This window comes from Zingiber officinale, chromosome 9B, assembly GCF_018446385.1.
Source record: "Zingiber officinale cultivar Zhangliang chromosome 9B, Zo_v1.1, whole genome shotgun sequence".
Taxonomy (NCBI): domain Eukaryota; kingdom Viridiplantae; phylum Streptophyta; class Magnoliopsida; order Zingiberales; family Zingiberaceae; genus Zingiber; species Zingiber officinale.
This window is the reverse complement of record NC_056003.1, coordinates 94958815-95029663: the sequence shown is the minus strand read 5'-3', so window position 1 is coordinate 95029663 and position 70849 is coordinate 94958815. Positions and strand designations below refer to the sequence as shown.

General features: G+C 42.4%; 3 protein-coding genes and 1 non-coding gene across 11 annotated transcripts; 2 read left to right on the top strand and 2 right to left on the bottom strand.

The window, feature by feature from the left end:
* Window positions 1-10605: 10605 nt before the first annotated feature.
* LOC122023573 (pseudo histidine-containing phosphotransfer protein 2-like) lies at window positions 10606-17009 on the top strand. Of its 6 annotated transcripts, XM_042581740.1 has the most exons (8): window positions 10606-10904; window positions 11053-11092; window positions 11189-11290; window positions 15975-16105; window positions 16191-16259; window positions 16372-16443; window positions 16536-16608; window positions 16736-17009. In XM_042581740.1, the coding sequence occupies exons 3-8, from the start codon at window positions 11204-11206 to the stop codon at window positions 16784-16786; spliced, it is 483 nt and encodes a 160-aa protein (XP_042437674.1). In that variant the 5' UTR covers window positions 10606-10904; window positions 11053-11092; window positions 11189-11203; the 3' UTR covers window positions 16787-17009. The 6 variants fall into 6 exon arrangements, with proteins under 6 accessions (XP_042437674.1, XP_042437680.1, XP_042437677.1 ...); XM_042581746.1 differs by lacking the exons at window positions 11053-11092; window positions 11189-11290 and adding an exon at window positions 13811-13933; XM_042581743.1 differs by lacking the exons at window positions 11053-11092; window positions 11189-11290 and adding an exon at window positions 11918-13933.
* An 11374-nt stretch (window positions 17010-28383) lies between these two features.
* Window positions 28384-29119, top strand: LOC122024508 (lachrymatory-factor synthase-like). Its single transcript, XM_042583151.1, has one exon. The coding sequence runs from the start codon at window positions 28438-28440 to the stop codon at window positions 28975-28977; it is 540 nt and encodes a 179-aa protein (XP_042439085.1). The 5' UTR covers window positions 28384-28437; the 3' UTR covers window positions 28978-29119.
* A 2453-nt stretch (window positions 29120-31572) lies between these two features.
* On the bottom strand, window positions 31573-40741 carry LOC122025108 (protein phosphatase 1 regulatory inhibitor subunit PPP1R7 homolog). 3 transcript variants are annotated; one of them, XM_042583868.1, is made up of 7 exons: window positions 40372-40741; window positions 39467-39697; window positions 39145-39291; window positions 38929-39071; window positions 38745-38859; window positions 31822-31942; window positions 31573-31728 (listed from the first exon to the last, which is right to left on the bottom strand). In XM_042583868.1, the coding sequence occupies exons 1-6, from the start codon at window positions 40696-40698 to the stop codon at window positions 31862-31864; spliced, it is 1044 nt and encodes a 347-aa protein (XP_042439802.1). In that variant the 5' UTR covers window positions 40699-40741; the 3' UTR covers window positions 31573-31728; window positions 31822-31861. The 3 variants fall into 3 exon arrangements, with proteins under 3 accessions (XP_042439802.1, XP_042439801.1, XP_042439800.1); XM_042583867.1 differs by having other exon boundaries at window positions 31573-31704; XM_042583866.1 differs by having other exon boundaries at window positions 31573-31942.
* Window positions 40742-54528: 13787 nt separating this feature from the next.
* Window positions 54529-54634, bottom strand: LOC122025910. The gene has a single exon (XR_006123923.1). It is a non-coding gene; the product is annotated as a small nucleolar RNA R71 (small nucleolar RNA).
* Between the last annotated feature and the right edge of the window lie 16215 nt (window positions 54635-70849).

Here is a 70849-nt window from a genome sequence, read left to right as displayed (position 1 = left end):
TGGGTTGCTGACACGTATGCACCTCGGTGGACGTGCATTAGTTCCTTCTCCATCCTATATAAAGAGCCTATTACTCCGCCAAAGGTACGCATGATACAAGCTTGGCAGCCACTTTTTCCACCACTTACCTGACTTGAGCGTCGGAGGGTCGCCGCCGGGAATCCCTTCCCGGCTCGACTTTGGTGCAGGATCGCCGGAGCTTCGTTTGACCAGCCGGAGATCCACTCCATCGACTAGGAGTGCGCCGCGTGCCCAGCGTCCTTTGGTTCAGTGGTTCGAAGAGGATCAATTTGGCGCCGTCTGTGGGAACGCACCTGCATCCGAACGGGAACGATGGACGAGGCTGGACGACAACACACGGTGGCGCTTTCAACAGAAGAACTCGACGCTCTGGTTGAGATGAGGGCCGCCAAACTTGTGGAGCAAAAACAGAAAGCAGCAGCCGAGCGGCCGGAGCAACAAGCAACATCTGCGTCGGGTGGCCGAGCGGAAGCACCTCCAGCCACCGTCGCATTCCATCGAGCCTTATTTCGCACCCCTGAAGCCGTACCAGCTCGAAGAGATAGAGGATCTTCTTCAGACGAGATGCCTAGGCGAGATGACAGAAAGGGGAAAGCCCCCCGAGCGGACTCATCTCCCGAGCGGATCAATCGCCAATTCTCGGAGGCTATTCTACGAGACCCTCTGCCCAAGCACTACGTGCCTCCGACGATCGGCGAGTACAATGGAACCACGGACCCGGATGATCATCTGGGTAAGTTTGATAACACGGCTACACTCCATCAATACACAGATGGAGTAAAATGCCGAGTTTTTCTTACCACTCTCTCGGGATCGGCTCAACGGTGGTTTCGGAGGCTGCCGGACGGATCCATCACAAGCTTCAAGGACTTCCGAACGGCCTTCCTCCACCACTTCGCCAGCAGTCGGCGTTATCAGAAGACAAGTGTCAGCTTGTTCGCCATCAAGCAAGAGCCGAGAGAATCGCTTCGAACTTACATCCAGCGGTTCAACAAGGTGGCAATGGATATTCCAACAGCCACATCGGAGACCATGATGAATGCCTTCACACAAGGCCTAGTGGATGGGGACTTCTTCCGGTCGCTCATCCGAAAGCCGCCCCGAGATTATGATCACATGCTACATCGGGCCAACGAATACATAAACGTGGAAGAAGCGCAAGCCGCCCGGAAAAAGGAAACTCCAACCGAGAGGGCGCCTATTCATGCCGAACGGAGACAGCATGCCGCTCATCAACCGCCTAGAGGACCAAGGGCCGAAGCAATCCGCTCCCCTCGTGTGAGATCCCAAGTGCAAGAAGTAGCTGCCGCTCGGACTAAGCCAAAGAAGAGATGGACCCCTATGTTCTGCTCCTTCCACCGGACGGATACGCACAACACGAGGGATTGTCGAAGTCTTCCCTTCGTGGCTAATCCCGTTCCCAGGAAGGCCGAACGACGGTCTCCTTCCATCGACCGGAGACAAAGGACCCATGAAACCGACCGGACCCGCACCGAGAGGCGACATCAACAGACGCCCGATCGGCACCAATCTCCAAGACAGGAGAATCGCCGAGCGTCCAGAGAACGGTCCCGACCGTCCACTCGGGAAGAGGAAAATAGGAGCAATACTTCCCGGGGCGAGATCAACGTTATTGCTGGTGGGCCGACCGGAGGAGACTCCAACCGAGCGGGCGTCCGGCAGCTCCAGATCCACGCAGTCGGTTGTAGCCAAGAGCGGGCAAGTGGACCGGAAGTCATTTTCGGGCCCGGGGACTTAGAAGGAGTTGAAGTGCCCCACGACGACGCTTTGCTCATTAAAGCGGTAATAGCAAATTATACTGTTCACCGCATATTTGTTGACACAGGGAGATCGGTCAACATCATATTCAAGAAGGTGTTCGATCAGCTGCAAATTGATCGAGCCGAGCTACTGCCCATGACGACCCCGCTCTACGGGTTTACGGGCAACGAAGTCCAGCCGGTCGGACAGATCCGGCTGGCTACTTCGCTGGGAGAGGAGCCGCTCAGGAGGACCAGGACAATAAACTTCGTGGTGGTCGACTCTCCCTCATCCTACAACGTCATTTTGGGACGACCGGCGCTCAGCGAATTCCGGGCGGTCGTATCAACCTTCCACCAGAAGATAAAGTTCCCCATCGAAGACAAGGTGGGAGAAGTACGGGGAGATCAGTTAGCGGCTCGGCGATGCTACATCGAGATGATCCGAGCAGAATCCAACTCCGCTCGGAAGGCGCCTCGAATCGAGGTAAATGCCATCACTGAAAAGCCACCCTCTCTAATTTATGAAGAAAAAGAGGAAGTGCAGATTCACCCGACCCGACCGGAGGCTACAACTTTTATTGCCTCTGATCTGGAGGAGAAGCAGAAGGAGGAGCTGATCCAATGCCTCCGACGAAACCATGATGTATTTGTCTGGTCGACACATGAGTTGCCCGGAATTTCGCCGAGCATAGCGCAGCATGAGTTGCATGTCCGACCGGACGCTCGACCGATAAAGCAGAGAAAAAGAGATTTCAGTGCCGAGCAGAACTCCATCATCCGGGCGGAAGTCGAGAAGCTTCTGGAGGCCGGCCATATACGCGAGGTGCAGTTCCCGAGCTGGCTGGCTAACGTAGTATTAGTCTCCAAGCCGGGCGGCAAGTGGAGAGTCTGCATCGACTTTCGGGACTTAAACAAAGCATGCCCCAAAGATTTTTATCCCCTGCCCCGGATATATCAGCTGGTGGACTCTACGGCCGGCTGCGAATTAATTTGTATGCTCGACGCCTACCAAGGATATCATCAAGTGCCGCTCGCCCGGGAAGATCAAGAAAAAGTAAGCTTCGTAACGGCCGACGACACATATTGCTATAATGTGATGCCATTCGGATTGAAGAACGCCGGGGCCACCTATCAGTGCTTGATGAACAAAGTGTTCAGGGAGCAGATCGGGCGGAATCTGGAAGTCTATGTGGACGACATTCTTATCAGATCCGTCCGAGCGGCCGATCTATTCAAGGACATGGAAGAAACCTTCCGAGCGCTGCGCAAATATGGAGTCAAGCTAAATCCCCAGAAGTGCTTGTTCGGAGCAAAAGGAGGGCGTTTCTTGGGGGTACATAGTGACCGAGCGGGGAATCGAAGCAAATCCCAGCAAGGTGAAAGCTCTACAAGACATGCCGCCTGCAAGAAATACGAGGGAAGTGCAGCGGTTGACCGGTCGGATAACCGCATTGTCCAGATTCATCTCTAAAACTGTCGACCGGAGCCTCCCTTTCTTTAAAATTTTGCGCAAGGCCACTAAATTTCACTGGGACGAGGAATGCAACCGAGCATTCGAAGAATTGAAGACATATCTTAATTCCCTGCCTGTACTAGCCAAGCCGATCGGGGGTGAGTCACTTTATATTTATCTGTCTTCAACTGAGCATGTTGTAGGCTCAGCACTTGTGAGGGCGAGCGACGAAGAGCAGCCGGTGTATTTTCTGAGCCACATTTTAAAAGATGCTGAATCTCGTTACACCGGGCTCGAGAAGTTGGCCTTTGCTTTGGTTCTAGCCGCTCGGCGCCTTCGACCATATTTCTTGGCTCACAACATCATTGTCCGGACGAACAGTCCACTAGGAAGAGTACTGTTGAATCCAGAAGCGTCCGGACGACTCATCAAGTGGACGACAGAATTAAGTGAATTTGACATCCAATACCAGCCCCGCTCGGCGATCAAAGCGCAATCCTTGGCTGATTTTGTGACCGAAGTGCAAAGGCCAGAGCCGGAAGCTACGTGGAGAATATATGTGGATGGGTCTTCCACTCGGCTCGGAAGTGGGATTGTAATATTGCTGCTCTCACCTCAAGAAGAAAAGATGCACCTATCCGTCCGGCTAGATTACAAAGCTACCAACAATGAAGCAGAGTATGAGGCCCTCATAGCCGGATTGCAGGCAGCACGGCATGTGGGAGCCGGTCGGGTGACACTTTATTCGGATTCACAGTTGGCCGCTCAGCAACTTTCTGGCACCTTTGAAATCAACAGCGTTCGGCTTAAACTCTACGCTGAGGCCTTTGAAAAACTCAAAGCTACTTTCCGAGAGGTGCTTATTCAGAAGATTCCCCGAACGGAGAACCAGGCGGCCGATGAGTTAGCCAAACTCGCAAGCTCAATAACGCCGGTCAACAACCCATTGAAAAAGTACTGCTGGTGGCGCACGTCGACCGGATGCAAGGCCTCACGTTTCCAAGCGACTGGAGGACACCCATCATAGAGTTCCTCCGCTCGGGAGCCACACCGGCCGATCGGGATGAAGCCCAGCTGCTCAGAAGGAGGGCCGGTCGGTTCACACTCATTGGCGATCAGCTCTACAAGAAGGCTTTCTCTCGCCCGCTGTTGAAATGCATGAGCTCGGAGGACTCGGCTTACATCCTCCAAGAGGTACATCAAGGATCGTGCGGAGGACATCCGGGCGGACGATCACTAGCTAAGAAGATCCTGCTAGCTGGATACTTTTGGCCGACCTTACAAATAGACGCCGCTCGGACAGTAGCTACGTGCCTTTCGTGCCAGAAGTATCACAACTTCTCCCACCGACCGGCAGAGGAGATGAAGGCATCAACCGTCTCATGTCCGTTCGATCAATGGGGAATGGATATTGTGGGTCCATTTCCGATGGCGACCGGGCAGAGGAAATTTTTGCTGGTGGCGGTCGATTATTTTTCCAAGTGGGTGGAGGCCGAGCCACTAGCCAAGATCACCGAACAGATGGTCAAAAAATTCATCTGGCAACACATCATCTGTAGGTTCGGTATCCCTCGCCGATTGGTTTCCGACAATGGGCGGCAATTCACAGGGAAGGTGCTAGAAGATTGGTGCAAAAGCTACGACATCGAGCAACACTTCACGTCCGTGGCTTACCCCCAAAGCAACGGTCAAGCCGAAGTAGCCAATCGGGAAATTCTCCGTATTCTGCGCGCTCGGCTCGACCACTTGGGAGGAAGTTGGCCGGATGAAGTGCCGGGCGTTTTATGGGCCATCCGAACGACTCCTAAGGAAGGAACGGGCGTCACACCTTTTCATCTGGTGTACGGCGGCGAAGCGGTCATTCCGGTTGAAGTCGGCGTCGAGTCCGTCCGGGTCCAATGTTACGATGAAGGCAACGCCGAGCGAAGGAACATGGAGCTGGATTTGGTTGACGAGACGCGAGCCAAGGCATTCGTTCGGTTGATGGCATACCGTCAGCGGATGAAGCAAAACTACAACCGGCGCGTCATTCCCAGATCATTCCAGGTCGGCGACCTGGTCTGGAAGAAAGTCAAGCCGGTCGGCGACGTCGGCAAGCTTGAAGCTCCGTGGGCAGGTCCCTTCAAAATCATCGAGAAGCTCCGCTCGGGCGCGTATTATTTGGAGGATGAGGAAGGTCGGCAGCTAGATAGGCCGTGGAGCGCGAACCACCTCCAGCCTTATCGGGCGGGGTGAAAGGTGTGCCTATGTAAATCATCCTGTGTACTTTTTCGACTGAATACTTGAAATGCAGAAATGGAAAATCAAGAGAACAAATAAGGCATCGCCAACAAAGAAACGAAGGCCCCGCGCCGTTCGGCCGGAGGTAAATTGGTCGAGCCAAGCGCTCGAGAAGTGAAGGCCCCCGAGCCGATCGGCCGGGAGGTTTATATATTTAAAGACTCTGTAAGCAAATAGCTCGTGCTGTTCGGCCGGGCATAAATATTGTTCGAGCACGGGATATCACACGAAGGCCAAGGCCGCTCGGCCTGGTAAGGAGTTAGCCTTGAAAGGCCGACGAGCCCCGTCGTTAAAGATCGAGAGTCGCGCCGACCGGCTATAAATATCCGCGCCGTCGAGCTCCGACGTTAAAGATCGAGAGACGAGCCGGCGTCTATAAACGTCCGAGCGAAAGGCCGTCGAGCTCCGACGTTAAAGATCGAGAGACGAGCCGGCGTCTATAAACGTCCGAGCGAAAGGCTGACGAGCCCCGTCGTTAAAGATCGAGAGCCGCGCCGACCGGCTATAAATATTCGTGCCGACGAGCCCCGTCATTAAAGATCGAGAGCCGCGCCGACCGGCTATAAATATCCGCGCCGACGAGCCCCGTCGTTAAAGATCGAGAGCCGCGCCGACCGGCTATAAATATCCGCGCCGACGAGCCCCGTCGTTAAAGATCGAGAGCCGCGCCGACCGGCTATAAATATCCGCGCCGACGAGCCCCGTCGTTAAAGATCGAGAGCCGCGCCGACCGGCTATAAATATCCGCGCCGACATGCCCCGTCGTTAAAGATCGAGAGCCGCGCCGACCGGCTATAAATATCCGCGCCGACGAGCCCCGTCATTGAAGATCGAGAGCCGCGCCGACCGGCCATAGATATCCGCGCCGTCGAGCTCCGACGTTAAAGATCGAGAGACGAGCCGGCGTCTATAAACGTCCGAGCGGAAGGCCTTGCGAAAATCCAGCAAAAACCCCTTTGAGGCGAGGCGCGAAGCAAAAGATGGTTAATCGGAATTAAAAATGCGAGCAAGTGAACGAGCGCCGTCCGTGCGCCGAGCGACTGCTTAGTCGCATAATGAAAGACATTAAAGACAATTCGCTTATTTGGCATAGCGTGGTGCCGAGCGGAAGAGTTTTAAAAAAACACTTAAAGTTGGGACGAGGGAAAAATTTCTTGCCAAAATAGAAAGTGAAAGGAACAGAAGATTATCTAATATGCAAGCCAAAAAAGTCATTACAGAGATAAGCGGGGCCGAACGGCGGGAATTCAAAAAAGTTTACAGAAACGCTCCTCACACATCAAAATCAAAAAGAGCGTCGGGGATGGTGTCCATCACTCTCGCTAGATCCTCGGGGGGGATGGTCAGCTCGGCAGACAGGTGGCCTTTGGTCTTCAGATAGCCCACCGCCGCCTTGATCGCCTCCTCGAAAGTGAGGGATATCTTCTCGGTAAACTTCTCCCTGAAGTTTTCCGAACGGAGGAACGCCTTCCTCACTTCATCCGAGCGGGCCGACTCCCCCTCTTGGTATTCCTTGAGCGCGGAGTGGGCGGCATCACTGGCAGCTTGAAGCTCCTTCAAGTCCCCATCAAATCTCTGGAGATCAGCCGAGCGGCTCTCCTTCTCGGTGGTCGCCGTATCATTAAAAAATTTGATGCGTTGCTCCAGCCCCCGGACCTCCACCTTCATGCGGTCCATATCATTGATGGCTTGTTGCTTCCGAGTGGTCGCCGTCTTGATCTCCTTGTCTCGTTGTTTAATCATTGTTTCAAGCCGAACGACCTTGCTCGCCAGATCGGACACCCTTTTCCGCTCGGCATCCAGCAGTTTTTGGGACTTCTCCAGAGCGGCCGTCGACTGCCTGGCCTCCCCCGCTGCTTTCTGTTTCTTCAGCTCATCCTCCAGTTTGGCCAACCGATCGCTAATGGCGATCTGCTCCACCCAGTTCTGCTAGCAAACGTGGGCAAGTTAAAAACTTAATTCAAATATACAAAAAAAAAAGGGAGGGGAGGGAGCATACCCCTGTGGCTGACTGAAGGTTGCTGTCGCCAAGCTGCCCGGGAGTTAGCGCGGCTATTCGTCGCCGAGCATCCAACCAAGCTTAGGCGAGAGGGCCCGTCAGGGTGATCATCTGCTCAGGAAACACTGGCCGATCAGCAGCAGCCATGTACTCCTCCGAAGGAAGGCGCAGAACAGTTTTAAGTAAATTCTGGCCGCTCGGCTCGCTCTGAGACGGCCCACCAGCAGACGAGGAGGGTAGCTCGCCTAAACGCCTGATACGGCGCAAAGTTCTTGGAGGGATGGAAGACGGCACCTCCGAGCTGGCTCTCGGAGAACCCTGAGGGGTCGGGGTACTCTCGAGGGAAATCGTCCCAGACTGCACCGGTGCATCCGCGCCCCGCTCGGGTTGTGACTCATCAAGTGTAGAGGCAGGGGCGGATTCCGATCGGCGGCGTTTCCTAGTGCGTAGCGGCACATCATCGGCCGAACGACCCTCCACCTCAGTTTCGGTAGGAGGTTCTATGTCGGCCGCGACCTCATCATGAGGAGTTGGGGCGTCTGAGGCTTCGGGGACAGTTGGCATCCCCTCACCTTCTTCGCCTGCCGGATCAGCCGAAGCAAGGCCCCGTTCGGCGGCCTCCTTGTTCGTCACCGCCTCAATCTGAGCGGCCTTCAGTTTGAGCTTCTCGGTAGCTTTGGCGCGCCACATGACTTCAGCTGCAGGAGCAAAAAATAAATCAGTTAGAACAAAACAAATGGGAAGATAAGGAAACTTACTCATGCTGCAGGGCAGATCGGTTGTGGTAGAGGACAAGCCGAATATGTGCATTACTCCCGGGAGGAGTAGTTTGTCAATATGATAGCGCTGGCCAACTAGCCGTTCGGCTGCATGAAGGTCTAAATTTGCCGAGCTCCGGTTGCGATGGCATCGCCGTCTGCCACTTGGTGCGAAAAGTTGGTCGTTCGGGAAAACGTACATAGAAAAAATGCTCCTTCCAATGTTTGTTGGAGCTCGGCATATTATCGAAAAGGACGAAGCCTATCCTAGACTGGAAAACAAAAGTGCCCCACTCGGCTTGCTTGGGATAGTAGAAGTAGTGGAAGATTTTTGGGGTTAAGGGAACGCCGTTCAGTTTGAATAAAACTATCACTCCGCTCAGCAACCTAATAGAGTTGGGAACTACCTGGCCGAGCGGAATGCGGAAATAATTGCAAATTTCTAAGAAAAACTTGTGGGGTGGAAAACGTAGGCCGGCCAGAAATTGGTCCCGGAAGAAAACAACAGTGCCGGGCGGCGGATTGTGAGGCCGATCGGACGGTGTGGCTAACACTATTTGGTGGTCGATCGGTAGGTCATATGCTCGAGTGAGGCGCAAGGCGTCTTCCTCGTCGAACCGGCTTTCCATGTTCGAGTACCAAAGACCCGGAGTACCGCCGGTCGGCTGCGAGGTACTGGTCATGATCGAAAGGCCAGAATGCGGGATAGAAGAGGAGGGTTCAAGCAATGGAGGAAAACCGACTGAAAGAGATGATTAACAGAAAGAAGAAAGCGTCGGGAGCGAAAAAAAAAGGTCTTACAAGCGAGGAAGATGATCGGAAGAAGCCGTATGATCGTCGGAAAGCCTGAGCACAAGGTCGCCGGCGAAAGGAGGAACGACAGGGGTCTGGAAACGAAGAGAGCGAAATGCGGCGGAAATGAAGTCAAGGGCTTTATATCGCCACCCGGGAGCGATCTCCACCGTCCGATCCAGGTCGTCGATATCGAGGTTGTCATCTAGCCGTCCATTTCAAATGGCGGCTGTCCCATCGGAAGTGACGCAACCGCCATACGCTGACAAATGCACGATCGCCACGTGTCAGCCGGTTACTAGTCGCATTTAATGAGCTCCCCTTACCGTGCTCAGAGCACGTGATGGGTAGCATGGGAGAACAACGGGCGTGGATTTCAAGAAAACACAAGGCATGGACAAAATATCGTCGAACGGACAGATACCGCCGCACGGATAAGCATCCTTATGCCTGGCCGAGCGGCCTAATGCAATGATCATTGCTCAGGCAGATCGGCAGTCCAGTCAGTCGGACTTTGCCTCCTTCGACTAGACTCGAGAGGAAGGCAAGTGATCCGGCGGTAAGAATCCGGAACCCCATAAGGAGGGGTCAACGCCACGGGGAGGTCAAAGGGTCCAGTGGCTCGCCGGAAAGGGACGAGCCGACCGGACTCGGAAGAAAGGGAAATCTGATAGTAAAAGGCATCCTGGTAGGGACCAGGGTTCCGACGCTCAAATGAAGCAGTACATAATGACCGAGCGGAAGGACGTGCCTCCCGGTCGGCGCAAGGAATTAAGGCCGTCCGGACGACGTTCTTCGCCCGCCCGGCCGGTCGGACGTTCCGGTCAGGTGGTGGGTAAAAGACGGGAACAGCTTCTGACAGCCGTCAAGTCGTATGGCTACGCCATACTCCTAGTCTGACAACGGGGGGTCCTGTTGTCCCATCGAAGAACATGCTCGGACTGTAGCAGCATGGTGTCAGGTAAGCTCTCTGACAGGTGCATACCGGGGTATGTGTTGCTGACACGTATGCACCTCGGTGGACGTGCATTAGTTCCTTCTCCGTCCTATATAAAGAGCCTATTACTCCGCCAAAGGTACGCATGATACAAGCTTGGCAGCCACTTTTTCCACCACTTACCTGACTTGAGCGTCGGAGGGTCGCCGCCGAGAATCCCTTCCCGGCTCGACTTTGGTGCAGGATCGTCGGAGCTTCGTTTGACCAGCCGGAGATCCACTCCATCGACTAGGAGCGCGCCGCGTGCCCAGCGTCCTTTGGTTCAGCGATTCGGACAGGATCAATATACATAGTTAAAAATAAATTTAAAAATTGAGCCATTTTATGATTCTATATATTAATAACGAGATCTTTAAATCTAAAGCTTTGCTAGAAATGGCATTATGCAAATTTTTTTGAATCTATTCTTGTCCTTTCTTTTTTAAAAAAATATGGACCCAACCCTACACAAAAGTGAAAAATAAAAAACAATAAAGTCATGCCAGCTGGCATCACAATTTTGAGTGCTGGGTTATCACTTATCATCTCATCAATTTTTAAGCTCAACTCAATCCATCAATATTCAAGCCCAATAGTTTTGTTTTTCCCTTCAATTTCTTTTCGACGAATATGTTTGAGATTTTAAGGGATGGGACTGGGAGTGTTAGGAAGGACAGGCCTTGTCCGCTGCGCCTTCCTCAGATTCGCTGCCAGTGAAATCTAGGGTTCATTCGCTGGATTCACGGCGCAGGAGGCACCCAATTCATCTTCTGCATTGTTTCGATCGTTCAATACAACGAGGCCGCTCTCCGTGTCGGAGCTGCCACATTGCTTGGATCCAGCATTTAGGTGACAATTAAAGGTTCGATTCCGCAACCGGCCCTCTCTCCATATGCAACCAGTTAACATTTTTCTGCTGCACAAAGATTCGATTCCGCTACCGTCCCTCTTTCCATATGTCCATTCTCGTTCCTTTAATTTAGCCAATAATCCTACTGTCTTTGTTGAAGATTCTTATGGTCGATACCATGTCAGGAATACACTTTTGTGGTGAGTAAGAATTTGAGTTGCTTCATGATCTAATGCATCGGTACTTTTTTTTTAAAAAAAATTGTAGTGTCTTTCGATTTCCCTTCTTTATGGTAGGAACCAACGGATCACATGCAAATTTTTGACAATGGGCTCTCACGCTGCTCTGTGTCATTCGGGTGGGTTTTTTCTACCAGAAGAGCCGAATGTCACGCCTTGGTTGGTGGAACCATCTTTTTGTTCTCATTATTTGTGATAAAGATAAGGTGCAGTTTGTTTGATTGTTTTTGTGGTGGTCCTTGAGGAAATAAAGAGAAAAGGAAATGAATTTGTCCACTTTCATTTTAGGTTCAATAGGATTTTCTAAAATGTATGTAACTAAACGTAACAAGTTCTAACTACTTTGGCAATCAAGATTAAACAATAAAAAAGAACATGTGCGGGCAGAGAATTGAGCTCTATCCTATGTCCTCACGGTTCTCAACTTTTCCCAAAACCCGCAAAATGAAAAATATTATCACTAATGTTCAACATAACTGGAAATGAGAACTTACACATAAAGTGAAATAAGTTAATAACATTTAAAAGTGCGGTTTATGCAACTTTCATAAATAACCTCGATGATAGATCCTTACATTCTATTTTTCAATAGGCACTACATCCCAATTGTTTTAAATTGCTGGTATTGCCAACTCTAACTATTGTATGCAGTGCAACATAGTTATTTCCTTCAGTAATTTTCAACTGTGTTTTATGATTTCTGGATGATTGCCAGTGAAACACTTTGCTTCAAAGATTCATGTGCTAATATATTTGATGACGTCCTTTACTTCCTCTTTTACTCAGTTTGTTGGTATGTGCTCAAGTGGAGTAGAGCAAAATTATACCTTGCGAGGAAGATGCAAGATCTGTCACTTCATTCTACTTTGAGTGATGCTCAATGGATATGCGTCCACTAAAAGAACCAATAACATCTTGAGATTCTCTTGGATAGCCGAAGCAGTAAAGTCTGTCCCAATGATTGATTTATCACATATTTATTGATAAGGATGATTTCTGTGACACACATGTATCCTGGCTGATTCATAGGTTTGTTCAGCTACTGGTTGAACATGGACTAGATTTGCTTCAAAAGTAGATACAGGCCTTTGATTCCTGTTAAATAAAGTTGGAGTTGATACAGGATAAGTTCATTACAGTCAGCACTGTGTCTATCTGGAATATTATCTGCCTAGCTAAGACCTAGTCATAATTGTTATCATCTTTTGTTCATGCGAAAAATATCTTGCAGACATTCAATTGGATTTTCTGCTAGAATTTGGCGAATTATGACTTTTCCTCATCAACTATTAGAAAAAATATATGCAAACTGAAGGAAATAAAAAAATGTCCATCTTCTACATAGTCTGATCTTAGGTAGTCAAATGATCAATATTGATGGTATTCTTATGCAAACATGTCAACAGAGCATATATAATGGAATTTTTATATGGCATATTTCATTGTTGGCATTTTCACTCAGTTTTCACTTTTGTAGAATTATACAAGATGAAAAGGCTTCATACATGATGCAATGTATTATTTGTTTTTGACAATGAATCCAGATAAGACAAGCTTACCAAGCATTTAACTAGAATATCTAGTATGTTACAGATAAAATACAATCTGCACAAAAATTGCTAATCTTCCTATTGTTGCATTTTAAATTTTAAACTTCTATTTAAAAAAAAAAAATCATAACTAGAGTTCAAATGTTTCCACTTTTTATCTTTGGCAAAATCTACAATCCATAGTTTTGGCATTTATCAACTAAAAAAAAACTAGTGATGTGTTTATGAACACAAGGATATTTCCTTTGTGATTTACTGTATTGTCCTGATGCAGCATTTTGTATATTCGATATTGTGATGCGAATATTCTTGAAAGTTTGTAGATCGCTTGGTTCTTTGTCTCATATATATCTGTTTGATTCTGTATTAGCTTATCCCATTCAATTTTATATTTTGAGGAAAATGAACATGCCGTACGATAATGAATGTGATGTAGAATGAACATGAACTAAGCCTCACAGAGAATTGAAAGTAGAAAATTTTTATTAATTGAAAGCTACATAGAGACTATGTGTTTTATTGCCTCAATCCTAATGAAAACTAGGAATTCAGGAGATACATTTATCCATATTAATTAACTATCCAAAATAAAAGGTAACAAATCAAGATAGACTAATTACTAAACAACTAGATCTATTACCAATCAACTCAAATCTGAATTCTATATCAAACATTCTCAAATTTGATTACTTTTTTGCATCATTAATGAGCTGATGATGTAATTGGAGAACATTTTGGTAATAATTCCAAATAGAGAAAAAGAATTAAATTGGAGAATATTTGAATTTTGAATTCCAAGTTGAGGTGTTTGGTAATAGTTCTAGTTGTTTGTTAATTAGTCTATTTTGACTTGTTATCCTTCATTTTGGTAGTCAATTAGTGAGAATAATTGTATTTTTCAATTTACTTATTTCTTTACTAGTTTTTATTAGGATCAAGTATATAAAAGTCCTAATCTCCTACGTTAACCTCTGATACTTGGATTTCTTCATCTACCTTTTTTCATGTCAAATACCAACACTCGAACATTCTTAGTGAACTTTCGATATTTATATTGATTACATGTAAACAGATTTAGAAAACTGTGTCTAGCACTTGGATTCACATGGTACAATTCTGAATAACACAGGAACAAACAGTGGAGAGGAATTTCATCTAAATGAAATAACTCAAGATGTGTTCGGGACTGTAGCAGTTGCATTATTACCTCCTATTTATAGAGACAATGATCTGGGCATATAACTGGTTTCAGGTTATTGTCTGAGTAGGCTGCTAATTGACTATAGTATGTATTTTTTTCATGGTCTGTTGATTCCTTAATATAATTCTCTTTTGGATTATTGAATTTTCAGTAAGGCCAAGTGGTGGCAGTTTTTTCTGTGTTTAAATAGGATTTTTTTTTTAAAAAAATCCCAAATATTTTGGTGAGTTTTTGAATGAGTAGTGTATTATTTGCAAATCAGTGGAACTTAATGGCATCTCAAATAATTGCCACCTTGCATATTCACTGTTTATCTTCCTTTTGTTAATACTTTGTTGGATGAATATTCGACAATATCTTATCTTTGGTGTTTGTGCTTAGAAAGGAACTTATCTTCCATGGACAATTTTGCCTGCCTGAGCTGAACCTGCTACCTTGCAACAATGTGCCTACAGCAGGGTTATTCAATGACTGCAGAATCACTTCTATTCATTATTGTTCACTTGGCTTAGAATTTATCTTTTTGTAATGCTGTTGATCACAAAATTGCCATGTGGCATGCCAATCTAAGTTTAGATTCTGATATCTACATTGGACAATGATGTATTGGATCAATTATGCATTGCATCTCACCACCACGGGTTGGTGTAGTTGGTACCTACATGGATGATGGTTGCTCCAATAGTTCTTAGGGTCAATTCCCACTCCTATGCTAGGGCAAATGCCCCTTGTGATTTACCCCCTTCCAGAGCGTGTGGGGCCGCCCTGGAGGGGCCGCTAAGATGACAGCTTCACCTTTTGCTCCAATTATGCATTGCATCTCACAACTTTTACTCCTTTAGCAAAGAAGTGGATGGGACCAGGACGGGACCAAACACTCTAAAGAAACCAAAACTGAAAATCAGGCTCTGAGAAACATTACAAAATCTTACTCATATTGGACGTGGAATAAAGATAGCATATCAAATGTCTATTACATTCTCATCTTTTCTTTTTCAGCTGGTTCAGACCATAAAAAAAAGCAAGACAATGACTTTTATCTATTGGATTTTGTATTTTTTAGCTCCAATTTGTGCTTCTGTTTTAGATTGATTCAAGTATTTGCTTGTTGGGTTTGCCTGCCATTTTTATTAAAACCCAATTTTAATGCTGTGTTAAAAGAAGTATATTTCTTTATTTAAGTGGACGTGCCATGCCAATGTCTCACTATCTGCTGGCATCAAATTTTGAACTGTTTTATAATTTGAAAGGATTTAGAGAGTATCTAAGGAAAAAGTAGACTGGAATTAGAAATGTATTTTTTCTTCTTGAATTCAATGATATTTTTATTAAACCATTGTCCTGGTGGCTTATATCACATATGAAAAATCCTTTTTCTGCTCTATAAATAGCAGCCTATCATGGTTTTCATATCTCATCAGCAACTGTTCCCTTTGCATTTCATCCTTTGCTCCATTTTGCATTTGTCCTGTGGTCACACATGGAATACTCTAGTTTGCACCGACAGCTTGCCACAATGAAGAAGAGTTTCTTTGATCAGGTTAAATTTCTGTGCTTCATCACTTTAGTATCTTTGTTTTTTGCAGAACAACTCACAATTACCTCTTACTGTTGCCTTCATAAGGTCTATAAATTACTGTTTGCCAATAACTACAAGACAGTAATACAAACAATAATTTTCTTCTAACTATAGTACATCACTAGCTAACAGTGTAAGAATAGGCATCCTGCTATCTATTTAATTCTCCCGTTTTATGCTTCCTTACTGCATAGAGAGCTTCTCATGTAATGTTTGCTGATGGCCAATGCAAAGTCAACATTGTTTAATGAGCAACTAAGACACACATATTGTCTGATGGCTAGTTTAAATGCTTAACTTTCCTGTCTCAGTCACTACACAAAATGGTTCCCATAGATTAATGTTAAAATTGACTTTGGAGCACCTTAATGTCACATTTAATACCATGCAACATTGTCGTATTTTATTAACATGATTTTGAAATTGCTCAATTGAAAAGAAAAAGGTTAGGTTTTGAAATAAGATCAGCACTTTTACCTCCAGTGGAGGTTGATCGAGTTGTGTTAATTGTAGGGGTTCCTAGATGAACAATTTTTTCAGATAGAAGAGCTGCAAGATGATGTTAGCCCTAATTTTGTGGAGGAGGTTGTAACCTTGTTCTTCAAGGACTCATCGAGACTAATGGGCAACATTGATCATGCCCTGTAAGCACATCTGTGGGTAATCTTTTCTAATGTATGTGTAGTGTAGTATTTATATTAATATTCCATCAGCTTCTTTTTCCTACAGAGAGAAGTTTCCTCAAGATTTTGATCGGCTGGACTCACTAATACACCAACTAAAGGGTAGTGCTTCCAGGTGAAACTAGTCATGACTTCTTGTTTTCTTTTTCTTTTTCTTTCTTTTTTTCATTTAATTGTAAATCCATTAATCTTGTAGCTTTTATTTCACTTGTTATAAACTTGTTTAGCATCGGTGCTGCGAAGATGAAGAATGAATGCACTTTTTTCAGAGATTTCTGTGACAAAGAAAATCAAGAAGGGTACCTCTTATTCCTTCACTACCATCTTCAATAATATCACTTGGATATCTTCTTAATACTGTGCTTATTGATGCATCCATGACTATATTCAGATGCATAAGATCATTCCAAAAGGTTAAGAAGGAGCACGCATGCTTGAGACAGAAGCTGGAGAATTATTTCCAGGTTCTACACTGATGACTAAAGCGCAAAGAATTCCATCAATAAGCCTTTTCATTATTCTAAATATACTCTTTCTATCTTATTATGTGTGAACTAAGCTTTCTCACGATGCTCTCGCTTTGGTTGCCAGTTGCTCAGGCAAGTCGGTCCAGTTGCAAAAGCTACTCGATCTGGCAATTAGGAAGAAGGGAGGATCCTGCATCGATACATATGCAGCACTGCGAGCTTGATAAGCTTAAAGTTTAGTAGTGTAATGCTTACTAGCTAAATGGCGTGCATGGCGATGATTAAGCAATGCTATTGTAGGAGATGTATTGACATGTAAAATTGTATCTTTATTATGAAAGATTTAGTGTTCTGAAAGCCCAACAGGATTGCAGATTCAACTAGTTAATCTCCCCAAATTTAAGCCCGATAAATGGGCTGCTGTTCTCTTCCCCTGATCTGCCCATTTTCCTGATGACATCAGTCAAAATTGCCCCACTCTGGAGGACGACCCACCTTTTAAGTTGTCTCTCAATTAGTACCAGGTTAGATAACATTTGCACATAAGACACTCACGGGTGATGTATGTGGACTTTCCTTTACTCCTGGGGTAATGATGCGTTTGCTAGTTTTTTTTTAAAATATTTAAGATTGAATCTTAGTTTCGAAAAATTAATCGATAATTTTTTAAATAAATAATTAACCTAAGAATCGAATTAATCTTTAAATTGCATACTGGTGCAAAATATATCGTGGACTTTGCTGTGCTCGACTCATGCCATTATTACTTTCTTCATAAAAAAAGTATTTTAAATATTAATTTCTCTGAAAAAAATAAATTTATGATAATAATTCGTAATATTTGGTGCATCCTCTCGTTCCTTCTGACCATTTTGGAATCTTCAGTCTCTTTCCTTTTAATGTTGTTGGCTTGTTGCAACAAAATCCTTTTCTACTCCCTATTAATTTGTTGACTTCTTTTATTCATATAACCACTTATTCAATATTTTTCGTAAACTCTTTTCCTTGATTGAGATGGTGTAGCCCTCCAACGTTGATTTTTCATCATTCTCGGATTGTAAAAGTCATCATCTTATGGCTCTCAAGGATGACTCTGTGGGTTTTAGAATAAGGTAAATTATTCCATCGTAACCGAGTGAGGGACTTTCCTAGATACGGACATGAGATAACTCAAAACAACATTTATATCTATCGAGAATTGAATGATGCCTCTTTAATAACAAGCACATGTAATGGTGATTTTTCCTCATTCTCATGTCTTGGTCATATCAATTGCGTGCACTATTTGGTATTGATGATTCATTTGATCGTTATTCCTTATCGTGTAAGGATGTTAAATCTCAGTGGACGCAACTGTTAGCCATTTTGCATTAATTGCGTTAATTAAAATTCTTTTTAAATTTATTGTTAATTCACCTTAGAGATTTCGGCCTTTTACCAACCGAACCGGTCCCGTTTCTCGAAAGAATATCGTAGTTTTAAAATTATCAAAAATAACATTAAAAATAATATTATTTTTGAGTCAACCTCTTAAATCTCCTATTTAAGACGTTATTTTTCAATATATCTTACGTAGATCTGATATGAAAAAAATATCATATTTATATTGGACCTAATATGAGAAAATATTAGATTCACATTAGACTTGATATTGGATCAAATCAGTTCAACACTGGATTTGATATTGGATCATATCAGATCCACACTGGACACAGATTTGATGTGAGAAAATATCAAGCTCACATTTAGCCTAATATGGAAAATATCAAGTTGAGAGTGGACCTAATATTTCCATATCAGGCTGAGAATGGATCTGATATTTTCATATCAAACCTAATATGAATTTGATATTGGATCATATCAGAGCCAGAGTAGGCTTAATATGGAAAAATATCAAACCTTTTTTAATCTTAAAGAGAGGATATATTAGAAAACGACAAGAGAAAGAAAGATGAAATTTAGAAGGTTAGTGGGAAAGATAGAAAGAGAATAATATTATTTTTAATATTTTTTTGGTAGTTTTTAAATTAAGATGCTCATTTAGGTAAATAAGAAAATATGGTAAAAAACCGTAGAGATTTCCCTAATTCATCACATTATATTTAGGTAAATAAGAGAATATTGTAAAAAATCGTAGAGATTTCCCTAATTCATCACATTATATTATATTATTAATGTATTTTTTATTCATCTTAACTTATTTTAATCCTCCTATTATTATCTTCTTTATAAAGGAAGTCTTAGACTATATAAAATTGTAATTGGCATGATAATCAATGCAGACAATATGTGGTCCACATAAAAATAATAAAATTAAATCTAATAGAAAAACCTCCGTTACCAAATTTAAATGGTAGTAACTAATTGTTGAATATACGTGAATAAAGAAAATATAAAAGAGGCATAGAGATTTATTGTGAATAGGACTTTAGTCTCACATTGGGAGCTTTAAGATATGTTGGTTAGTTTATATTGATTTACATGCATTGAGGATGTGAACAAATACATGGGGGGAGACTCTCTCTCACACGTGGGTGCGCAGGGGAGGGTGCAAATCCATGGTCCGGATTACACTGAACCATGTCGACTCGTGTGCGGGTACGACCTGTGCGCATCGAATGTCAGACTGATTGGGACAAAATTTGCCCAAGCAGAACAACCAACATTTTGCCACGTAAACCTTTTTGTTGCTTGTGTAACGGATGCATTAAAGAAAAAATAATGCAGTCGAGTGAAACAGATGCATTAAAAAACGATTAATGCAGCCGAGTGAAATGTTGGTGTCACACAGCTGGCAAATAATGATCATTAAACGATCATTAAGGCTGTCATTAGTCTCAACTCTTACATAAGGAGGCTACGACCACAGGAAAAAAGTTACACACATGAGAGGATTCTCCACCTACGTTCCCCATCTCCTCTATCGTGCATTTTTTGCTCGGTGGAGTGTCCGTGATAGTAGTCGGGTACCTCTTAGTTCGCCGTGACCATTAGTGCTTGGTGGAAATCACGGTTCACCGTTGTATCCCAGGGAAATAGACGATCCAAGAAAGCCTCGAAGCACAACCGGAGGTGGGGCGAATCTGTTTCAAGGAAACTGCGTTCGTCGCAGGCCTCAATTTACTCAGTTCACTTGTCCGGCCGCTTTCTAGGCTTCGCTTTGCTGTTTGACAGTAACTCGCTCGACAGAAGCCTGTAACTCGTTCAGTAACAACTCGCTCGGCAGAAGTCTACAATTTGCTCGACAGAAGCCTTCAATTCGCTCGGTCAGCCTCTTCTCTCGGTCGGCCTTAAGCTTCACTCGGTCGACCTCTTCGCTCGATCGACCTTTTCGCTCGGTCGGCCTTAAGCTTCACTCGGTCGACCTCTTCGTTCGGTCAGCTTTAAGCTTCGCTCAGTCGCCCTAACCCTCTACTTTCGGTCGGCCTTAGCCTATTTCGCCTGGTCAGCCACTGTGAAGCATGCTTTCAGCTCTTGGCAGACACCAGCCCCTGCTGGCAACTTGAGATTATCAGCTCAGGTCATTTCAACCGATAAGTTGAATTTATTTTGTATAATTTAAATTCAACTAAGTCATCGAAAATCTCCGGCAATAGATTGTTTTTGCTAACAATCTTGAAACAGATTTGATTTTGTTGAGATGACCACAGAAGAAAATATTAAGGTGCAATAGACTCGACACCTGCAGACCCCCTCTGCCCCGATTGGAACTGTGTCAATTAGTCATGGGGAAAAGCTAGAGAAGTTTAGTGGACTCAACTTCAAGAGGTGGTAGTAGAAGATGCTCTTCTACCTGACCACGCTCAATCTGGCTCAGTTCTTGACCGAGGATCGTCCAAAGTGTGTTGAGGATGCTGATGCACAAACTATCAATGTAGTGAAAGCATGCCCTCATTCTGAGTTTCTTTATCAAAACTACATTCTCAATTGCCTTGCCGACTCACTATACGCTGTGTATAGTATGAAGAGAACGACTAAGGAGCTGTGGGAGTCCCTGGACAAGAAGTACAAGACGGAGGATGCAGGGGCCAAGAAGTTTATTGTGGGTCGATTCCAGGATTACAAGATGGTTGACTCCAAGATGGTGATCAACCAAGTCCAGGAGCTTCAGGTGATCTTGCACTAGATCCACTCAGAAGGGATGATTCTGAGTGAAACCTTCCAGGTGGCTGCTATCATTGAGAAGCTGTCTCTCGGCTGGAAGGACTTCAAGAACTACCCGAAGCACAAGCGGAAGGAGATGAATGTGGAGGAACTCATTGTTAGAATTCGCATTGAAGAAAACAACAAGAGTTCAGAGAGAAAGCTATTCTCTCAGGCTACTGTGAAAGCTAACGTGGTCGAGCACGGTCAAAGCTCGAAACGGAAGAACCCCAAGTCTTCCAAGATGGGACCCAGAAGAGGCATCAACAAGAAGAAGTTCTCTGGGAAGTGCTTCAATTGTGACTGAATAGGTCACAAATCTTCTGAGTGCATAAAGTAGGAGACTAACCTGAACGAGGGCCTAGAAATGGACGACCTCTGTACTGTGGTCTCTGAGTTGAACCTAGTGGGTTCAAACCCGCGGTAATGGTGGATTGATACTGGAGCCACCAGACATGTGTGCTGCAACAAGGAGCTGCTCCACAACTTCGAAGAAGTCACTGGAGACAAATTGTTCATGGGGAACTCAACAACCTCGGACATCATGAGCCAAGGAAAAGTGGTGCTGAAAATGACATCGGGCAAGGACCTTACTCTGAACAATGTGTTGTATGTTCCGAAGATTCGAAAGAATCTAGTGTCCGGATCATTGTTAAGCAAGCATGGGTATAGCATTATTTTTGAGTCGGACAGAGTTGTATTTGTAGAACCGTTGCGGTCGGCTAGAAGGAGGTTGTTGGTTAGTTCTGTAAAGACAAAAGGCAAACAACCATTCTCGAAATCTTTAAGCTAACACTTGCATAAATAATAAGCAGAAAGTAAATAGAACATTAAAAAGAATGAGGCACAGGGATTTACTTGGTTACAACCGATGCGGTTGTTAATCCAAGGAAGATTAAGCACTAAAACTCCTTCAGGCGGAGAAGCCTCTTAAAACGTTGAAGTGCAGAAACAGAAGCTTAACTACAACTAAAGTGTACAAGTGTTTGGAAATGAAATGCTTATGATTGTTGAAAAGCTTCTGGACCAAGGCTATATTTATAGCCTTGGTCGGGGTGCCCCGAAGGGTTTCGGGCGCCTTGGGGGGATAAACTTTATCCCCCAACGATTAGATCGAGTCAAAACTCGATCCTGGTCAAAAGCTGGTCCGGGCGCCCGGAAGGGTTCCAGGCACCCCGGAGGGGTCCGGGCACCCTGGTCAGCTCCGGGCACCCCGAACCTCGAAAGTCAACTCTAGTTGACTTTTTCGTCCGGGACCTCTGCTCCGTTTTAGTCCCGCCTCGGTCCGGGTCTTTTGCTCCGGATCCGCTTACTTGGGTGATTTCTGCCATCCGAAAATGGGCTCACCCAAACCCAACTTCCGGTCTTCTCGAGCAGGCTTCCGCTCCGGCTCCTCGTCCCTCGGAGTCGTCACATGATTCCTTCTCGTCCGCCAGCGTACTCGTCCGCAGTCTTCGTCCCTCAGTCGCACCGAGCCCGTCGGCTCTCTCCCGTGCCGACGTTCTCGCTAGCTGCGTCTCTTGCTCCCCGAGCAATCTTCCACTACGGTTTCTCGTCCCTCAGAACCAGTGCACGCTTCCTTCTCGTCCACCGGGGTACTCTTTCACGGCACCTCGTCCCTCGGACGCACCGAGCCCGTCGACTCTCTCCCCGTGCCGTCCTTCTCACTAGCCGCGTCTTCCGCTCGAGTATCTGTGCTCCTAAGCTCCTGCACACTTAGACACAAGGTTAAAACAACACAAGACCTAACTTAACTTGTTGATCACACCAAAATAACCTTGGGGTTCCAACAGTATTGTCCAAGAATGAAATGTTTGTAGGAAGGGGTTATGTATCTGATGGGCTATTTAAACTCAATGTAATGACGATTAGGCCTAAGATAAATAAAAATGAAAGCTCTTCCACTTATATGCTTGAGTCTTCATGTTTGTGACATGGTAGACTAGAACATGTTAACTACGATGTGTTGCGTAGATTAATAAACATGCAAAGCATACCTACATTCCACCTTGACCCAAACACAAATGTAAGATTTGTGTTGAAGCGAAAATGACAAGATCATCCTTTCAATATATTGAAAGAAGCAATAAACCACTCGGGCTAATTCACACTGACGTGTGCGACTTCAAAGGTACACCAACACGTGGTGGGAATAAGTACTTCATCACTTTTGTAGATGATAATACAAACTACTGTTATTTGTATCTTCTCAAAAGTAAAGATGAAAGTATAGAGAAATTTGCTCTCTATAAGAATGAGGTTGAAAACTAACTTAATAGAAAGATTAAGGTGGATCGAAGTGATCAAAACAGTGAATATGTATCACCATTTGCTGAGTCATGTGCTGAACATGAGATTAGACATGAAACAACAACTCCTTATACTCCTCAGTAAAATAGAGTTGCTGAGTGGAAGAATCAAACTCTAAAGGAGATAATGAATGCTCTTTTATTGACCTCTGGATTGCCATAGTTCATGTGGGGGGAAGTTGTGTTAACAACTAATTACCTTTTAAATAAGGTGCCCCGCAAGAAAATAGATAAGAGCCCTTATGAGTTGTGGAATGGAAAACAACCGTTCTACAAATATTTACGAATATGAGAGTGTCTTGCCAAAGTTTTGGTGCCTGATCCGAAAATGATTAAGATAGGACAAAATGTTGGAGCAATCCCAATGGTCCGTGGGACCATGTGTTTTAGTGTTTGGGCAAAGGATTTAAGCTAGGTTTACCCTTGTTATTTGATATGTGTATGTGAGTGTGCAGGTATGCAGGATACACATGTGACTCAGGTTGATGGCTTCGGGTCCGGTGAAGGATGGAGCATCCGAGGGATCGTGGACAAGACAGCGAGGACAAGGGCCGAGGGAAGCGACTTCGAGGCATACGCGAAGGATGACATTGGAGATGAGTCACGGACTTGTATGCATTCGAGGGACGAGAGCCAAAGGAAGTAGGCTTGAAGGCAATAGGTCAAGGCTGCAAAGAAGCGTCAAGTGAGTCATAAGGGTGAGGGTACGAGTGCACGAGAGATTGTACTCGGAGTAAAATCCTAGTTTTATGGTTTTACTCTAGCGTTACTGTAACATTACTGTAGTAGTCGACTGCATGTTTTAGCAGTCGACTGGGAGCGAACAGAATGCTTCTGTTCGTTTGGTCAGTATGGAGCAGTCAACTGTTAGTTTTAGCAGTCGACTGGTATCGAGCCGTTGGGATGTAACGATCAAATTTCCACAGAGGACAGTCGACTGCATGTTTTGGCAGTCGACTGGTAGGCGGGGTTTTCAACTCGCGACCTATATAACTAAGGCTTGAAAGTTTGGTTATCCTTGACGAAATTAGTGGTGGTAAACTCTAATTAGTAGTCTACTTGTTCTCAAGTGTTTGTGAGTGTTGTGGTGAGGTTTCTCCACCCACAAGGAGCTACTTGAGATAATCGGAGTTTGCCGGGGGCTAATCCACCAACGGATCGGGATCGTCCACCTCAAGGACACGCCGTGGAGTAGGAGCCCTAATCTTCGAACCACGTTAAACAACGTGTTAGTGGTTTGCTTGTTTCTTTCCTTTAGTATTTAGCTTGTTTGTTTTTGTATTATTCCACTACGCAAGCTAACAATAGTGTAGAAAGCTATCGATTTGGGGGTGCCGTCTATCCAACCCCTCTTCAAGCCGGCCACTGATCCCTTACACAAAAGACTATTGATTACGTATTTATTGGATATACACAGAACAACCGTACTTATCAGTTTGTTGTGTATGAATCACAAATACTGGAGATACACAAGAACTCGATAATAAAATACAGAAATGTCTCGTTCTTCGAGCATGTGTTTCCATATAAGATCGGAAGGATGTTAACTCCTCAAAGCGGGCATATGAAATACAAGATGAAGATGATGATGTGGAACTAGTAGAGGTTAAGCTTAGACGGAGCAAAAAAGCTCGGGTAGAAAAATCCTATGGATCGGATTTTATTAATTTCATGTTGGAAAGTGAATCCCAAAGTTACTCAGAAGTTGTAGGCTCTCATGATTGACCTCACTAGAGAGAGACAATTGCATTTGAGATGGAATCTATCTTGCAAAATCACACTTGAAAACTTGTGGATCTTCTTCCGAGTAGTAAACCATTAGGTTGCAAGTGAATCTTCAAGAAGAAAATGAAATCAAATGGCACAGTTGATAAATATAATGTCAGATTGGTAATAAAAGGATATCGACAACGAGAAGACCTTGATTACTTTGATACATATTCTCCGGTATCGAGAATAACTTCCATTAAAGTATTGATTGCTATTGTCGCTCTATGAAATCTTGAAATACATCAGATGGATGTAAAGACAACCTTTCTAAACGAAAATTTAGAAGACGAAATCTACATAAAGCAACCTGAGGGGTTTTCTGTGTTAGGATAAAAAAAATAAGATTTGCAGATTGGTGAAGTCATTATATGGCTTGAAATAAACACTAAAACAGTGACATGAGAAATTTGATAATGCCATGAAGGAATGTGGATTCAAAATTAATGAATGTAATAAATGTGTCTATATGAAAGCTACAGAGAGTGACTATGTCATCTTGTGCCTATATGTAGATGACATACTTATCATTAGGAGTAATGATAAGATAATCAAATCCACTAAAGATATGTTGAACTCAAGATTTGACATGAAAGATATGGGTCTAGCTGATGTGATTCTAAGAATCAAAATTCTTAGAACGATAGAAGGACTTATTCTTAGTCAGTCCCATTACATGGATAAAATTCTTGAGAAATTCACCAAAGGTGATGATACTGTGTTGGCACGAACGTCGATAGATACGAGTCAACATCTATCGAAAAATCTAGGTGAAAGTCTCTCTCAACTAGAGTGCTCTCGAGTAATTGGAAGTCTGATGTACCTGATGGGTTGTACACGACTAGACTTGACCTACGTAGTAAGTAAACTGAGTAAATACACGAGTAATCCCAGTATTGAGCACTGGAAATGGATAACAAGAGCACTGAGGTACTTAAGGTATACTCGTGAATATAGTCTGCACTATATGAATTATCCTGCTGTGATCAAAGGATACAGCGATGCAAGTTGGATATCTAACATAAAAGATTCTAAGTCTACAAGTGGATATGCATTTACTCTCGAAGGTGCATCCATTTTCTGAAAATCTTCTAAGCAAATCATAATAACCAGATTCACAATAGAATCTGAGTTTGTAGCTTTTGACAAATGTGGTGAAGAGACTGAATGACTACGACAATTCTTAGAAGATATTCTACGATGGTTGAAACCTGTGCTGACAATTTACATACATTGCGATAGTCAATCAACAATTTGCCAGACACAGAGTCATCTGTATAATGGTAAGTCTAGACATATACGTCGTAGACATAATATCATTAGACAACTACTCTCAATGAGAGTTAGCACTGTTGACTATGTGAAGTCAAAGGATAACCTAGTAGATCTGCTAACCAAAGGGTTAAATTGAGAGTTAGTTGCAAGCTCATCACGAGGAATGAGCTTGATGCCGTTGTCAGCGATCAGTGCAGAGGACACTCAACCTATGCTGACTGGAGATCCCAAGAATTAGGTTCAAAGGGACAACTAATTTACACTGATTAGACACACTGTGGGGAACAACCTAATGAATAAGTGAAGGATGGAGGTTAAGCACACGACTTTTAATGATCCAATAAGAGTAATGTGGAATACTCTTAAGGGATCACTTATGTGAGAAAGAAGTGGGGCGGCTTTGAAGAGAATTGGAGACACAATTCTTATAGCTTCTCATAGAACCAGACATGTTCATGGCCAAGAACGAACACACTGATGAGAACTGAGTTGTATCAAGAAGGGACTTGGGTGAGATATGTCTGTTTACGCAAACGGCAAAACAGTTCAAAGACATCATGTCTACTGTCATCCAGTAAGCAAACAGATCCCATAAGGGAAGGTTCAAAGGGTAGAACCTACCTATCCTATACTGGACTCAACTGCTGAATGCTATCACATACCCTACTCCATTTATGTGGGGATTTGTTGGATATATATGAATGGAGAAGAGGTGGAAAAGGCATGGAGCTCCATTGTGAATGGGAGTTTAATTCCACATTGGGAGCTTCAAGGCATGTTGGTTAATTTATATTGATTCACATGCATTGAGGATGTGAGCAAATGTACGGGGAGAGGCTCTCTCTCACGCGTAAGTATGCAGGGGGTGCAAATCCAGGACCTAGATTGCACTGAACCATGTTGACTCGTATGTGGGCACGACTTGCCCGCGCCAAATGTTGGACCAGTTGAGGCAAAATTTGCCCAAGCAGAACAACCAACATTTTACCACGTAAACTTTTTTGTTGTTTGTGTAACAGATGCATTAAAGAAAGATTAATGCAGCTGAGTGAAACAGATACATTAAAGAAAGATTAATACAGCCGAGTGAAACAGATGCATTAAAGAACGATTAATGCAGCCGAGTGAAACGTTGGTGTTATAAAGCTGGCAAATAATGATCATTAAACGATCATTAATGCTGCCATTGGTCTCAACTCTTGTATAAGGAGGCTGTGACCACAGGCAAAATGTTACACACACGAAAGGTTGAATCTCCACCTACGTTCCCCATCTCCTCCATCGTGCATTTTTTGCTCGGTGGAGTGACTGTGATAGCAGTCGGGTACCTCTTAGTTCGTCGTGACCATCAGTGCTTGGTGGGAATCACAATTCACCGTTGTATCCTGGGAAACAGACGACTCAAGAAAGCCTCGAAGCACAGCTAGAGGTGGGGTGAATCTGTTTCAAGGAATTACGTTCATCGTAGGCCTCAGTTTACTCAGTTCACTCGTTCGACCGCTTTCTAGGCTTCGCTCTGTTGTTCGGCAGCAACTCGCTCCGTAGAAGTTTACAACTCGCTCGGCAACAACTTGCTCGACAGAAGATAGAAGCCTACAATTCGCTCGGCAGCATCTCGCTCGGCAGAAGCCTACAACTCGCTCAGTAGAAGCCTTCGATTCGCTCGGTCGGCCTTAAGCTTCGCTTGGCAGAAGCCTGCAACTCGCTCGGCAGAAGTCTTCGATTTGCTCGATCATCCTCTTTGTTCGATCGACCTTAAGCTTCAGTCGGTCGGTCTCTTCACTCGGTCAGCCTCTTCGCTCGGTCAACCTTAAGTATCACTCGGTCGCCCTCTTCGCTCTGTTGGCTTTAAGCTTCACTCGGTCGGCCTAAGCCTCTACTTTCGGTCGGCCTTAGTCTATTTCGCCCGATCTACCACTGTGAAACTTGCTTTTAGTTCTTGACAGGCATCAACCCCTACAGACAGCTTGAGATTATCAGTTCAGGTCATTTCAACAGATAAATTAAATTTATTTCATCTAATTTAAATTCAATTAAGTCCTTTAAAATCTCCAATAACATATTATTTTACTAACACTAACTTTGATATTTAATGTAATAATATATTTCAATGTAAAATTTTCATCGGGAAGAGATAAATACAGATATACATATAATTAAATTTTATATTTTACCATTATATCAGGCATGGGGTGACAATATAGAATAAAATTATATATGCACAATAAATATTTTTACATGATCTTTATGGGCGGAACTGTCCTTTTCTATAAATGTGGGGGGAGGGGAGGAGAGGGGAGTGTATGTGCAGTTGAGCAAGGTTCCAAAATCGATGGATCAGATCCAAACAGAGAAGGCGTGGCAAGGCAAAGCCATGGCCACACTCCCCCGCACCACCGCCGACGCCGCCTGGTCCCTGCTCTCCACCTTCTCCTCCATCCACCGGTGGTATCCCTCCCTCCACACTTGCTGCCTCATCTCCGGCACCGACGGCCATCCCGGCTGCGTCCGCTACTGCGCCAGCGCCCCCGAGGACGACGGCAAGCCGTCCCTCTGGGCCAACGAGGAGCTGCTCCACGTCGACGCCGACGGCCGGAGCTACCGCTACAGGGTGGCCGACAACAACATGGGGTTGGAGCGGTACGAGGCGACGCTGAGCGCGGTGCCGCTCCCGGACGGCGAAGGCGGCGCGGGATGCCAACTCGAGTGGCGGTTCGAGTCCGACCCGGTCCAGGGTTGGACCGAGGAGGGCTTCGTCGCCTACTTGCAGGCCGGCGTCGCCGCCATGGCGGAGCGAGTGGAGGAAGCCCTGCGCCCACCGCCGCCGACCATCGGAAAGTGCGACGCCGTCGATGTAGCAAACTGTACCTAAATTAATAAATAATTTAGTGGAAGCGAATAAATTCCATGGAATTAATTTAATTGGGCGTTGCTTTCTTATTCGGATTGGAGGATAGAGAGAGAGAGACGCGAGAGATGAGAGAGAAAGGCATGCTGCCAGGGACAATCACGGCGAGTATTGTGGTATCACTTTAACGCTCGCAAGGCAGGGCATCGGATTCTTAAAAAAGCCCTTTATTTTTATTGAATCTTTAAGGGCACGCTTAAATTTGAAAAATCAATAAAAAAAAAAAACAGACATTCAGCCACCCACGTGTTTTTCTTTGTTAGCAAAGGGAGAGGAAATGATGTTTAGGATCGTTTATTTTATCTTTCAGCCACTGATAAATCATAAAAGTAACATTTAAATTTATGAAATTCTCAAAAATCTTATTTAACTTTTTCAGATTCTACAAATGATATATTTATTATTCATTTTACTCTCAATTAATTACTATGCCACTGAATTCATTTCAAAGAGTTTAAATAAAATATCACAATGGTATTGAATTTAATGTTTAGACAGTATGTTGATTGTCAAATGTAGCTCTAATGAAAAATAAATACTCCCTTCAATAAATTTAATAAATCCGAAAGTTAGATGGGTAATTCCACAACTTTTAAGTGCACTGTTTATTTTGCTCTTAATCTTTGTTTTTTTTTAAAAAAAAAGAAAAAAAAAACTCCAAAACCATCGCCAGATCCGCACTGACGCCGTTGCCGCAAAAGATGCTCTTCAAGAGCAGCTCTCCCGCCGTGTTTGGCGTCGGTCTACGTTCTTGGGATTGCATTTTTGTTTTATTTTGTTTAATTAGTAAGCACATTGTGATTCGGGACACTGGCCAGAGCTAATTTTTCTGCGTCGAGCCGAGTCAATCTGTCCATTTTAAAATAGGGATAAAACTAAAGAGACTTAAATAAGGACTTTCGGTCATTTGAACTCTTTTTGTTTTTTTTGGTATGATTCCCTTTAAGATGAGACATGTGACTAAATTTACTACAAACTCACATTCAGTGGATCAATTAGAAATTTCTTTACAGATGCACATAATAGAAAAAAGAAGAAAAAAATAGAATAGTTGTTCCTAAGCAGCAACCACAGCAGTTATAACTAGTTTGCAAGAAGATTCAAGGAAGAAATGACAAGCCACTCTAGTTATAACTAATTTGCAAGAAAATTCAATGAAGAAATGACAATAAACAGTCAGTGGTGTATTTCACAGGTGGTTATTTTATGAACACCATGTAACAGTGGATATTATCACTAGTCTCTTATATAAGGAACGAAGCCCCTTAGATAATATAAAGTGCTTTTCACAATCCGTCCGTGTGACTAAAGGTGAATATCCTCACCCTTATTATACCTGTCCGTCCGTAGACAGACCAACATAAAAAAAAATAAATTATGATGATTAAATATGAAAAAAAGTAAATTACGATGATTAAAAAGACAAATGACAAATAAGGTAAGTTTACACATGCTTTTCACAATCAGTCTATTATATAAAAGGAGATAGATCATGAAATCCTCTCAGGATGATACGATAGTTGAGACATAAGATACTATCATATAAAATCTTGGAATCGAAACTTAACGTATCTAAGCATACTTTCCCTCATATTTTGACTACCTGCAATCCTACATTAATAGTTAATAGTCATTCGTGATTTATCTTCTTTATATAGACTTAAAGACAGATTGACGAAGGTACTAGGGCAAACGAATCGTCTTTTGCCACACAAAGTCAACTTATAATCAACTATCAAATAACTAATGGACGGAAGATTTTTTTTTTCCGAAAACATACATCCCTCAAGAATTGATCATTTCTTATTGTAATCAACCTGTCACCTTCTAATTAACTTGACACCCGTGAGAATGAAGCCCTTCAAATCATGATGCTTCTTAGAGGAGTAGAATGACAAAAATTTCTTGTATCTTCCCCGCTAAGATTTTAGCTGATTTTTCTTAGAACTATAAATCAAGCCTCCTAAATTGACACAATCGGTAATTATATAAAGAGTAAATCTTGCTGAAAAGAATCTGGTCAGCTAGAAATCTCAATCTCCCAATTAAAATACATGCATGGACATGCATATAATTAATGTGACCATATGAAATTACTAAAATACCCATACATATACATGCATGCATATATTCTAACTGGCCAGATTCTGACCATTTAGCAATACCCTTATATAAATAGTTACTCCAATAAATCTCGAGATCGATTTCCAATGAATATAAAATACCTCCTCGTACAAAATGCCTTTGTGCTAGATTAGATCGTGTGAGAGAAACATTATCACCTTTTCTTCCAATAAACCAACCTTTCACGTCATGCCTCACCGCTCAAAAAGTTTGCTTCATATTATTATTCATGGATGAATAGGAAAAGGGTGAGAAAAGGAGAAAAGGGAAACAAAATAGGAAGGAACAATCTTTCAACTGCACGTCTTGTTCTTCACCTCTTCTTATTCACAAAATTCTAAATCTTAACGATACACTAACAGCCAATGGAGAAGCTTGACTTCTTATGTTCCTGTGGTATCATGATGATAAGATGCATAAATATGCGATCAGATCTTAAATGAAACACTCAAATGAAAGGTAAAAGGACACCATTACAATTTCCCCCCAGATTTATCGTTACTGCGAAGCAGCATTTGCTTTCACAGGGAGAGGTATACCAAAAGCCATATAAAATTTGAGTCCAACCTGTACGAGTGCAAAAATTGGTGGCTGTAAGAACATGATGCATCACCAATTCAGCACGAGTTAGCAAAAAAGAATTAATCCATATCGGGAAAAAAAAACTTCAACCAAAATTCTGACATGGTAATTAATCATTCAGCGACGAGTGAGACTCGATCTCTCACATCAGAATATTGGAATCAATCTGCTGGACATTTGGAAATATCTGCCTCAAAGTACTAGAGTAATTTGGCAAGCTTGCCTGAAAAATAAAATAAAATACATATTCGTCAATCAATTCAACTAGATTTATTCGGCTAAAGAATCAAAATCAATCATCCACAAAACTGAGCAGATTTGCCAACCATTCCAGTCACATATATGCACATATCATCCGTAAGTGATTTTTTTTTTTTTTTGGTTAATTGACATAAAGAAGTGGCAATAGACAATAATCTCTACTCGAATTAAGCAAAAGTATTTTTCAGAAAGAGATGTTTTTATCAAGATGATGCAAGTAAGTCATTCCTACAGAGAAATTGCAACGAGATTCCAGTTTTGTTCAACCGGTGAAGTGGTCCTTCATAAATTTTCAATTAATTTAATACTAAATCTAGCCTTGCGATTGCTTGTTATAGGAGTTTTTGGGGGAGATACAAAATTGCTCCCTAAATCCCACTTTAAATCTAGCTGTATTTTTTTTTTCTTGATTTGATAGTGGAGAGGTTTTCACAAGTGAACCCACCCAAAGTTAAAGTAGTGTTCTTCTTTCTCACATAGAGAAGGGGCTCTCTCATATAGAGAAGGAATTTCACACAAAAATTGAAAGTGGACGCCACTTTTAGAAACTCGATTCTAAACAAAGGAAATAGATGAGCAATTTGGAAGATGCATTAATTCTCATTAATCGACTACCAAAAGAAATCTAATTGCCAAATAATTCTCAATCTACAATAATAAAATTTAATAGAGGAATAACATCCACATAACTCTGAATATTTTGAGGAACACTTCAGTGTTGCTTTCTGCAGCTTCCCTCATAATATCAATCTTTGATGTCACGGGAACATATAGATAGAGAAAAGAGATTCCAAGAACATTGAAACATTAAATTGTGATTTTATCAATTATGTTAATACAGAAATAAAACAGAAACACACATGAAAAATGCTACACTTCAAAAATACACAAATCCACCAAAATCAAATAATTTGACAGAGCAATGACGCTAAGAGAATCTATGATATTTCCAAGAACTAAAATTGAAGAGGGATCCTGAAAAAGTTATATAACAAATTTTTATTAAATTTGCTAGAGGCTTCCGTGTTTAATGCTGATACAAAAACAATAGTTCCACAAGAAAAAAAAAATCATTTTGAAACTTCAACTAATGAAATCACTGGAGTTGAGATTACTTGGGCACAAAAAAAGAGGGGAGATGAAAAGACTCAAAAAAATTGTACATGGAGCCTGAATCACTAAGATATTGAGTAATTTCCCCTTCCCTCCCCCTATCCCAACCTTCTTTCTCTCAAGTAAACCCAGCCCAATTATGTGACCGAACCAAGTCTGCTCTCATGAGGCCAGTCATGAAACCACAGTGCTTCATCACATTTGATTATGCAACAAGCTAAAGCAAACAATTTATATACAACAACAACAACAACCAAGCCTTTTCCCACTAGGTAGGGTCAGCTATATGAATCCTTTTACGTCATTGAGCTCTATCTCCTATTATATCATCATCTATATTTAAATAAATTTTATCTTATTTTATTGTTGCTAACCAAGTCTTTTTTGGTCTTTCTCTTCCTCGTTTAATATGCATTCTTATCATAGTTTCACATCGTCTAACTGGAGCATTTATTGGTCGTAGTACATGTCCGTACCATCTTAAACGTGTCTCTCAGAGTTTTTCCTCAATAGATGTAACTCCAACTTTCTCTCTAATGCTCTCATTTCTTATTTTGTCTATCTTCATATGTCCACACATCCACCTTAACATCCTCATATCTGCAACTCTCATCTTTTGCTCATGTGCTCGAGTCATAGCCCAACATTCAGCTCCATATAACATAGCAGGTTTAACTGCGGTTTTATAGAACTTTCCTTTAAGTTTAAGAGGTACTTTACGGTTACATAAAACACTCGACGCTCCCCTCCATTTCACCCATCCTGCTTGTATTCTATGTAAGACATCTCTCTCAATCCCTCCATCATTTTGTAAAAATGATCTTAAATATTTAAATCTTTCGGTTGCAGGCAACTCGTCCTCTCCTATCTTAACAATTGTCTTATTACTTCTAATATTGCTAAACTTAAATTTCATATATTCTGTCTTTAAAACCTTTCCCTTCTAGTGTTTCCCTCCAAGATTCTAGCTTAGCATTTACTCCTTCACGTATCTCATCTACCAAAATAATATTATCTGCAAACAACATGCACCACGATACTGTGTCTTGAATGTGCGCAGTTCGTCCATAATTAGTGTAAAAAAATAGGGACTTAGAACTGATCCTTGATGTAACCTATCTTTATTGGAAATGCTTCAATTACTCCGCCTGAAGTCTTTACTCTGGTCGTTACATCCTCATACATATCCTTAATTAGTTCAATATATGTTACGCTAACACCTCTCTTTTCTAAAATTCCCCATATAATTTCTCTTGGGACTCTATCATAAGCTTTTTCTAAGTCAATGAATACCATGTGTAGATCTTGTTTTTGCTCCCGATATTTTTCAATTAATTGTCTAAGAAGATGTATAGCTTCTATTGTCGACCTTCCAGGCATGCACCCAAATTGATTTTCTGTCATTGTGATCTCCTTCCTTAATCTTTTTTCTATTACTTTTTCTCAAAGTTTCATAGTATGACTCATTAGTTTAATACCCCTATAGTTTGCATAATTTTGTACGTTTCCCTTATTCTTATATAAGGGAACTAGAGTACTTATTGTTGGGGTTGCAAGGTTGCAAACATAGTCCCATATTGAAAACACATGGAAAAGATCATGGGTTTATAAGAGAAAGATATCTTCATTGGCATGAGGCCTTTTGGGTAGAGCCCAAGAGCAAAACCATGAGGGCTTAAGCCCAAAGTGGACAATATCATGCTATTGTGGAGATATCTAAATTATTTTCGATCCTACAATTGGTATCAGAGCCCGGACTGCCAGAAGGTTTAACTGCCGACTGTGCACAAGAGCTATGGTCTGATTGAACCATGTGAATACAATATTGACCTCGAACAAAGAAAGTGGGGGCTCCTATGTTCGGATCAAGATGACCAGACACCAGGCAGGAAGTCCTAGTAGGTCGGGTGGACCGAGGGGCAGGAAGTCCTAGTTGCACCAGGCAGGAAGTCCTAGTTGCGGCTAGGCAAGGAAGTCCTAGTAGGTCGGGTAGACCGAGGGGCAGGAAGACCTGGTGGGTCAAGGATCAGACGTGGGAAGCCCATGGTCCTTTGTTTGAGGGAGGGATTGTTGGGGTTGCAAGGTTGCAAACATAGTCCCATATTGAAAACACATGGAAAAGATCATGGGTTTATAAGAGAAAGATATCTTCATTGGCATGAGGCCTTTTGGGTAGAGCCCAAGAGCAAAACCATGAGGGCTTAAGCCCAAAGTGGACAATATCATGCTATTGTGGAGATATCTAAATTCTTTTCGATCCTACACTTATCCTCTATTGATCAGATATTTTTTTCGTTTTCAATATCATGTTAAATAATTTTGTAAGTCATTCAATACCTTGCTTCCCTAAGCACTTCCATACCTCTATCGGAATATCATCTGTGTTAGTGCAATATCCCTTAGGTCAAGGTTGACTGGTTTGACCAAGCTTGAGTCTTGGTAATAGTTTCGATGTTTGACAATACATGTAGACACATGGATAATGCAGGTGCAATTGTTCATCTGGGAGATTGTTGGGACCGATCAGTGTGGATGAAGAAGAGTCAGTAGGTCGAGATGATGCTTGATCGAAGTCCTGGAAGGTTAGGCGGATGGAAAATCCTAGTGAGTGAAGGTGAAGGAAATCCTAGTGAGTGAAACCGGTGAAAGTCCCAGTGGTGAAGCTAGAAAGAAATCGTGAGTGAAGCGGATGAAAGTCCAGTGAGTGAAGGCGGATGGAAAACCCTAGTGGTGAAGCTAGGTGAAAGTCCCAGTGAGTGAAGCCAGCAAGGAAAATCCAGAGGATCGAGGATGATCGGACATCCGGTGTTGGGAAGTCCAAGTAGGTTGACCGGATACTTGCACGAAGAGAAAAGTCCAAGTGGGTCAAAGGGTTGACCGGACACTTGTCTAGCAGGTCGAGGGTGACCGGATGTTAGGCATGATGTACCAACAGTCGAGGTTGACCGGATGTTGGTTGAGAGGCTTAGGACTTGGTTTTGACAAAAAAGAGCTGGATCGATCGATGGATCGATCCGGCTTTTCCAATGGAAGAGCCTGGATCGATCAATGGATCGATCCGAAGGTTCAAATCGATCGATGGATCGATTGGGGCCTTTGCCGTGCGATAGCCGGATCGTGCGTGGATCGATCCGCATTTTCCGCAGCGAGGCACTCTGGATCGATCCGTGGATCGATCCAAAGCCTCCCCGATCAATTGGGAGCAATTCAATCGATCGGGATCCGACCGTTGGCGTCGATTTAAGCTGTAGGCGGGCGTCTCCTTCGGTAGCACTTACACGATTCATTTCAGATCCTCGACAGCAACTCCACAGCTCTCTCTAAGCTCCAGATCGCCAGTTCTTGAAGGTTCTTGGAGGGTCTTCCAAGTCAAGAGGCAGATCAAAAGCAAGAAGAAGAAGAAGTTAGGGTTAGGGTTTTTATTGTACATCTTGTAAGCTTTTGCTTATCTTGTATTTCCCTTTCTTCTTCTTGTATTGAGAGTGTTGTAGGGCTTCTCCGCCTTTGGTAGTTACCATAAAGGAGTGTTATTCATAGTGGAGGGTGCGTGAGTAGGTGTAGATCCTTGGACTAGTCACCTCTTGTGAGGTGGATACCAAGTAAACGAACCGTGTTAGCGTTGTATGCTTTTGTTTCTGTATTTTCCGCTGCACATCTTCGAAGAAACAAGCAACGTCAACCACGAAGCACGCGACGAGCTATTCACCCCCCCCTCTAGCTACATTTTGGTCCTAACAATCTGGTCCAACGACTTTTCCATTGTGCATCTCATTTAAAGTTTGTTTTACTTCTGAAGTTTGAATTCTACGATAAAAATTAAAATTTCTATGCTCATTTGACCCAATTAAATTACCTAAGTTAAGTTGGTCACCTAAACTTTCATTAAAAAGTTGATGAAAATACCTCTTACACCGCTCTTTTATTTCTCCATCGTTTACTAATACCCTATTACATTCATCTTTAATACATTTTATTTGGCTAAGATCTCTTGTTTTTCTTTTTCTCACTTTAATTATTCTATAAATGTCTCTTTCACCTTCTTTTGTATCCAATTTTTGATATAACTGTTCAAAAATTTCATTTTTTGCTTCACTCACTACTTTCTTAGCTTCTTTCTTGACTGTTGTATATTTTTTTAAGTTTTCCTCGTTCTTACAAATATATAATTCCTTATAAGCTATTCGTTTTTTCCTTCACTTTCTCTTGTACTTTCTCATTCCACCACCAAAATTCTTTACTTAGTGGTGCATGTCCCTTTGACTCACCGAGTACACTCTTAGTTACTATTTTCAACTTTGATACCATCTTATCCCATGTTGTATTAGAATCATCGTATATTTCACCTAATGCTTGTACTTCTACCTTCTCCTTAAATATATGTTGCTTCCAATCCTTTAACTTCCACCACTTAATTCTAGGAATTGTATATATTCTTTCTATTGATACTATGTTTGAGGTGTATATCCAACACTACTACCCTATGTTGGGTAGTTAAGCTTTATCCAGGGATGACTTTGCAATCTTTACAAATCTTTCTATCCTTCTTCCTAACTATAAGAAAGTCAATTTGCGATTTATTATTCCCACTTTTGAATGTGACTAAGTGTTCTTCTCGTTTCTTAAAAAACGTATTAGCTAATATAAGGTCATATGCTATCGCAAAATCTAATATAGTTTTCCCTTTCTCATTCCTCGTTCCAAACCCATAACTCCCATGTACTCTCTCATATTCCTCATTTTTTACTCCGACATGTCCATTTAGATCACATTCTATTAAAATCATTTCATTTGGTGGAATATTTTGTAATATTTCATCTAAGTCCTCCCAAAACCTTGATTTGGTAGCTTCATCTAATCCTACTCGTGGTGCATATACGCTAATTATGTTCATAGTTTCCTTCGCCACTATTATCTTAAGAGCTATAATTCTATCCCCTTTTCTAACTACTCCTACAACTTCATCCTTTAACAAACTATCTACAATAACACACACTCCATTTCTTGCTTTACTCTTTCTAGTGTACCATAACTTAAAACCAGAGTTTTCTATCATCTTTGCCTTCTCACCTATCCATTTTGTCTCTTGTTCACACAAAATACTAATTTTTCTCCTAATCATCATATTTACTACTTCCATTGATTTACCAGTGAGAGTTCCTATATTTCATGTTCTAAATCTTAGATTATTAGTTTTCCTATCATATTTGTTTTTATCTAACCTATAGTGTGAGAACTCTTGCCTATTTAACACTACACCCAAATTCTCATGGAAACGTAGCGGTCCTTGCTGAGACATTACAGTCAGACCCTGTAATACGAACTCTTGCATATTTATCACTACACCCGAGTTCTGGAGATGTAGCGGTTCTTGCCGAGACGTTACAGTCGGACCCTGCAACACATTCCTTCCGGGGAACAACCTAGCATTAGCACAATAGTTTAATGGATTCATTCATTGAATATTTGTCATAGTTTGACGCTGGCTGGCAAACAATTTATATAAGTAATTAAATTTAATATGAAACCTGAAATGGCACAAAAATAAAGACATCAAGCGATGGATGCATAACTATGATTGTAGAAATGAGTAAGTTCAATGAACATCTAAAGTAAAAAAATACAAGTGAAATTGTTAAAAGGAAGAAACATACACAAGGATTGCGCTCAAGGTAAATGGTTGTAAGCTTCTCCCTTGAACCTGAGACAGCAAGATCTATGCCTTCTAGAGAAGTTATTTGGTTATCATTCAGCCACAGGTCTTCTAACCTGCAAGGTACATGGAGAATGAATTAGGCAAAAGATAATGAACCAAAGGGATAGTAAGTACCTTTATACCTTGTCAACTTTTCAATTTCACCAATTGCAGTAAGTTTATTAGATGAAATGTCCAGTACACGAAGGTTTTCTAAGGTGGATAGCCCTTCCATCTTCTGTATACCATTATGACTCAAATACAGTTCTTCAAGAGCGATGCATTCCTGAAAATATGTAGAATTGATTAGCCATCTCCAAAACATAATGGAATGTAAAATAGAACAGGCATTACTTCACCTGGAACCCTATCATGGATGTCAAACGGTTGCTCTGTAAACTTAATTTTCTGATAGATTTCAGCCCACACAAGTTGACTGTCCTAATACGATTTCGTCCGAGCCATAACTCTTGTAAGTTTGTCAATGTCTGAAAGTTCTCCATTACCTTCACAAAGGCAGAAAAATCATGGACTAAAACTCAATAGGATTACTAATGTCTTGGATTAACAAAAATACTAGCTTATTGCTAACAAATTGATGACTGATTCTAACACAGTTTATGAGACCGCTGGATTCTTGATTAGGAAATTGTGTTTAAATAACTAAGGTATGATACTCACCCTTAATCTATTTGAACCAAGTTCAAGGATCTGCAATAACTGCAAGTGTTCAAGTTCCTCCATCTTGTTAATTTCATTCTTTGAAACATAAAGCTCCTTCAACGTACTTGAGATCTTTGATAAGCCATTTAAGGAAGTAATCTCATTGAAAGAGACATCAAAAACCAGAAGTTTCTTGAAAATGCTAGCATCAGGTATTTTTCTCAGCTTGTTGTCCCGGAATACCAATTCCTGCAAAATAAAACAAATACCAGAAATGATTTCCTTGAGTTTTATAAAGGAGCATAGTGAAATAGGTTGTCCTCTATTCACAAAATGGAAAAAAAAAAGCATTTAGAGAATGAACAATAATATTTGAGCATAGTATTTGACTTTCTAACAAAATACATAGTAATAATTAAAGTTACCCATTTTATCAGAGTATGTTGTGTTCCCAATGAAAGCCTATATGTTTCATGTCCAATCAGATTAAGAAAAAATCCGTTTTCCCTAGTTGAAGCTCCTAGTTCTTGATTGATATATCGATTGTACAAATGCAAATACAAGAAAACAATGTTGAGGTGCTCTGCATTTGGACCATTGGAGATCCGCAAGCTTCTTTAATGAAGGCATTATTATAACTATGAGTATCAGGTTCCTTCCTCACAAGCCGATTTTCCTATCACCAAAATCAAAATTTATTTTACTTCTCCTCATTTTATTTGTTATGGTAAAAAAGACTTTTTTTGACGTCTCTTTCAGCTCAAATAGAAATAGAAGAAACCATTTCTATAGAGCGCAGTTTAATTTATATATTTTAAAATCAGATTGCTTTTATTAAGAATAAGAGGTAGAGGTACAAAACACATGCATTTTGGATTAGGAAGTGCTATTATTAAGAACAAGAAGGTGGAAGGAGCTTTTACAATCAAGCCAGCTATGGCATTCCAGCGGGAGATTTGCTCGACGCCCTCATCGTCGAAGAGGTTCTGCCGAAGCGAGAGCTTTTGCAGCCGCGAGAGGCGGCCGATCCTCTCATCCAGCTTGGAGAGCCTGTTCGCAGTAAGATCCAACTCGACGAGGTCCTCAGGTATCTCGATCTCGCTCAGGTCGTGGAGCTGAAAGCTCGTGAGATCGAGGCAACGCGCCTGCGACTCCAACTCCTCCTCTTCCTCCTCCTCCGCCCGCCCTCCTTCCCCTCGGACCTGGAGGGCTCCGTTGTGCTCTCCCGGGCGTGGGCTTTGCTCCTCCATCACTCCGTCGAGAGGGCGGAGAGAAACAGAACAAAAGCCCTAGAATTTGAAGAGGAAAAGAGGGCAAAATTGTCAGAGAATAAATATAAATCTGGAAACTTCCGAAAGTGGGGTGGAATCTACAAGAACGAATCAACAGTCGCATGAGTACCCAGTTCCGCACCCAATGCTCCGGTTCAAACCAACATTTTGAGTGCAATCAGTGCTATAACTTGATTAAATTACTCCGTTAATTAGTGCAATTAGTGCTCACTTTAATCCACCCTCCCTTTTTATATAGTCATATTACTCGGGTGGAAGCCCCATGGATTGACATAATCAATATTTATATGAATGTTTATTTCAATAAATTTTGGGATCAATTTCTACCCAATATAAATATCTTATTAGGTGTTTGATTTTTCTAATGCAAAGGGTGGATTAGGACAAGATGTTACCTTCGGGTAAGATTGAGTTGGTTAGTACGGAACATAGTTACTACCATAAGATAAGGATTCGAATCTTGACAAAGTAGAGGAAAAAAGCCTTGCTTCACATTGGCCAACTATAGCTTCTCAATTTACCTTCTCATTGATGGTTGTAGGGTCGACCGTGTGGGGCTGTTGGAGTGGTGGATTCTACCTTTTTCACTATCGTATTAAGACAAGATGTCTCTCGTGATTTATCTATCTATATTTTACCATGGGATTAACGATATTAAACCGTTTGAGATGAGCGACGCCTCTTTATATTTTTTGCTCCAATTACTCGTATAGAATTTTCACACTATCAATTAGCATATTCATAAATGAATTTAATTGTGTCCTTTCTTGAAGGGAAATTCTACCTAGTAATTAATGATGTATTTTTTCCTACTTACGATCCTCCTATTCTTTTTTTCCTCGAGAGTTGAAGGTGAGATTCTTCCTTGATGTCTTGCAGGTCAAATCATGTCAGTCGAAGGCTGATGTTATTGGTGTGGCTCCTCTGATGATCAAGTTAGTGACTGACTGAGACAAGAAGCTCGTATGAGCACAAAAAGAAGACGAAGAAGATTAACCTTTGTATGAAAGAAGAAAATTATACTTGCATATACCTTTATAAGACATTAAATAGTCATGGAGATGGAAGGCCACGTAACCCACCACGCAAACCCTAAATAGGTTGTGTGGGCGACCGCATGAGCGAGGCACCGACCATCATCTATCTGCACAAGCTGATTGTTGCTCTTGGGGCTACAGTCATTAGTTCATACTTTTGGCATTGTCTGGTCATTAGGTCGACGTCATTTTCTCGGTAAATAGCCTCGATGGGGTTGATTCCTCATTGGAGGTTGTCAGAGGTTAGACTAAAGGGAACCCATTCAGCTAGCCCTCCTCACTACCCAGGCATCACTATGGTCATGTGGGGGTAGAGGAGGTCAAGGCTCAATGGGGCCCAATTGTTGTGGAGGGCATCGATCCAGCATACAAGGCCCTGATAAGGCCTAGATCCGATCAGATCATCTTAGGTGGCATCAATAATATAACAATTTATATATTGTTAGACAATCTTGGTTGTCGGAGATAGAATGGAAATATTCTGAATTTATAAAACTAAATTCAGACTTATTTAAGTGTCTTGAAATGATAATTTAATGTTGCCAGCGGGGATAGTTCGACTGATCTTCTTGTGGTCCAAGCAGAGTGAGAAGTGGAGTGTCGAGACCAAATTGCTCGACTACCAAGTCAGCTGAGTAGAAGACTTGAATCGATCAAGTGTTCCGAGGGCAAGTAGAATGCTCCCGAGTGGATGCTGAGCCTCCCAAGTGGATGATGAGTTGGGACACAAATCACTTGAGTCGTCAAGGCGGGAAAGGAAGATGCCAAGTCAGGATGCACATCACCTAAGCAGGTTACTGAGTTGGGAAAGGAAGATGAGAGTACTTGGGAAGTAATCTTTGTTGGGACCTTTGTGCCTGTTAGAGGGATAGCATTTCGTCGCGCACTTGTGCTTGCTTCGTCTTGATATGCAGCGGAAAATAAAATACAAACACACTACAACGCTAACACACATATTTACTTGGTATCCACCTTAAGATAAGGTGACTAATCCAAGGATCCACACACGACGTTATTTCCACTAATGAAACACTCCTTCTCGGTCGCAGCCGGAGGTGGAGAAGCCTCGTACAAACTCACACAACAACACAAACAAAAATACAAGAAGAGAGTACAAGATACAAATGAAAACACTACTTCTTCTTGCTTACTTGTTGCTTGTTGTTGCCTCTTGAACCTTGAGAGAACACTCCCAAGAGCCTTCAAGAATTGGGAGTGAAGATCGGAGAAAGTCGTTGAAGATCGCTGTAAGCTCGTAGGAAAGAAATCGCAAAGATCTAAAAAATCTGGCGAAGAAAATGCTCCGCCCAAGCTATATACAGTGCCTCCAATCGATTGAAATCAACCCCAATCGATTGCCACGTCAGCACCGCTCCATCGCAGCCATCCATCACCTGCATCCTGCGCAACGGTCACTTCCCAATCGATCAACCGATCAATTGGGTCTGTCTGAATCGATCGCCCGATCGATTCAACGCTTTTCTGTGCTCTCGCGTCCGCGTGAGAGCTTCTGCTGCCCAATCGATCGCCCGATCAATTGGGAAAGTCTCTGTACTCGCGATTTCACATCCCAATCGATCGGTCGATCGATTGGCCTTCCCACAATCACAGCACAGTCCAAATCGATCGACCGATCGATTTGGACCTTGTTCAATCGATCGTCCGATCGATTGAACACTCTGAACCTGATTCAAACTCAAATACAAAGTCCCAAACCCAACTTCCGGTCAATCGTGATCTGTTGGGTCTCCATGCCTAGCATTTGGCCACACCCGACCAACCTCGAACTAGCCTTCTAGCCTCCTCCATCAGCCTTGCATCCCTCGGATATCTCCCGATCCTTCACGCCTTGCCTTCAGGAGCTTCCTTCAGCCTCATCCTAGTTGTCGGGTCTTCCTTGCCAACTCATACAAGGACTTACCTTACCAAGACCACATGCTTGGACTTTCCAATTGTCTGACTCCTCACCAGGACTTTCCAATTGTCTGACTCCTCACCAGGACTTTCTTCTTTGCCAAGATCACACTTGGACTTTTCAACTGCCTGACTCCTCATCAGGACTTTCTCCTGCCTAGCTCCTCACTAGGACTTTTCCGTTGCATGGCTCCTCACCAGGACTTTCTCCTTTACCAAGATTACACTTGGACTTTCCAACTGTCTGGCTCCTCACTAGGACTTTCTCCTGCCTAGCTCCTCACTAGGACTTTTCCGTTGCCTGGCTCCTCACCAGGACTTTCCAAATGCTTAACATCCAGTTAGGACTTTCCCAGTCAAGTCTCCTGTCAATCTTGACCTACTTGACTTATCTTCTCATCAACCTGGTCAACCCTTTGACCATCTCCATAACCGGACGATTGCTCCAGCAATCTCCTTATATTGTCAAACATCAAAACTTAAATCCTGACTCAAGCTTGACTCAACTCAAGCTTAGTCAAACTAGTCAACCTTGATCTAAGGAAATTGCCCCAACAATCTCTCCCTTTTTGATGTTTGACAATACCTCTAAGTTAGGCTAAATCCCATGACCTTACCCTCTTCTTTATCATAAGGCTAAATCCCATAGCCTTAATTGCTTCTTTACACCAAGGCTAAATCCCATAGCCTTAACATTTTCTTTATCACAAGGCTAAATCTCATAGTCTTAATCGCTTCTTTACACCAAGTCTAAATCCCATAGCCTTAACCTTTTCATGACAAGGCATGAATGAAGGTTTCCTTCATTCTCTCCCTTTCCTATAGGGCAAACTCCCCCTTCTTGGGATGTAGGCCTAACTTAATCTTCCATTCTCCCCCTTTGTCACACATCAAAAACTGAAAACAAACTCTTCTCCATAAGAGTTAACTCTACGTTGTTTACAACCTCATATGTTGTTAACAACCCCACAATGAAGATCTTATATTCTTCATTGCCACCAAAGCTCCCCCTTGAGCTCTACTTCACTTCACAATGCTCATCCTAGAGCATGCATCAACTTCCTAATGAAACTCCCATTCATTGTATTCAATGCTCCCCCTTGAGCAGTAATCTTCTTCTCAATGCTCATCCAAGAGCATTTTTCACTTTACCAATGAAGGTCAGATCCCCTTCATTAATCCAATGCTCCCCCTTGAGTAGTAACCTACTCCACAATGCTCATCCGAGAGCATTTATCATCCTAGCAATGAAGATAACCAATCTTCCATTGCTCCTTAATACTCGACCCTAAGTATTATCCATCACGAAGGTTTAACCCCCTTCCAAGATCCTTGAAAGTAAATTTTCATGCATTCAAGGAGTAACTCCCCCTAAAAACATGGTCAAACTTCTGTCATTTCACCAACAATGACTTGGAGTTCCTAAACAATTAGGAAAACCAAAACTTGAAGTTTTGAGATTCAAAATTCAATAATGAAACTAAATCCCAACCTAAACTTCACCTAAGTCTACCTTAACCAATCCATACTTGCTTTCATCATGAAACTCCCCCTAAATATATACAAGTATATTCTAAAGGGTTAAGAATGGTTAATGACCCTTGAAAACCAAAACTTAAAGTTTTGAGGTTCCAAAATTCGAAATTGAAACTAAACTCCATCCTAAACTTCACTTTGATTTATCTTAACCAATTCATACCTGTTTACATCAAGAAAACTCCCCCTCAATGTATACAAATATATTCCAAGGGATTTGGAATGGTTATTGGAACTTGAAGTGACTTAATGTGCTGAAATCAGGCTTTTCCAGCCATAATCCGACTTCCCAATAGATTGAAGTTGGGACTCAATCGATTGAAATCACTTCAATCGATCCATTGATCGATTCCGCAAGCTACTGCTCGAAGAAATTCCCTCTGAATCGATCGGCTGATCGATCCATCCTGGGTCAATCGATCGGCTGATCGATCCACTAACTCTCTATTCACGGGAATTGGCTTCCCAATCGATCGATTGATCGATTAAAACCATCCCAATCGATCGGTTGATCGATTGGGTTTCTGATTTTCTGAAATTTAGTTTTAGCAAAATTCAGAAACTCCCCAAAAATTATACAAAATTATAAAAATCATGAAAATTCATGTAGATACTCTTTAGAGTATACTCTATCAAGGAAAAATAGTTTTCTATGAAAATACTTCCTATTTTCAAAGAGTGACAGAAATTTGAAAACTCTTGAAAACTTCAATGTTTTCTCCTAATTTGTCTAACTTTTCAATGATGAATACTATCAAAAGATAGTCTTCACCAAGGTTTTCCAAAAGCCTTTTAAGATCATGTTCAAAGTAAATATCCAACCATGTTCTTTGGGCTTAATGCACATGATTTGTACATAAGCTTTCCCAATGATTGGAAAACACATAACTATGTGTTTTGATGAACCTAAAACTTAACAAGATGCACTAAATCAACATCTTGAGTTTTGTTCACCATCCTAACATCTCACTTGTATCTAATGTGTACTAAAACATATACAAGTCACCTTATGATTTTTTGTGAGATGTATATTTGGTTTTGCCCCAAACTAAGAGATCATGCATAACTATCTAGACATTATGAAACTTATGATCATCCACCTAGGATGTCACTTGGTGTCATCCCACTTGTTGAGATATTTACCATTTATAATAGATGTCATTTGTCCTTAAAAGCAAGGGAATTAAAATAATGCATGATGTTATCTGGCATACATCAAGATGAGCAATTTTTCAAAAGAAAGATATGCTACTGCTACATGATATATGTATGACATGACATGATATTTTTATATTTTTCATAATAATCATGAATATAAAAATAAATATGATGTCAAGACATATGATGGGCAAACAAAGCATGACAAATTAGCATAAATAAAATACCTAGATTACCTATCAAAGTGTCTTTAAACCTTAGCTAATCTTAAAATTAAATCCTAGATTACCCAATTTCATCAAGAAAGTGTCAAACCCCAACTTGACATTTCTTTAATCTCTTGATTTATTTATGCCAATTTAAAATTAAGCACATTCCTCAATTTTTGGCATATTTATCCTTCCAAAGGAGTAATCACCTTATATTTTAAGCCCGGATTTGCCCTTGACTCCCTAAGAACATACCAAAATCCCAATTTGGTAGTTCATATGATTCTCCAAATTGTGGCAATTTAATTCAAACATAATTCCTTAAGATTTGACACATGTTACTCTTTCCAAGAGTGACAATTTGGATTAAGGTTTACATTTCCCTTAATTCCATAAGAAAATGTCGAATTCTAAATTTGGCATTACTTTTGCTTCTCTCAAGTGTGTCAATTTAAATTAGATTCAACTCCTCAAATTTTGACATATTTTACTCTTTCAAAGAGTAACACTAATAATCCTTTTCATTTTCAAAGGTTAGTGAAACCTTGAAAATGCTCTCCAAGTGCCAACTTTACCAAGGTTGGGTTAACTACCCTTCCAAATAGAGTTGACACTCTCTAGACCCATCTAGGGTGTAGAGAATATGCTCCTAGGAACCCAAAATCTATTTGTGCTCCTTGGATGCTATAGGTACTCGCTAGGGATAACTTCCCTAGATATCTTCCTAAGGACCTTTCTAGGCTTCTTAGAAACCTTGGTCACTTCTACTAGGTCACTCCTAGGGATAACTTCCCTTGTAACCTTCTTTGTGACTTTATTTGGCCTTTTAGGAGCCTCAGTCACCTTTACTAGATCAACTTTAGGGATGACCTCCCTTGTGACCTTCTTTGTGACTTTGTTAGACTTCTTAGAAGTCTTAGTCACATTGGTCTTGCCAAAAGAACCTTTAGGGATTCCTTCCCTAGTATCCTTGACTTGACCTTTACACCTAGGGTTGGTCCCATAGCTATATGGAACTCTATGAAAAGAAGTCACATCCTTCTTGACTTTAGGTTTGTATCCCAAACCTCTATAGTCATTGGATGACTCTTGTCTAGCTTTTCCTAGGTTATGCTCATTTTGACCCCTAAGCATGTTTTCCATTCTTGCTAAGGTCCTTTCTAAATTATCAAATCTTGTCCTCAAGACTTGGTTTTCACTCCATAAATCCCTAGATTTTGGTTTTTCATTGAATCCTTGAGCATTTCTATTTTTAGGCATATATCTAAAGCCCTTGGTGTTATTGCCTAAGTTGTTATTTACCTTCCTAACCTTAGGTGTGGTAAATCTAGCATGAGGAGGAATGTATTTTCCCTTAATACTATCATGCTTCCTACTTTCATGATAATTTGTATTAAAATGATAAAGATTATTTCTAACATGCATTTTATCATGACTAAGAGGAATTGCACTATTTAAGTTTACCTTGGGTTTGCTCTTAAAAGCTCCCCCTTGATTTGTACTTCCTCCTTTGACTTTAGTTGTCTTCTTCCCTTTTGGACATTGGCTTCGATAATGTCCATTTTGGTTGTACAAGAAACACACAATGTGCTCCTTGCTTTTGCATTCCACGGGACCAACCACTTTAGGCTTCTCCGTAGCCTTGGTTGCCACTTGACCCTTTTTCTTGGCCAATTTTGGACACTTGCTCTTATAGTGTCCATGTTCCCTACACTCAAAGCACATGACATGATTTTTATTTTTAATTGAGCTAATTATACCTTCATGTGTAGGGATGGTGCTTGATCCTCCATTTGATTTATCTTACATTGTGGAGGTTACATCATCTTCTTCATCTTCTCCTTTTGAGGATGTGGGTGATTCCACCTCTTCAACCCTTGAGGATGTGGATGCTTCCACCTCTTCTTCTCTTGAAGGTATAGATGATCTCTTCTCATTTTCCTTCTCCTCCTCTTTCTTTTCCTCCTCGAATGTTGCCCTCGTGTCAACATCGGATTTGTCATTCTCTTCTTGGACCAATGAGCCCTTCTCCTTAGGCTCATCTACTCCTTGGAATTGTGATGAGTCTTCATGATAGACAATGATCTTTTTCGAAAGATCACATGCACTTGTGCTTTCACCTATACTCACAATGATATTAGAAGGTAATACATTTAACAAGATTTTTATTACCTCCTTATCCGCCTCCGCTTGCTCCCGTTGTTCGTTGGTCCAATGTCGAGGTCGGAGGCGCTTCCCCTTTTTGTCCTTTGGAGGCTCAAATGGATCTTCCAATGCAACCCATTGATTCCAATCCATTTGGAACCAAGTTTCCAACATCGTCCTCCAATAATTGAAGTCTTCTTTGTCGTACGGAGGTGGAATTCAGATATCCCATCCAAGTGGTCCTTCGGACTCCATCTTCTTCCTCTAGCTTCTTGCTCTCTTGGTAGTTAGTCTGTAGAAGAGCGACCTCGCTCTGATACCAATTGTTGGGACCTTTGTGCCTGCTAGAGGGGGGGGTGAATAGCGTTTCGTCACGCACTTGAGCTTGCTTCGTCTTGATATGCAGCGGAAAATAAAATACAAGCACACTACAACGCTAACACACGGATTTACTTGGTATCCACCTCAAGATGAGGTGACAAATCCAAGGATCCACACACGACGCTATCTCCACTAATGAAACACTCCTTCTTGGTCGTAGCCGGAGGCGGAGAAGCCTCGTACAAACTCACACAACAACACAAACAAAAATACAAGAAGAGAGTAAAAGATACAAATGAAAACACTATTTCTTCTTGCTTACTTGTTGCTTGTTGTTGCCTCTTGAACCTTGAGAGAACACTCCCAAGATCCTTCAAGAACTGCAGTGAAGATTAGAGAAAGTCGCTGAAGATCGATGTAAGCTCGCAGGAAAGAAATCGCAAAGATCTCAAAAATCTGGCGAAGAAAACGCTTCGCCCAGGTTATATACAGTGCCTCCAATCGATTGAAATCAACCCCAATCGATCGCCACGTCGACACTGCTCCATCGCAGACGTCCATCACCTGCATCCTGCGCAATGGTCACTTCCCAATCGATCGACCGATCGATTGGGACTGCCTGAATCGATTACCCGATCGATTCAGTACCTTTCTGTGCTCTCGCGTCCGCGTGAGAGCTTCTGCTGTCCAATCGATCGACTGATCGATTGACAACTCCCAATCGATCAACCGATCGATTGGGAAAGTCATTGTGCTCGCGATTTCACATCCCAATCGATCGACCGATCAATTGGGCCTTCCCACAATTGCAGCATAGTCCAATCGATCAACAGATCGATTGGACCCAGTTCAATCGATCGCCCGATCGATTGAACACTCTAAACTTGACTCAAACTCAAGTCCAAAGTCCCAAACCCAACTTCTGGTCAACCGTAACCTGTTGGGTCTCCATTCCTAGCATTTGACCACACCTGACCAACCTTGAACTAGCCTTCTAGCCTCCTTTATTAGCCTTGCGTCCCTCGGATATCTTCCCATCCTTCACGTCTTGTCTTCAGGAGCTTCCTTCGGCCTCATCCTAGTTGTTGGGTCTTCCTTGCCAAGTCATACCAGGACTTACCTTGCCAAGACCACATGCTTGGACTTTCCAATTGCCTGGCTCCTCACCAGGACTTTCTCCTTTGCCAAGATCACACTTGGACTTTCCAACTACCTGGCTCCTCACCAGGACTTTCTCCTGCCTAGCTCCTCACTAGGACTTTCCCGTTGTCTGGCTCCACACCAGGACTTTCTCCTTTGCCAAGATCACACTTGGACTTTCCAACTACCTGGCTCCTCACCAGGACTTTCCAAATGCCTAACATCCAGTTAGGACTTTCCCAGTCAAGTCTCCTGTCAACTTTGACCTACTTGACTTATCTTCTCATCAACCTGGTCAACCCTTTGACCATCTCCATAACCGGACGATTGCTCCAGCAATCTCCTTATATTGTCAAACATCAAAACTCAAATCCTGACTCAAGCTTGACTCAACTCAAGCTTAGTCAAACTAGTCAACCTTGACCTAGGGAAATTGCCCCAACAATCTTCCCCAAATAGGTTTTTCCCAAACCTCTAAGTTAGGCTAAATGTCATAGCATTTATTTCCCAGGATAGAATAGTCAACCGAGATCTCGACCAAGCACTGGTGGTCATGGGGAATTGAGAGGTACCCGAATACTATCATGAATATTCTGCCGAGCGTAAGATGCATGACAAAGAGGATGAGAGTGAGGGGGGATGAAGGTGGAAGAATTCTATTGCATTCTATACTTTTGTTATGCTCACGACCTCTTTCTTATAAAGGAGCTCAACTTTTGGTTGTAGTAAATGGACGAATAAAGGCCATTCAATGCCTTTACTCGCCAGCCTTGAAACGTTGGCTATTTCAATCGGTGATTACATATTTCATTAATCTCAATTAATATATCTGTTATACTTTTGAGCGACAACAAAAAACATGTGGTAAAATATTGATTCATTCGATTGGGCAAATCTTGTCTTGATTGGTCCGACATTCGACGTGCACAGGTCATGCTCACATACTAGTCAACTTGGTTCAGTGCAAATCCAAGCCTTAGATTTGTACTCTTGCGCACCTACGTGTGAGAGAAAATCTTTCCTCATGCATTTGTTCACAACAACAAATGCATATGTTATAATATAAAATAATAATAGAGCTATGAGACTCCCAATGTGGAACTAAAAATCCCTGCACAATGGAATCTTCTTCATCATTTCCACCTCCTTTTTCCATTCAAGTTTTAAATAATCTCCTATATGAATGAAAATAGGATATATGATAACATTCAATAGTTGAGTCTAGTATACGACATGTAATTTTATCCTTTGAACATTCTCTTGTAAAGATCTGTTTACTTATTAGCTGATAGTAGGCACAACATCCTTGAATTGTTCTGTCATCTATTTAAATATTGACACATCTCATTTAGGACTCTCTCTGATACAACTCAGTTCTCATGAGTGTGTTCATTCTTGGCCATGAATATTAAGAAGTTCTAAGAATTACATCTCTAATTCTCATTGAAGCAACCCCACTTTTTTCTCATTGTAACACCCGCCCTTCTAATAACCTTAACTTACAAGACAGACGTTACCCTTTTCTGTACATCTAAATTTCGGCATTCTTACCTATTATATGCTGCTCAGTCCATAGATCTATTTTAACTTGTTACGACTGGTAGGACATGACTTGGAGCCAAGTAGAGCTGAAAGGGAGTTTAAAGCTTCTAACGGGTCTAGGCTGTGTGGCCCTGACAGGTAATGTACTCCCGGCTGGCGCAGGGCACGACCGTGTGATGGTCACATGGTTGTGACCCTTGGCAGAGGAGAGGAGGGGCACGACCGTGTTAACCCACACGGCCGTGTCACTTCGACCGAGAGGAAGAGAGACACGGTCGTGTGAATCCACATGGCCGTGTAGCTTTAGCTGAGAGGAAGAGGTGCACGGTTGTGTGATTCCACACGGCCGTGTAACCTTGGCCGAGAGGAAGAGGTGCATGGCTGTGTGATTCCACACAGCTGATGTGCGTAGATTATATACTCTTTTATGCACGTTTTTACGCACATTTACATACTTTGAGCATGCTTGATCTATGCATTTGTATACTTCCAGCTTTCCTTTTAGCATATTTACTCTTTTGGTTCGGAGATCTGCTTTTTGTGCATTTACTGTACGCAGGGGTCGATTTGGTGAAGAATTTACATCTTTGGGCAATCCTTGGAGGAAACAAAGGGAGAAAGCACCAGGCCGTGTACCTCACACGGCCATGCACTGGGATGGAGCTCGGGCCGTGTGGAGTTTTGGCACCAGCAGAAGAGGAAGATGACATGGCCGTGTGAACCTCACACGGCCGTGTCAAGATTTGAAGCCAACCAGAGCAGAAGCCTTACATGGTCAGTGGATCTACACGGCCGTGAGGTTTCAGAGACCAAGCAGGTGTGGGTGTGCACCACACTACCGTAGCATTTCCAGACCAGCAGGCCGTGTGCACCACACTACCGTGTATCATTTCCAGAGCAGAGGTTCCGGCTGTGGAGTCACACTACCGCGTGTTAGGCGAGAGGGAATCGGACATGGTGTGAATCTCACACTACCGTGTCACGGGTCGTGTGGCGCAATCCCTCCTCTATTTAAACCCTCCTTCATGATTTGAAAAGGGATCTCCCTTTGGGAGAAAGCAAGATTTGGTGGTTTCTCCCATTCTTGGGAGGATTTGGCGATTCTAAGGAGATCTCACGATTTCGACTCGAGCGAGGATTGGATCGATCCAAGACAAGGCTTCTTCAGAGATAAGTTTTCTTTTCCCTTTTCTTGTTTTCTTGGATTGGGATTCAAGGAATGCTTGTAATCTCTATTCTATCGGGTTTTCTTCCTCGATTCATGGAGTAGATCTTGTATTCTAGGATTAAGGGAGTATTTGTATGATGGATTGATGTAATCTCTTTTGGATTTGCCATTTTCTTGTTTCAATGACATTATCTTGCTTGTATCAATTAGATCTTGAATGATTGATGGTGGTTTATGCTTAATTCTCATTCTTGATTGATTGTTTGGATATCTTATGGACTTGGTAAGGATAAACTCTCACTCGATCATCCGAGGGATCCACGTGACAGGTGCAAGCCCGTGTAAGGACGTTTGAGAGATAATCTTGAAGAGGAAATAGGGATATTCAAGAGAGTAGGATGGATTCTATGATTAGCTTCTTGTATCTTTATAGATTAATAAGGTGTGGGCTTCTATGTTGATATCCGAGGAAGGCATAGTAATAGGTGCGCTTCTGTGTAAGGACAACATAGGTTCATGTCTAATTAATCCTATTTAGATACATTTCTCAGTCCTTAGCCGGTTGTCTATTGCAAGAGGGAACCGACAACTTTCTACATGCTTGGAAATTGAGGAATAAGAATTGGTGAACCATTTACATCCAAGAAATCTTACAAAGAAACCGAAACTCCTAGAATCTCCCTTTATCATAACCCAAAACACTAAACTCTTGTTTGTTGATCTCTAATCTTAGATTTGTTTACCTTTACTTTGCTTTTGAAATGATTGGATAGTTGTTTAGCTAATTCGCATTGAGACATTCCTAGTGCTTATTCCAGTCCCTGTGGATACGATAATCTTTTATATTACTTGCGACATTTCCGTACACTTGCGGAGCATAACAAGTTTTTGGCGCCGTTGCCGGGGACTGCGCTATAACATTAGGAATTATCAATTGAGCTAGACTAAACATAACATTTGTTTTCCTTTCATATTGCATAGTTGTAACTAATCATTAGATTTCTGTTTTTTTTACTTTCTTGTATAACTTTCACTTCTTACTAATTCTTTGTGTACAAATTCAATTTTGCATTTTTGATTCTTTTATTTTTCTTTTTTGTTGAATTGTCAATTGTTATCTTGTTCTTGTGTATGCGAAGATCTAACTTTGCAGGGGAATTCTTTCCTTTTGACCCTGAGATTGATAGAACTTTCCATAAAAGAAGAATTCTGCTAAGGCAAATTGAAGAACAGGAACATTTGAACATGACAAATAGACCACTCAAGGACTATGCAGCACCCTATGCAAGAGGTTTCCGATCTAGTATTTCAAGACCTTCAGTGGAGGCTAATAACTTTGAGATCAAACCCGCAATCATATCTATGGTGCAGCAGAACCAATTTGGTGGAGGACCTCATGAAGACCCCAATCAACATTTAGAGGTCTTTTATGAAATATGTGGGACCATGAAAATGAATGGAGTTCCTTCAGATGCAGTTAGATTACTGTTATTTGGGTTTTCTCTAAGAGATAGGGCAAAGCAATGGCTGAATTCTTTGGCCCCTAATAGCATCACCACTTGGGAGCAGTGCGAGCAACAGTTTCTTGATAAGTTCTACAAACCAAGCAAAACAGCTCATATGAGAAATTTAATTGCAAGCTTCAAGCAAACTGACTCAGAATCTCTCTTTGAAGCATGGGATAGATATAATAGTATGCTCAGACAATGCCCACATCATGGGTTGGAAAGATGGTTAGTGTTGCACACTTTTTATAATGGTATCAATTATCATACCAAAGTGTCCCTTGATTCAGCTACTGGAGGGGCACTTATGAATAAAAGTTTAGATGAAGCCGAAGAAATCATTGAAAGTGTAGCACAAAATCATCATCAATGGGCAAATGAAAGAAGTGGTGGCTACTCCTCTGTAAACCCTGTTGGTGCAACCTTAGGTCAAGGTTGACCTGGTTGACCCGACTCGAGGTGACTTGACTCGAGTTGTATTTTGATGTTTGACTTGGGAAGATTGTCAGTGCAACCTTAGGTTAAGGTTGACCTAGTTGAGTTGCATGTTGATGTTTGACACTCGTGAGAGAGTTCTATTCTTGATGTGAGACAAGAATAGATGGTTGGGAGATTATTGGTGCAACCCTAGGTCAAGGTTGACCTGGTTGACCTAAAAAGTCCAAGTATGGAGACTTGGCACGAGGGAAAGTCCTAACTGGGATGTTAGGCAGTTGGAAAGTCCTGGTGAGTGAAGCCAGGTAGTAGGAAAGTCCTAACTGGGATGTTAGGCAGTGTGGAAAGTCCTGGTGAGTGAAGCCAGGCAGTGAGAAAGTCCTAACTGGGATGTTAGTCAGTTGGAAAGTCCTGGTGAGTGAAGCCAGGTAGTAGGAAAGTCCTAACTGGGATGTTAGGCAGTGTGGAAAGTCCTGGTGAGTGAAGCTAGGCAGTGGAAAAGTCCTAACTGGGATGTTAGGCAATGGGAAAGTCCTAACTGGGATGTTAGGCAGTTAGAAAGTCCTGGTGAGTGAAGCCAGGTAGTGAGAAAGTCCTAACTGGGATGTTAGGCAGTGTGGAAAGTCCTGGTGAGTGAAGCCGGGCAAGGGAAAAATCCAGATGGATCAAGGGTGATCGGACATCTGGTGTGGAGAAGTCTAAGTGGGTCAAAAGGATTGACCGGACAATTAGCGAGAAGTGCTAGCAGGTCAAGGGAGTGACCGGATGCTAGAATGATGTACCAACAGTCAAGGTTGACCAATGTTGGTGTGGAAGCCTTAGGTCTAGGGTCGAAGTTTGGATCGGCCGTGACCGATCCAGGATATCGTTTTCGATCGGCCCGGTGACCGATCGTAATCGATCGCTGGCTCATCGATTGAATCGATCGGTCCGAGACCGATCGTGAGGCAACGCAACTCGCGAGAAGAAGCCGTGGATCGGCCGACCGATCCACCATGGCTCGACGGCAAGACCGATCGAGATAAGCCCGATCGGTCCGTGGACCGATCGTGGCTTGATCGCGACACCGATCGTCCGGGACCGATCGGTGACAAATGTAAGTTTATGCGCTTAGGCCGACGGCCTCGCAAACCGATCAGGTTCTAGCCGCTACGACGCAACGGCCAGTTTCTTCGCCGTCTTCTTCGCAGTCGAGGGCTGCTGCTGCGAGTCTTCTTCTTCTTCTTCCTTCCTGTTGCGAAGTGCTGTTGTGCTTGAGCTTTGTTGAGCTCCTCCTTGTCGAAGCTTCGCGTGAGCTTCATTCCACGACTGGATCAGCTGCTTGCATCTGTCCGTGAAGTTGCTACTTCATCCGGGACCACAGTCGACGAGAAGGCAAGCTACTGTGTTTACATTCCTGTTGTATTTTGTTCTTGCTATTCTCTTGTACTCTTAGCTTGCTGTTGCAAGTGATTGTGGTGAGGTTTCTCCACCCACAAGGAGTTTGATTTAGCTGGTTTTCCGGGGACTCATCCACCGACGGATTGATAGGCTTCGTCCACCTTACGGACACGCCGAGGAGTAGGAGTTTCATCTCCGAACCTCGTTACATCCTTGCGTAGAGGTTTGATTTCTTCTCCTGTTTTCTTTCTGCATTTAGTTTCCGCTGCGCTAACCCTAGTTTGTAGAAAGAAACGCGAGCAATTGGGGTCGGCTATTCACACCCCCCCTCTCTAGCCGTACGAAGAGATCCCATCAAGTGGTATCAGAGCGAGGCCGCTCTTCGACGGATCAACACCCGGGGGAGCACGGGCTAGAGATGGATCTCTATGGAGAAGATGTCACGATTCAACCCTTCTACGAGTCTCACGACAACTTCACATATTGGAAGGTAAGGATGATGTATTTTCTTAGAACTAATATGTTACATTGGTTTTGTGTACAAGAAGGGTTTTCCCCTCCGATGGATGAGGAAGGAAAACCTATCAAGAAGAAGGAGTGGACGAAAGAGCAAATCCGACAATCCGAAATCAATGACGAGGTAACAAAAATTATTGAATTTGCTTTGCCTAATAATGTTTTGTGCAAGATAGATAGGTACAACAACGCCAAGGAATTGTGGAACAATTTGGCAAAATTCCATGAAAAGGAGCCTAGTGAGCCAAGTAGCTCACATCATGGAGGAAGCGAATTGGAAGTTGAGGGCTACTCAACATCCAAGGAAGAAGAGGAGGAGAGCTCTTGTTCAAGATCGGAGCAAGAAGAGGCATCTACCTCCGGAAGGGATGAAGAAGAAAGCTCATCTCCATCCACAAACCTAGGTAACTCAAACACTTTAATTTCGAGCAAATTACATATATTATGCTTTGAGTGTAGGGAGTATGGACATTACAAGAGCAAATGTCCAAAGAGAGTTAGGAAGACTCCACCGGCGCCTAAGGTCAAGGAAGCCGGAGGCCCGATACGCAAAGGCAAGGAGCACGTGGTGTGCTTCCAATGCAAGCGAAGGGGACACTATAGGAGCCAATGTCCGAGGGGGAGGCAACCTCACAAGGACAAGAAACTAAGCACATCAATAGGGGGGGCTAAGGCAAACCCTAAGGTAATCTCTAAGGTTCATTATTGCAATTCTAATAAAACTCATGCTAGTAGTTTTGTTGCAATTGTTAATAATGATAAGCATGTTAACTTTAGGAACCAATACATGTGCTTAGGAGCTAAACATGTTAGTCTAAGTAAGGATAACACTAGAAATACCAACCCTAGGATTAACGCTTCTAAAGTTAAGGAAAACCTAGGTAGAAATCCCAAGAAGACTAGACACATGCCTAGGAATATCTCAAGAGAAAATGACAAATTAACACTTGAGGTATTAGAGAGGGAAAATCAAGTCTTGAGGTCAAGACTTGATAATTTAGAAAAGGCTCTTAAAAACATGGATAAGTCATCTCTAGGGTTTAAGAGTCAAAAACCCAAGTCCAAGGACAAGAAAGGTTTGTGTCACAAACCTAAGTCCCAAGTGGTCAAGCCCACTTATCATAGTGTTCCATTCGATTATGGAACAAAACCTAGGGCTAGGAAGACCACCACCAAGGTCACAAGGGGAGTCACCCCTAGAGTTGATCTTGATGAGTCCCAAATGACCAAGGTTTCAAAGCCTAAGAGGGTCATTAGGAGGGTTGCTAGGGAAGTCATCCCTAGTGAATATTTAGTGAACCCAATGAGCTCACATAGATATTGGGTTCCTAGGAGCATCTTCTCTATCCCATAGATGGGTTAGAGAGTGTCAACTCCAATTAGAAGGGTAGTTAACCCAACTTTGAGGAAATTGACACTCAAGGAGCATTTTCAAGGTTTTGATAACCTTTGAAAATGAAAAAGAATTATTATTTACTCCTTGAAGAGTAAATTGTGCCATATTTGAAAAATATCGATTTTAATCTTATTTGGCACAATTTAAGAAAACCTAGAGAAATACCATAATTGGGATTTTGGTTTTCTCTTAAGGATATATGGGCAATCTAGGGTTAGATTTTAAGTTAGCTAAGGCTAAGGATACCTAGATAGGGAATTTAGGTATTTTATTTGTGCTAACTTGCCATGATTGGTTGCCATATGCCATGCCATGACATCATATTTAGTTTATTATCATTTGAAATGTCATGATAATGCTTAGGCTAGTTTATATGTCATGCTTTATTTAAGTTTTCAAACTTTATGCCATGACATCATGACATTGGCACATGTTTTTACTTATGATATCATTATATGCCATGTCATCATCTCTTGCATTATAATCAATGAAATTGATTTAAGGACAAACATATAATTTGATATTGAGATCAAATTGGTGTTTAGAAAATGCATGAGAACTTAGCCTAAGTTGACCTTAATCCATATCTCACATCAAATTGACTTGAATGTGGTTTTATACACCTTAGATGTGTGTGAGATATTAGGATCATGAGTTAGGATCAAGGTGCATAGTCCTTGTACCTAGATGACCCTAATTCAAGAAATTAAGGATCATAGGGAAAGCTTGTGTACAAGTCATGTACATCTAGCCCTAAGATTATGGTCCTAAATTCAAATGATTTTAAAAGCATTTTAAAATTGATTTGAAAAACCTTGATGAAGCTTTCCTAGTGATAGCATTCATCATTGAACATTGTGATACAAAGTTGAGTTAAACTTGAACTATTTCAAAGTTTTTGAACTTTGTATCAAAATTGAAAAATGGAAGTTATTTTCATAGAAAACTATTTTTCCATGATAGTATATGTTATGAGGAATGTATCCTCAAAATTTCATAATTTTTCGAATTTTCTGGAATTTTCTAGGAGTTTCTGAATTTCGGGAAGGAAATTCTGAAATTCTGATATCAGAATTGGGGACCGATCCGGAGGTTGCCTGATCGGTCCAGGGGTGCCTGGATCGGTCACCGTGACCGATCCAAAGAATCCCAGATCGGTCTGGTGAGATCAGGGATCTGATCGGTCCGGGGACCGATCAGTGCATGATTTTCAGCTGTTGGTCTGAAATTTCAGCTGGAAGTTGGGTTTTGTGGATTTCTAAAGGTTTGGAACTCACAAAGACATTGTTGGTACAATGGTTAAGGGGGAGTTGACCTTTAGGGGGAGTTTTACCTAATTGTCAAGGGGGAGTTGACTTTTAGGGAGAGTTTTTACTCCTTAAGACTTTTGAGGATTAGTGATATGAGATTATCACTAAGTTGATTGTTGAGTTTAGTATCAAGGGGGAAATTAAGAGTTTCAATGAAAGGTATGAGACTTTCATTAGGAAGAAACTCTTGACCTTGATACCCTCTTTTTTTTTTTTTTCTTTTTGATGTGTGTCAAAAAGGGGAGAGTGTTCATTGGAGAATTATTGGAGAACCCAAGTTAGGTTATCGGGTTAACCTAAGCTAGGGGAAGAATGTCAAGGAATGTTCGAGGAAGAACATTGGAATTCTTTTTGATGTGTGTCAAAAAGGGGGAGAATTATTGGAGAACCCAAGTTAGGTTATCGGGTTAACCTAAGGGGAGAATGTCCAGAGAATGTTCAAGGAAAGAACATTGGACATTGGAAGATGGTTGGAAAACCTAAGTTAGGTTATCGGGTTAACCTAACTTGATTATGGGTTTTGTCAAACATCAAAAAGGGGGAGATTGTTGGTGCAACCTTAGGTCAAGGTTGACCTAGTTGACCCGACTCGAGGTAACTTGACTCGAGTTGTATTTTGATGTTTGACTTGGGAAGATTGTCGGTGCAACCTTAGGTCAAGGTTGACCTAGTTGAGTTGCATGTTGATGTTTGACACTTGTGAGAGAGTTCTATTCTTGATGTGAGACAAGAATAGATGGTTGGGAGATTATTGGTGCAACCCTAGGTCAAGGTTGACCTGGTTGACCTAAAAAGTCCAAGTATGGAGACTTGGCACGAGGGAAAGTCCTAACTGGGATGTTAGGCAGTTGGAAAGTCCTGGTGAGTGAAGCCAGGCAGTAGGAAAGTCCTAACTGGGATGTTAGGCAGTGTGGAAAGTCCCGTGAGTGAGGCAGTGAGAAAGTCCTAACTGGATGTTAGGCGGTTGGAAAGTCCCGTGAGTGAAGCCGGGCAGAGGAAAGTCCTAATCGATGTTAGGCGTGGAAAGTCCCGTGAGTGAAGCTGGAAAAGTCCTAACTGGATGTTAGGTAATGGGAAAGTCCTAACGATGTTAGGCGCTAGAAAGTCCCGTGAGTGAAGCGGTAGTGAGAAAGTCCTAACGGGATGTTAGGCAAGGGAAAGTCCGAGTGAAGCCGCAGGAAAAATCCGGATGGATCAAGGGTGATCGGACATCCGGTGTGGAGAAGTTCAAGTGGGTCAAAAGGATTGACCGGACAATTAGCGGAAGTGCTAGCAGGTCAAGAGAGTGACCGGATGTTAGAATGATGTACCAACAGTCAAGGTTGACCGAATGTTGGTGTGGAAGCCTTAGGTCTAGGGTGAGAAGTTTGGATCGGTCTGACCGATCCAGTGATACCAAGTTTTCGATCGGTCCGGTGACCGATCGAATCGATCGCTGGCTCATCGATAATCGATCGGTCCGAGACCGATCGAGGCAACGCAACTCGCGAGAAGAAGCCGTGGATCGGTCTCCGACCGATCCATCCATGGCTCGACGGCAAGACCGATCGAGATAAGCTCGATCGTGGACCGATCGGGCTGATCGCGACACCGATCGGTCTGGGACCGATCGGTGACAAACAAGTTTACGCGCTTAGGCCGATCGGCTCGCAAACCGATCGGGGTTCTAGCCGCTATGCGACACAACGGCTAGTTTCTTCGCTGCCTTCTTCGCAGTATAAAGGGGTCGAGGGCTGCGCCGCACGACTACTTCTTCTTCTTCCTTCCTGTTGGCTGTTGTGCTTGAGCTTTGTTGAGCTCCTCCTTGTCGAAGCTTCGCGTGAGCTTCATTCCACGACTGGATCAGCTGCTGCTGAGTTGCTTGTTGCATCTGTCCGTGAAGTTGCTACTTCATCCGGGACCCCAGTCGACGAGAAGGCAAGCTACTGTGTTTACATTCCTGTTGTATTTTGTTCTTGCTATTCTCTTGTACTCTTAGCTTGCTGTTGCAAGTGATTGTGACGAGGTTTCTCCACTCACAAGGAGTTTGATTTAGCCGGTTTTCCGGGGACTCATCCACCGACGGATTGATAGGCTTCGTCTACCTTACGGACACGCCGAGGAGTAGGAGTTTCATCTCCAAACCTCGTTACATCCTTGCGTAGAGGTTTGATTTCTTCTCCTGTTTTCTTTCTGCATTTAGTTTCCGCTGCGCTAACCCTAGTTTGTAGAAAGAAACACGAGCAATTGGGGTCGGCTATTCACACCCCCCTCTCTAGCCGTACGAAGAGATCCTATCAAACCCAACAATTAAAGCATCAGGGAAGTTTGATGTAGATGCAGTCACTCTTTTGTCTGCAAAATTGGATGCTCTTACAAAGAAATTTGAGAACATGGGGACTAATGCTAATATGGTCAATGCTATTAGTACATCTTGTGAAGTATGTGGGAGTTCAGAGCATTCAAATGACTCATGTCCATTGGGAGCTATTACTGCACAAATCAATCAACTTGAACAATGCGATGCAATCATGAGCTACAATCAAAGGCAGAACAACCCATACTCAAATACTTATAACCCTGGATGGAAAAGTCATCCAAATTTTTCTTACAGAAACAATCAAGATCAAGGACCATCTATGGGGGCAAGGCCAAATTTTCAAGCTGGGCAACAAAATTTTCAACATCTATCTTCTCAAGGCTTACCCAAGTCAAATGTTGAAAAGATGCTTGAAGAAATTATCTCAAGTCAGAATGAAATGAAGCAGGATTTAGCAAAGCTCATTCAGAGAATGGATAATTCTGAAAAGCATCAAAAGATCCAGGATAGTCAAATTGCCCAACTAGCTTCCTCATCATCCAGAGCACCAGGACAGCTTCCAAGAAAACCTGATGTGAATCCTATGGAGCATTGCAATAGGATTGAGCGTAGGAGCGGACGGACCTTGGGAGACTCCCAAGTGACTGCTTCAAAAGGGAAACAAAAAGAAGAAGAGCTCTCTCCTCCTATACCAAGTCAGATTCAAGCTAATGAGGAGAGTACCATTGAGGTTGAAGAGACTCTTCCGCTGAACCATCAGAGCAAAGCTGTCCCTTTTCCTCAGAGACTTACAATGCTCAAGAAGGATGAAGAATTTGGCAAGTTTCTAGAAAAATTAAGGAGATTTGTGTAGAGGTACTTCTTATTGATGCTATTCTACAAATGCCTAGATTTGCCAAATTCCTGAAGGATCTCATGTCAAATAAGAGAAGAAGAGGAGAGGTCGAGACCATTGCGCTTAGTGAGGAATGTAGTGCTATTTTTGAGAAGAACACTTCTCCAAAACTGAAGGACCCAGGGAGCTTTTATATTCCTTGCAACATAGGGAAAGAATTTTTTGAAAAAGCTTTTTGTGACTTGGGGGCGAGTGTTAGCCTCATTCCCTATTCAATTTGTAATAAATTAGGTCTCAAAAACATTAAACTTACTACTATGGCACTTCAACTTGCTGATCATTCCTGCAGGTACCCTTTGGGTATTATAGAAGATGTGCCAGTAGAGGTGGATGAGAATGTTATTCCCACAGATTTTGTCGTGTTGGACATGGAAGAGGACCCTAGGATTCCTATCATATTAGGAAGACCTTTCCTTGCTACAACTGGTGCTATAATTGATGTAAAAAATCATAAGCTTTCTTTGGTAATTGGTAAGGAAAAGTTGGAATATGATTTATCTAATATTTCTAACCATGTCTCGTCTCTTTTAAATGCTTGTAGCAGGACAAGCATTTATAAACTTGAGGAATGGAATTTCCATCCTCATGGAAGGCCACCAAATGAAGGAGACAATGTGGAGGAGGATGTTGGGAGAAGATCTCCCAACAAAAATGAAAAGTATGTCTGTCCTCCAAGGGCAAGGAAAAGGAGCGAATGATTAAGTTTGGTCGAGCTAAAGACCTTAAACAAGCGCTTCTTGGGAGACAACCCAAGGGTTCTTTTAGTTAGTTTTGATTTGTATTGTAATTTCTTTTAGTTTGATGCATTCTTTTGATTCTGTTTGCAGGTTAGGTGCAAAACAGAGTCGGGCCGTGTGCTATACACGGCCAGGCAAAGGTTGCAGAGAAGGGAAGTGTTTGGGCCGTGTCATCCAGACACGGCCGTGTGGGATCTCCCGAGAGGAAAAAGGTATAGGCCGTTTCATAGACACGGCCGTGCAAAGAATTCCGAGAGGAAAGATGGAGAGGCCGTGTCCCAGACACGGCCGTGCGAGGAATCCAGAGAAGGAAGAGGGGGAGGCCGTGTGGATCTACACGGCCCGTACAAAGAATCTCGAGAGGAAAGATGGGGAGGCCGTGTAGATCTACACGGCCCGTGTGGGAGAACTATTAAAGTCTATCTCCTACCTCACACGGCCAGATCTTGGCCGTGTTCCGCACACCCCCAACTCTCCAAAACATATCTTTCTCTCCCATTCTCTTAAAAACTCCTCTCTAATCTCTCAAGATCTCTTAGATCCGATTCTCCTCCTCTCTAAGACTCGGACTTTTTGTTCTCTTAACCTAAGATCTTTTGTTCTTTGAGTTCCACAACTCTAGATAATTCTTCCCCTATCTAAACTCATCAAGATGTCCAATATTTTAAAGAGATTACGCAAAGGAGGTGGTGGATCCAGTGGAGACAAGGAGAAGGAGCCATCAAGGGACAAAGGAAAGCAACCAGTGAAGGGCAAAGGCAAAAGAACTTCACGCAACGAAGGTAATGACAATGAATTCAATATTGTGTTTAGAAATGATGATCAAGTAACTAGATTCGTAATTCTTGTCAATAGAAAGATTGTGTGTACTAGATATATGGACCCAACTGTTCTTGATATGCTTGGAATTAGGGAAGATGTAGATTTGATGATTGGGTTTTTGGATTGGAGTGATATTATGTACACGCATTTGCCTACATATCCTCGTCTTGTTTTGGAATTTTTAAGTTCATTGGATGTCCATTTTACAAATGAAGATGATTATTTCGGAAAAATCTCTTTTAGATTAATGAATCAAGAATTTCTATGGGCATTTAGTGACTTTAATTCTTGTTTTGGAATAACCACCGGTAGCCCTCGTAGGTTTGATCCAAGGTTTAATTGGAATCATTTTTGGAATGCAATAACTGGGTTAGATCAACCTTATGAGCCTTCAAGAGCTAAGGCCTCCCATATGCAAAACCCCATCTTTAGGTACCTACATAGAGTCATGAGTAAAACTATTTTTGGTAGGGGAGAGAGTGATGGGGTGGTTAAGAAAATAGAGCTTTATGCTTTATGGGCTATGCTTTATAAGGTTGAATTTGACTCTGGTTTTCATTTTGTTCAAACCTTATTGAGATCGGCTAGGGCATCATCGGGATCAATTGTTTTGGTGGTTTGATTACCCGAATAGCTTGTAATTTAAATCTTGATGTTGATGGGTTGGAAATAATTCATGGTAATGACATGATTGACATTGATACGTGTCTTGCTATGAAAATGATCGTTCGGGATGAGAATGGTTTCGCGGTTCCTAGGAGGAGTGGTTCTCCTTTACCCCTTCCTTTTCCTGAACGAACTACTATTCGTAACCCAGCTAATTGGGTAATTTCTGAGTTAGATTTTGAGGATAACCCTTCTATACCTGGAGACACTGAGCCACATCATGAGCCCTCGTCATCTGGACATACGCAACCTTCTAGTTTCATGGAGCCTGCTAGGCATTCTTTTGCATATGGCACGGGATCTTCTAGGTTCGATTTTTCAGATTTTCGTACGTCTCTAGAATCACTTCATGAGAAGCAAGATTCCCAACGAAAAATGTTGGAGGGGCGCTTCTCTTTATCTGATGATCAGTTTAGGGAGGTACAAAATCATTTTCAGTTTACGAGGAAGTGGTCGAGTTTGTGCAGGATTATGATACCGATCAGGCTAGGATGAGAGATTTTATGCAGAGTATGACGCTTACTAGCCAACAAGTTGATGCTTTATATGAGTATCATAGATCCTTGGGTGAGATTCCAGGTTTTCCTAGTTTTCCTATTGGCCAACCACGTCGTAGACCTCCTTTCCCTCGTCCACCTCCACCTCCTCCACCATACTGATTTCATCGGGACGATGAAAAGTTTAAGTCTGGGGGGGTGTTATGTACTGTTTAGTTTGGTTTTCAGTTTTTAGTTTTTGATTAGTTTTTCATGTTGGTTCTTATTTTCATTGCTTGTTGCTTTATTTTGCTTGTTTTTGAAATAGTCATGGCAAAAAAAAAAAAAATTTTGAGAACATCAAATCTTCACTTATATGCTTTCTTGGATTCAAGTGAAATGTTGGCACGATTATTGTCTCGATTCATGATGTTCGCATGATGCTACTAGTAAACTTTGTGTAGTTTTTTTTTCTATCTTGGGTAGCATAAAACAAGCTAAGAATCTTATGGTGATGAGTTTTAGTTTTGGTTCAACCTTAAGGATTTTATCTTCACTACACTTGTGCTTGATGCTTGAATAGTTGATGTCATTGAAATAGTCATGATTCATCTTGTTTGCTTAGTACTTGGTTTCCATGGTGATTTCTTAACTTTCATTTTGGTTACTGGATGAGGCTCAAATCATTAAAGCTCATTTGGAAAAATCAAAATATCCCAACATGTGTGCTAAAAGTACATTTGTGAATAAGTTTTGCACAATGCAAACACTTATAAAAAAAATAATAATAATAAGGGATATAAAAAATAGTTGTCATGAGTGGAATCTAGCAAGTCACCCCTTTGAGACCGAGTTAGGTTACTGGGGAAATGACTGCTTAGCTTCCCTTGAGATTGAGCACACCTTTGAGACCTTGGGTTAGTTGAGAAATATGAACCAAGTGAATGGTAAGTAAGTGCCTATCACTGGTTACTTGTCTTTCACTGGAAACATTAGGAACTCAAATTTGATGACGACTTGACTAGGACATGGATTGAAACTTGAAGGGTATTGAGTTACTTTTACACTGCGCACAAGATTCTTATGCTTGAACCATACTTTACTTGTTTCCATGATCAAGCTTGCTAATGAAACTTTTTGATAGAATTAGGAAAGTGCACTGGGTTTTATGAATGTGTTGTAGAACATATGAATTTAGACTGCAGCATTTTGCTTGAGGACAAGCAAAGGTTTAAGTCTGGGGGTGTGATGTGCGTAGATTATATATTCTTTTATGCACGCTTTACGCATATTTACATACTTTGAGCATGCTTGATCTATGCATTTGTATACTTCCAGCTTTCCTTTTAGCATATTTACTCTTTTGGTTCGGAGATCCGCTTTTTGTGCATTTACTGTACGCAGGGTCGATTTGGTGAAGAATTTACATCTTTGGGCAAGCCTTGGAGGAAACAAAGGGAGAAAGCACCAGTGTACCTCACACGGCCATGCACTGGGATGGAGCTCGGGCCGTGGAGTTTGGCACCAACAGAAGAGGAAGATGACATGGCTGTGAACCACACTACCGTGTCAAGATTTGAAGCCAACTAGAGCAGAAGCCTTACATGGTCGTGTGGATCGTGTGAGGTTTCCAGAGACCAAGCAGGTGTTGGCACCACAGTCGTGTAGCATTTCCAGAGACCAAGCAGGCGTGTGCACCACACTGCCGTGTATCATTTCCAGAGAGCGAGGGTTCGCCGTGTGGAGTCACACCAGTGTTAGGCAGAGAGGAATCGACATGGCTGTGAATCTCACACTACCGTGTCACGGGTCGTGTGGCGCCAATCCCTCCTCTATTTAAACCCTCCTTCATGATTTGAAAAGGGATCTCTCCCTTTGGGAGAAAGCAAGATTTGGTGGTTTCCTCCCATTCTTGGGAGGATTTCTGGCGATTCTAAGGGAGATCTCGACGATTTCGACTGAGCGAGGAGTGGATCCGAAGACAAGGCTTCTTCGTAGATAAGTTTTCTCTTTTCCCCTTTTCTTGTTTTCTTGGATTGGGGATTCAAGGAATGCTTGTAATCTCTATTCTATCGGGTTTTCTTCCTCGATTCATGGAGTAGATCTTGTATTCTAGGATTAAGGGAGTATTTGTATGATGGATTGATGTAATCTCTTTTGGATTTGCCATTTTCTTGTTTCAATGACATTATCTTGCTTGTATCAATTAGATCTTGAATGATTGATGGTGGTTTGTGCTTAATTCTCATTCTTGATTGATTGTTTGGATATCTTATGGACTTGGTAAGGATAAACTCTCACTCGATCATCCGAGGGATCTACGTGACAGGTGCAAGCCCGTGTAAGGACATTTGAGAGATAATCTTGAAGAGGAAATAGGGATATTCAAGAGAGTAGGATGGATTCTATGATTAGTTTCTTGTATCTTTATAGATTAATAAGGTGTGAGCTTCTATGTTGATATCCGAGGAAGGCATAGTAATAGGTGCACTTCTGTGTAAGGACAACGTAGGTTCATGTCTAATTAATCCTATTTAGATACATTTCTCAGTCCTTAGCCGGTTGTCTATTGCAAGAGGGAACCAGCAACTTTCTACATGCTTGGAAATTGAGGAATAAGAATTGGTGAACCATTTACATCCAAGAAATCTTACAAAGAAACCGAAACTCCTAGAATCTCCCTTTATCATAACCCAAAACACTAAACTCTTGTTTGTTGATCTCTAATCTTAGATTTGTTTACCTTTACTTTGCTTTTGAAATGATTGGATAGTTGTTTAGCTAATTCGCATTGAGACATTCCTAGTGCTTATTCCAGTCCCTGTGGATACGATAATCTTTTATATTACTTGCGACATTTCCGTACACTTGCGGAGCGTAACAACAGCCGTGTCACCTTGGCTGAGAGCAGGCAGTGGAAGGTCGTGTGAACCCGTACGGCCGTGCCACGGGCCGTGTGGAGGGTCACCCCCTTCTCTACCAAAAGAGCTTGTTCTCCCCTTTTTCACTTATCCTTTCCACTCTAAATTCTGCCAAACTGATAAATTCATCCTAAACAATTAGTGACAGTATTTTATGTAAAGCGGAGAGAAAAAAATACTCAAGTTCTAACATGTTCCACACAACAACAAATTCTCCGATCTTCTTCATACTCAGCTTCTATAGTTGAGTCTGAAACACATTTCTGCTTAAAATTTCTCCATGCAATGGTGTTGATACAGTCTGACCTGGCTGTTGTTTTGATGTTGACATTGATTTAAGTTTGTATCAGATATTAATTAAACTCAGATTGATTACTGATCAAGGTTGATCAGGTGGAAGGGAAAAGTCCAAGTATGGAAACTTGGCATGCGGAGTCAGAGAGGGCTTGGTAGCTCGTTCTCTGGACTAGGTCAGAGAGGGCTCGGTAGCTCATTCTCTGGACCGAAAGGAGTCGGAGAGGGCTCGGTAGCTCGTTCTCTGGACTAGGTCAGAGAGAGCTCGGTAGCTCGTTCTTTGGACCGGACGGAGTCGGAGAGGGCTCGATAGCTCGTTCTCTGGACTAGGTCAGAGAGGGCTCGGTAGCTCGTTCTCTGGACCGGACGGAGTCGGAGAGGGCTCGGCAGCTCGTTCTCCGGACTAGGTCAGAGAGGGCTCGGTAGCTCGTTCTCTGGACTGGACGTGGAAGTCGGAGAGGGCTCGGTAGCTCGTTCTCCGGACTAGGTCAGAGAGGGCTCGGCAGCTCGTTCTCTAGACCAGGAAGGCTTTAGGGTTTAGGGATGGGAAGCTCTAAACCTACATAGGCATTGGATCGGTCTGTTGACCGATCCAGTGATACTATGGTTATCGGATCGGTCACCAGACCGATCAGTAACCAATCAGTAACTCTCTGTGAGAATTACTGATCGTTCTGTAGACCGATCAGGAGGCAACGAAGTTCGGGAGAAAGAATAGGGGATTGGTCTGTGGACCGATCCACCTATAGTCTAATCGGTCCACAGACCAATCAGAGCCTTCCTGGACCGATCAGGCTATGGCTTGATCGGTCAGTACGGCTGTGGATCGGTCTGCTGACCGATCCACAATAATGAATGAAGTTTTTTTTGTTTCTCTGCAACTTCTGATTCGTCTGATTTAACCATCTGCTGTGAGATTTTTAATTTGCAGGTTGCAGGTATCATACCAATGTTTAAATTCAAATTAAACTCCATCAGGAAAATATGACAAAGTATTATTTCTACTGTGTTTCGCTGCAAATGGTGCAATTGGAGCATCAACGTTCACTGGCTGTGATCTGGCAGCGATCAGTTGACAGTCAGCTTGAATCTTGCTTATTGGTTCGAGCTCAGAGACACCTGTGAAGAACATGGGTTCTATTGGTGTGAGTTCAGAGAACCAGATGAGAAGGAAGAGTGATTGGTGACGCCTTAGCTTGCAGCAGCGATTCGGTGCAGGTTGACAGCGATTCGGTGCAGAACACAGTGGAAAAATAGAGGAATAAGAAGAAGGATGAAGAGATAAAAGAAGGAGTCGATCAAGCAAGTAAAGAAGTTTTTTTTCTTACTTAAGGTTTTCGAGCTCTTGGCTGAGAAGCTGTGTTTTCCTTCTTGCGCTCTGCTGTCGTCTTCGTGTGGCTGTGAGCGTATTCTTCATTCTTTCTAGCCACTGATCATTGTAAGTCCTGTGCTTCATTTACATATCTCTGGAGACTTTGTGGAGAAATTACTCCACCGAGAAAGAGGAAATCTTTAGCCGGAATCTCTCCGGGGTGTGATCTACAGAAAGATCAAGGAATCGTCCACCTTACGGACACGCCGAGGAGTAGGGGCAAGTTATCCCCGAACCTCGTATATACTGGTGTTAGTGGTGCTTTGTCTCTTTTTTCGTGTATTACATTTTCGTTTGCATATTTCCGCTGCGCTAACGATTTGTAGGAAGAAATTCCTTAAGTTTTTAGAGGAGGCTATTCACACCCCCTCTCTAGCCATCCGAAGATCCTAACAAGTGGTATCAGAGCTTGATTCTCTTCATCCGGATTAACACCCTAAAGAGCAAGAAGATGGCTATGAAGGAAGGGTTTAGCACCAATCGTCCTCCCTACTTCGACGGAGCGGACTTTCAATATTGGAAGAGCCGCATGGAATATTATCTCAAGACCGACATCTCAATGTGGTTCTCCGTCAAGGAAGGGTTTACACCTCCGAAGGACGAAGAAGGTAAGGAACTAGACTCATCAAGGTGGTCCGCCGAGCAAACTCGCAAAGGACAAGCCGATGCCAAGGCAGTGGTCACTCTACAATGTGGGATAACCAAGGACCAACTCATCAAGGTAGGTCCATTCATGAGCACAAAAGACTTGTGGAACAAGCTCATCGAGCTCCAAGAAGGAACTCGAGATTCTCGGATCGCCAAGAGAGATTTATTCTTGAATCAATTACAAAACCTCACCATGAAGGAGAACGAGACGGTAAGTGAACTATACGGAAGGTTCAAAGAAATTCTCAATGGTCTTCATTCCATAGA

Coding starts and splice junctions, on each gene's coding strand:
- LOC122025108 (XM_042583866.1), bottom strand. CDS start 40,698: ATGGAGGAGCAAAGCCCACGCCCGGGAGAGCACAACGGAGCCCTCCAG. Junction 39,292..39,466: donor TTGGTTCAAATAGATTAAGG/GTGAGTATCATA, acceptor GCCTTTGTGAAG/GTAATGGAGAACTTTCAGAC. Junction 31,943..38,744: donor ACCTTGAGCGCAATCCTTGT/GTATGTTTCTTC, acceptor TTTATTTTTCAG/GCAAGCTTGCCAAATTACTC.
- LOC122023573 (XM_042581740.1), top strand. CDS start 11,204: ATGCAAATTTTTGACAATGGGCTCTCACGCTGCTCTGTGTCATTCGGG. Junction 16,260..16,371: donor CTAAAGGGTAGTGCTTCCAG/GTGAAACTAGTC, acceptor AAACTTGTTTAG/CATCGGTGCTGCGAAGATGA. Junction 16,444..16,535: donor GACAAAGAAAATCAAGAAGG/GTACCTCTTATT, acceptor GACTATATTCAG/ATGCATAAGATCATTCCAAA.
- LOC122024508 (XM_042583151.1), top strand. CDS start 28,438: ATGGATCAGATCCAAACAGAGAAGGCGTGGCAAGGCAAAGCCATGGCC.